Source organism: Hippopotamus amphibius, chromosome 17 (genome assembly GCF_030028045.1).
Source record: "Hippopotamus amphibius kiboko isolate mHipAmp2 chromosome 17, mHipAmp2.hap2, whole genome shotgun sequence".
Classification (NCBI taxonomy): domain Eukaryota; kingdom Metazoa; phylum Chordata; class Mammalia; order Artiodactyla; family Hippopotamidae; genus Hippopotamus; species Hippopotamus amphibius.
In genome coordinates, this window is record NC_080202.1 from 259,366 (window position 1) to 317,054 (window position 57,689).

Sequence of the window (57,689 nt, forward strand, 5' to 3'; positions counted from 1 at the left end):
CTGGTCCAGAGAACACAGAGCAATCACAAGGCAAGATGGTCATCGTTCAGAGGTCTCTAGCAGTGCCGCACACTGGCACCTGGAGCCGGGATTGTAATCCAACGGGAAGCGCAGATACTGCTGAAGGATGGTTGGCGGGGAAAGGCATTTTAGGCACAGCATGGACTGTCTGGGGACTTCCGAACCCTCCAAATCTGCTAACCTGGCCGGATCCGGGCAAGGAAGGGAGGCACTTGAAGCTGGCGAGGGGAGCAACCTCCACACTACCGAGGAGCTCCGGGGTTGCGCTAAGGAGCTGGAGGCGCGTCTTGCAGGTACCGAGGGCCCGGGAGACTACTGTAGACTGTGCACCGGCAGGCCCCTGAGGAATCCCCAACAGCGGAGGCCGCATCTACACCCGACAGCTCTCGGGCCTTGGCTCGCCCGATTTCGCCAGCCCCGGGGGCTGAGAGCAGGTGCCGTGCTTCTCCGGCCTCTGAACCCGGGGCAGATTGCGGCATGAAAGTTGCTCAAACGCTTACGGGACCAACGGATACGTCCAGCCACGCCGTCGGCCGGAAGCAGGGAGGGAGCTGCGAGGGACCCCCCGGATCAGCCCCTGGGTGGAGTCACTGGGCTCCGTCCGGGCTCTCGATTCGGCAGAGTCCAGGCAGGGCTCCCGCCGAGGGGGTGAGGGGCCAGCACCGGCCTTCGAAGACGCCCGAGTGCGGGGCTGTGTCCCCACACCGCGGCCAGACGGGGGTGGGACGTGCGCAGGGCCCTCTCTCAGCGGCCGTCACACGTCAAGCGCTCCCCCTTCTCTGCTTCCAGACCCTCTCTGCCAACAGCCTGCCAGCATGGCGGGGAGCGCGTCTGTCTCGCCGCCCGGGAACTTGGCGGGGGGTGGTGAGCGGGAGTGGCGCCTCAGTGGTTCCGGCGGCCGAAGCTTTAGAAGCGTAGGAGGCCGCACGCTGTCTGCTCCGGAAGTGGGCCCTTAGAGCCTCCTGTCTGGGCCCGCGTTTCCCAGGCGGCCTCGGGACGGACTTCCGGCGCGCGGTGCATTATGGACCTTGTAGTCCTGCTAGGACCCGGCCCTCGCCTGCCACGCCGTCCGGGGCGCCGGCCGGACTACATCCCCCTCTCGCCCGCGCGGTGTCGCGAGGCCGCACGGCGCGAAGCGTTCGCGAGCGGAGAGTCTCCAAGATGGCCGCGTGGGGAAGGAGGCGTCTCGGTCCGGGCGGCGGCGGCGGCGCCCGAGAGAGGTGAGGCGCCGGCTGCTCCCTGTGGGCGGCTCGGGGCTGGGAGCCGGCGGGGCTCCTCGGGCTGCAGCGCCGTCCCTGCCTCCGCCTCGCGGCTCGTCCCAGGCCGCCGCCGGGCGCGCGGGGTCCCAGTCTCGGCCGCCGCGGCCTCCGCGGAGGGCTCGGGGAGGAGCGAGGGCGGGAGGGGCGAGGGCGGGCCGGGCACGGCCGGGCGGCGGCGGGACCCGCACGTCTGCCGCAGGCCGAGTGGCGCCGGAGTCCCCGCCCGCCCGCCCGGCCGCGCGGGTGGTCCTCTCAGCCGTAGTAAGGAGTGGCTCCCGGGACGGAGGAGGAAGGGGAAGCCTTCCCAGCGCGGGCCGGTGCGGGGCGGTCACCGAGGGGCCTCAGCCTCTGCTCTGTGGCTGCGGGCGGGGAGCCGGCCGCTTCCCCCGGGGGTGATCCTTGGCACTTTGGAGGCGTCTCCGCGAGCGCCCCTGCCGTGGAAGTCCTTTGCAGTGACCTTTCCTAACGAGTGGTGCGTAAATAGCAAACCGGGAGCTTGTTTCTTCCAAGGTGGATCTCGACTTGGACTCGTTCCTAGAAGGTGAGATTGGAGTGGTTTTCGTGTTTCGTGTTGAATTTACAGTTTTCGCTTCTGGGAAACAGTTTCAGCCGGTAGAAGCCACCAGAAGCTGTTCAGCCAAGAGAAGTTTGGGAAAGGATGTATATTGGTGGAGTCACCCGGTTTCCACTGTCCGGACCGCTCTGTTACGAGTGGGCTGGTGCGGTAGAGGTCAACAGGATCTCCGCTTTTTGGGTTGTTTGGTTTGGTTTGGTTTCTGTGGGGGGTTTTGGTTAGGATTGTTGAACAGAAAGGTCCTCTTTCTCTCCCTCTTTCCTAGCGACCCCCCGCCGCGGCTCCGCTGTTTTTCTTTCAACTACTCTGCCTTATTCTTTTTCTTTGACTGATTGCATCACATTCTCATTGCTGTCGCCTTCCTGTTTGGTTACTTGTGTTGCTAGACCCTTCTAGCTTGCATTTTTTTCTCCAGCTCATAGTTATCCAGCCTTGTCCCTTCTGCACTTCCTCTTAGAGGAGCAGCAGTGAATAGCCAGCAAGTATTTTTGTTTTTCCAACTCCCACCTGGTATTTCTTAGATTGGACCATAAAAAGTTAAAGAAGTGATCTCGATGGTTTCCAGATAGTCTTAAAAACTAGCAAATATTTTCAGGATCTTTAATGCAAACATGAATCCTTTAGTAATAGGAAATAACCGCTTTAGAAGATTCAGTTCGGAGACAAAAGCATTCCTTCCTCCTTATAGGATAAAAACAACAGAAAGGGCCAAATGAGGATGCCCCAGACACCATACAGGGGCCATGCTAGCAAAAGTTAAACTTTTTCTGATCTGAGAAATTAGATACTCGGTTGGGTTTGTTTGTTTGTTTGTTTGTTTGTTTTTCCTCTCTTTGGTTTAAGACAAGTGTTAATTCAAAACTGAGTTTGCAAACCAGGATCCCAAAGTCTGAAAGTAGTCCTTGATTGTGATCCGCAGTTTTTAAGAGAATTTAAGTTAGTAGCCAATGCTTATAAATGGAAAGATTCACATAAAACTCCCCTTGAAAAGCTGTATGGTGGCTCTTTTTGGTCAGGGCAGGTGCTTATCATTCCTCACCTGACAGCTTGATTCATTGCAGTTACCTGCCTGGTCTACTTAGGTGCTGGCCTGAACGGCACGCTCTGCTTGCACATACAGATGTCGTGTGTCAGGCAGGAATGGGGCGTCTGGTTTTGTGGTTTGGGTGGCACCATCTGTCATCCTTCCAGATAACATCGAGTGGCTAGGGGTTCCCCTCTGTTTGCCCCTGCCATGGAGCCCTAGCTGGGCTGTTTTGGAGAGGTGTTTGCCTGGGCCCAGTTTCCCTGAGATCCTCCACGCTGAGCTCAGGATGGAAATAGAAGCTGCCTGGGCACACCTCCATTCCTGCTCAGTGGGTGGGAAGACTTCTGGGTGGCGCAGGCTGGATTAATTGATTGCCCGCACCATAGATTGAAGCCCAGGCGTACCTAGTGGCTCCTGTGACTGAAGTAGGCTGTTCATGGTGCTCTTAAATGACTTTGTTCTGTGTCACATTTGTGCTGACTCAGATTTCAGCTCCATGCTGTAAGACCACTTTCCCAAGTTGCTGCACTTGCTTGGTTGGAATCTGCTTTATGCTGTCTAGTTTGGAGCATTGGCTGGAGCAGAGCAATGCTTTGGGCTAACTTTCCAGACTGCAAACTCTGAAGACTGCATTGTATATGAAGGCCCTGCTTGGTGACAGACTTTCAGCTGTGTGTCAGTGACGGTCCAGTTTAGAATGTATAGTGTGTGGATTTTTGCTTTACCTGGTTCTTGAGTCTAGAGCTGTGTTAAGTCAGTGCCCACTAGTCACTTGTGGCAATTAAATTTAAATTACAGTTTAATAAAGTGAAAAATTTAGCTCCTCAGTCACACTATTCACATTTCAGGTGCTCGGCAGGCACGCATGGCTTGTGGCTAATATATTGGTGCAGATAGAAAACAGACAGGTCAGCGCTGGTCTAGACCAAAATAGGAGAGGGGTGGAAGTAGCAAAATGGGAGTTGCCTGTTGGTTTTTCTTTTCAATCCATTACATCTAGGGAAACAACAGTGTTTGTAATGAAGAACATCAGACTGAGCTCTAACCTGAATTCCTTTTCTTTTAAATAAATTTATTTTGATTTATTTTCTGGGCTGCATTGGGTCTGCATTGCTGTGCGCGGGCTTTCTCTAGTTTCGGTGAGCAGGAGCTACTCTTCGTTGTGGTGCACGGGCTTCTCATTGTGGTGGCTTCTCTTGTTGGGGAGCACGGGCTCTAGGCGCTCGGGCTCAGTAGTTGTGGCTCAAGGGCTGTAGAGTGCAGGCTCAGTAGTTGTGGCACATGGGCTTAGTTGCTCTGTGGCACATGGGATCTTTCCAGCCCAGGGATGGAACCTGTGTCCCCTGCACTGGCAGGTGGATTCTTAACCACTGTGCCACCAGGGAAGCCCCTGTAACCTGAATTCTTGTCCCAAACTCAGCACACTGGCAGCAAGCACAGCAAACAGATTGCCACTTGTCCTGTCGGCCTCTTTGAGACACACTTGCCCATCTAGGAAGGCGCGGTGAAGGTATCTGTGTGTTCTGCCACTTGAGTGTCAACCTGGGCCAGCTCACAGAGTCCTCCCCCGCCCCCCCCCCCCCCAATGTGGGCTGCGTGTCCTCCTCCTGAGGCCCCAGGTTCTCAGTGGCTGTTGGGTGTGAGCGCAGCCCACGAGGGTACGCGTGATCTGACTCTGACCACCCTGAGAGGCAGCAGCACTGTTGAAAGGCCTGGTGTGTTCAGAGGGCCGGGCCTGCTGCACTGAATGCTCAGGTTTTAGGGTGAAACCACTTTTTGTGGCCTTCCCCCTCACCCGCTTATGTGGGATTACGTCCACATCTTCTGTGCTACACTTTATTCCCTGGGACTAGGCCCTCTTCTTTGACAGCTTTGCTGTAATCTGTGAACTGGATGGATGTAGTTCTAGGTGGCTGGTGGAGGGTTTAGTTCCCAAAACAGGTGGACCACAAGCCACATGGGCAGGCGGCTAACATTCCCGGGGCGATGTTCCCCTCCTGCTGGTCGGTCCTTTCCTGTAGACCGAGGGCCTCCAGGGGATTCGGGTGTTTTCTTTCTCTTGAGTTTCTTTCCTCCTGGTCTGTATATAAGTCGTGCCTGTACAGCATCTGCACCCAGGTCTGCGGGTGTGCAGGCCTGAGGGTGTGGGTCCCGCTCAGCTGGCTGCTAGAAGGTCCTCATCCTGGAAGTTGAATGCTGTAGGTTAGGGTATGCTGGGTTTCGTCCCCTGGTGTGAATCTCCATTTTCCTTGACTCGTTCCAGCCGTCTGGGTTCCAGCCGCAGTAACTTGTACCTCCGTGGTTCAGTCCTTCAGTTCTGAGTTTTCTGAAGGAGGGAGGGGTGGTCTTGTTCCTGAGCCAGGCCTCTCTGCACTGGCTCCGGGGCAGTCTCAGCAGTTGCGCTCAGGGCTGTCCACTAGGGCAGCCATTGGCCACATGTGGCTGTCAAGCATTGGAGATGTGGTTGGTGTGTCTGAGGAACTGAATTTTACATTTCACTTAATTTTACTTAAGTTTAAACAGTGCTTGGGCCTTACACTGGGTGGTGCTTTGCAGCTGTCACCTTGTTTGCGTGCCCCGTCCACCCCATCCCGCCCCATCTTCACTCTGAGGGAAGCTGGCTCAGAGCAGCAAGGGGTTTTATCCTTGTACACAAAGCCAGTGAGTGACTGAGAGGAACCAGAATCCAGGCCTTTCAGCTCCCCTCTTGGTGCACTGTGGTCTTGTCCCCAAAGCAGAGCTGCCCCGTCCCTGGAGCACTGTGGGGAGCCTGTTCCCTGGCATCTGACTTCCTTTGAAACAGTGAGAACGTGAGGTGCCAGTCTGGAACAGTCCTCAGCATTTGGAGCTACGAGCCTGTGCCCTTCTGTCCTAACCGGCCTTTGAATCCACAGCATAGGATTGTACTGCTTTCCTGGGCTCCCGAGGAAGTGATTTGGAGTTTCCCAAAAGTGGGTTTCCCGAGATTGGGGGTGGGGGTGGTAAAGGCCACCACCTGGCGTGTCACAGGTGGTCATGAGACCCTGTGCTTATTGGGTGGGAAGCAACTTGGACCTAAGTTTAATTTTCAACCACAGGTGCTCTTAATTACCGAAACTGTTTTTCTTCTGTCAGTTCTTTCAAGCATATTTCCCCTTATGTCACATTCAGACTGGGGAGGGGGCGGGGACAGACTGTGATGAAAAGCGTCACTGCCCTCAAGGAGCTTGGCATCACCTCTTTTTGTGTTTGATCTGAGACCGTGAACGCAGGGCCACTCCAGGAAGGGGTCCTAAAGCAGGTGTTTGATTCTGTTCTTTTGGTCCCAGCACAACCAGAAAAGATGGTGGGTTGCAGGGCCAGTGCCCACTTGAGTGGAACAGGGAAACGGACTGCAGGACTGTGAGACCACCTCAGCCCCGCAGTGGGACAGGTCCCGGAAAACCACTGGAGCAAGCGGGGCGGGGTGGGGGGGATCCCATCCCTTCGGCTGGGAGGCCCCACCCTATCTGGGCTCTTCCACCCCAAGGGATACAGGGCTACTGGACAGGATTTTTCTTTTTAAGAAAAAAATTTATATTTTCCCATTATAAAGGAAACGTGTTTATTTTTTGTTTTTGAAAAAATACAGGAAACTATGAAGAAAAATAAAATTTAAGTTCCCTGTTGGGCCACCATCCAAAGAAAACCACTACTGGCCTTTTTTCATGCATAGCATCTTTGATGCTTCCCACCATATATTTTTGTCTTGGAGTTTTAAAAATTATATGCTAAATTCATCAAAAGTATGTCTCTACCATATGAAAAGTTATAAACTTGCTACCATGTGTAAGACCCTGGAAACAGAGGGCTAAATGAAGGAAGCAGCTCCAAAGCCCACGTGCCGTGTTCTGCCATTCAGGCAGCCCGCCCGGAAGGGGCAGGCACAGTCAGGAAGCAGGCCGGTGAGCGCCAGCGACAGGGGTCTCAGGGAGCAACAGCGTTCCCTTCCGAGGTGAGGAGGACGTTCCAAAAGTGGGTGTGGTGTTTGCTGCACAGCTCGGCGAAGTGTCGAGCCACCGACTTGTGCAGCTTAAGTGGCTGAATCTCTCTCAGTAAAGCTGTCACTTAGGAATTACAAGTCACAACCGCCATGAGATGCCACCTCACACCCAGGATGGCTACTACGGACAAAACAGAAAACAAAAGTGATGGGCAGGATGTGGAGAAAAGGGAACTCCTGTGCACCGTTGCTGGGAATGGAAATTGGTGCAGCCACTGTGGGAAACAGTGTGGAGGTTCTCAAAAAACTAAAAATAAAACTACCACATGGTCCAGCAACCCCACGTCTAGGTATATGTCCAAAATAATTAAAAGCAGGGACTCAGAAAGATACTTTTACAGCCATGTTCACAGTAGCACCGTTCACAACGGCTGGAAGGTGGAAGCAGCGCATCGTTGGATGGATAACAAAATGTGGTCCATACACACAGGGGATATTATTCAGCCTGAAAAAGGAAGGAAGTCGACACGTGCTACAATGTGGATGAACCTTGAGGACATTATGCCAAGTGAAATATTGCGTGATTCCACTTACACTAGGTCCCTAGAGCAGTCAGATTCAGAGACAGGAAGTAGAAGGGTGGCATGGGGGTGTGGTGGGAGTTGTGGTCTAATGGGGACAGAGTTTTAGTTTTTTAAATAATTTATCATTTACTTATTTATCTTTTGGCCATGTCAGGTCTTAGTTGCCACGCACAGGCTTCTCTCTAGCTGTGGCACACGGGTTCCAGAACATGTGGGCTCTGTGGTTTGCTGCACGCAGCCTCTCTGGTTGAGGCGCAAGAGCTCAGTAGTTGTAGCGCACGGGCTTAGTTGCCTTGAGGCATGTGGGATCTTAGTTCCCTGACCAGGGATCGAACCCATGTCCCCTGCATTGAAAGGTGGATTCTTTACCCTGGACCACCAGGGGAGGTCCCAAGAGTTTTAGTTTTGCAAGACAAAAAAGTTCTGGAGGTTGATTGCCCAGTGATCTGTGTCCTTTACTGAACTGTACACTTAAAGTGGTTAAGATAATAAACTTTGTGTTGTGTATTTTATAATAATTTAGAAAAAATTAATAAACCGAGTGCTAGCATTCCCCTGGCCCACATGTCCCTCCCCACAGGCAGTGGCCACCTTGCTCCTGAATCCTCCATCGTTTCCATGACAGCACGTGCTTGGTTCTGCGTGCTTCTGAACCGTGGGCGGGGAAACCAGGGGTGTGGTGCGCCCACCTCCCCTCCAGGGTCGGGAGGGACTGGGCGGTTGTGTCTCCACTGCTTTGGCTTTCCCTCCCGTGGCCGAGTCTCGGTGCCCTCCTCTTTGCTCTCACCAAACAGCACTGCTTTGAACATTCTCACACAGCCCTGACTTTCGGAGGTGTCTCCAGACTTTGGGAGCCTCGTGTCTGAGGCTTTTGTAATCTGAGGTTCCTTCGAGACCGTCTTCGAGATGGCACGGGATCCCTGGGGCCGGATTCTGGGCTGGCAAAACGGGGTTTGTTCTTTGGGTTGTTCGTGGTGGCCGCCAGGTTCCCCAGGACTCCTTTGATGACGGTCTCCTGGGTGCTGCTGGAGCCAAATCAGACGAGGACAGGAGGAGACCGACCCTGGCTAGAGGCAGCTTCACAAGCCCCCTCGAGTGCAGTGACCCTGACTTGAGGCAGTGCCCGCAGCAGACCTTGGGGCCCAGCTGGATTCAAAGGGTTCTAAAGTCATTTGGTAAAGAGGGGCCCCTTTTCTTACTGGAGCCCCTCCATTCCCCTCCTCAGGGATAGCCCTAACTCTCACGTACTTTGTATACCCGCCCAGAAACATTCTGTGCATCTAAAAGCAAACGTACACTTTTTCAGGAATGCACTGAGGGTCAGACTACATACACTGTTCTGTACTTGACTTTTTCACTTTGTTTTGAAGACTTTTCCATTATCGGCGCACTCTTGGTTTTATTTTATAACATGAACTCTTTTTACTGTGCTCTCTTGCTGGTCATTTCACACCTCCAACAAAATGCAAAAATGTCCCTTAGGAAGCCCAGGGCTCAAAGGATCCCAATTAGCTATTAGTTGTCGTTTTTTAATTCTGCTTTTTGTGTACAGGGTTCAAGTTGGGGGGTTGGCTGATGGTGCTCTGAGATGGTTCAAGGCAACCTTCTAATTGGGCTCTTTCCTTAGCTGGGTTACTTTTGACCCAGAAAAAAGCAGGCCACATGGAGCGGGTGCTGGGGTAGCTGGCGGTGGTGGCTGTGGTTCGCTTTCGCGTTCTCGGCCACCTGGCTTCTGAAGCAACGGTCCCTGTCAACAGTGGGACTGAATCTGATGGTCCAGGCAGCCTTTAAAACTACATTTACCAGGGCGGAGGGTGCCCCAGCTGCCCAGCCAGGTCGGGGGGGAGGTGGGTCCTCTGACGAGGGGGCGCCTGCTTGTGGGTCTGGGTCTGTTCTTGACCTTGGCCGGTCCCCTTCCCTGCACACTGTGTGGAGTCCTAGAAGTCTGCTTCTCTGGGCATCACGGTCCATCCGTTCCTAAGCGGGTGAAGCAGGTTTGGCTCCTAAAGCAGAGCTGGTGGTGAGCCCGGGGCGGAGTGCCCAGCGGGCTGGCTCCCGAGCCCGCCGTGCTGGAAGGCGCCTGGGAAGGGTGTCCGCACTGTGGAAGGTTGGTTTGTGGTGATGGACACGAGTGGGGTGACCTGCCCACCGTAAGACCTGGGGGCTCCAGGCAGCCTCGGTGGGCGAGTGCCACATCCACACCTCCTCAGCTGTGCTGTCCTGACTGCCCGCGTCCACTGGCTGTTCCTCCCCAGCCGTCAGGGCTGAGCCAGGAGCCTGGAGGGACGTGAACACGGCCACCGACCTGTGTAGGTGGCCTTGCCCGACAGGCCTGTGGGAGGAACTGGGGGAGCCTGCCCCTGGGGTGGGCGCCCGTGCAGCTGGCAGAGCTGAAGGCAGGGGAGCGGTGGAGGGCTGGGTGAGCACCGGGTGAGGGTGGGGTCTGTCCACTGACGTGTCCCCGGGATGGAACAGTCTGTTCAGGCGCTTGGGTTTCAGTTGGTGCTTTCTTGTTGGGCCTGTTTTGTCGCTGCACTCAGGGTGGCCACAGTCTGTGGGACAGAGTAAGGCACTGTGCTCAGGTGGGTTAGGGTTTGGGCAGGAACATTCTGTAATCCCAGCCTTGACACCCTTGACACCCATGTCTTGCTGAGTGTTCAGAGCAACTCTGGCCGGAAAGCTCACTTTGGATGCCGACAGGAAGGCGTCGTCCCTCGGCCTCACGCTGCTGGTCAGCAGGGTGCACAGATCCTCCCTTTCCCGTGCGTCTCTCCCTGTGCCTGTCTTGGCTGATGAACTTGAGAACATGAAGGAAATCTCCGGACCAGGACTGCTCCTGCTGGGAGTAAGGGCCCATCTCTTAGGTTTGCTTGTCTGCCTCATAAGAGGCTGGATCCCACCTGGGAGCCTGTCTCCTCTGTGAGAGAAAACCAGATGGGGACAGGGACTTCCCTCATGGTCCAGTGGTTAAGACTCTGCACTCCCAACGCAAGGGGCGCGGGTCTGATCCCTGGTTGGGGAGCTAAAATCTCACATGCCCTGTGGCATGGCCAAAAGGAAAAAAAATTAATTTTCCAGATAACTTTTAAAAAACCAACAACAAATGGGGATACTCCAGCAAGGCCCCAGAGGAAGACTGGCCTTTCCTGGTTCGTTGACTTCAGTGGTTCAGCTCATTAACTGCCCAGAAAGGCCACCCTGCTGACTGGGCCCTGTAGCCAATGCCTGGCCATGTCCCACCCCCAGGGGACGGCTTCTCCCCACGCACACGGTTTCATTAGGGTCTGTGACTTCATTAGGAGGCTTCCCTGAGCCCAGCTGAATTACAGTTACTCTTCCAGGATAAAGAGCCCCCTCTCACAGCCCACCCCCTCCTCTGCACCCACGGGAGAGCATCAGGCAGCTCTCCTGGGACTGCTCACTTGTTTGCTCGGGTAGCTTTTCCCACCGAATCCCCCTGGGAGCATGACTGGAAGGGTGCCATCAGCCGGCCCTGTCACCCGTCCTTCCTCAGGGGTTTCCCCGACTATCTGCTCTCCACGGCCCTGAATGCAGCGCGTAACTGCTTTCCTCTTTGAAGTTAATGCTGACCCTGGAGGTTCTGGGATGACCTCGCTGCACAAGCCTTTCCTGGTCCCTACGTGCGTGGCCACTGACCAGGAGGCTCTGAGCCCCACTCCCAGCAGCTGCCTGGTGTGTGCTCAGGGGTGGGCGCTCCCCTCAGCGTCTCCACTGGCGCCTCTCGCCTAGCCTGACCTCCTTTCTCCCCATCCCTCCCTCCTAAGGGTGAGCTTGTCGGCCACAGACTGTTACATCGTGCACGAGATCTACAACGGGGAGAACGCCCAGGACCAGTTTGAGTACGAGCTGGAGCAGGCCCTGGAAGCCCAGTACAAGTACATCGTGATCGAGCCCACGCGCATTGGCGACGAGACGGCCCGCTGGATCACCGTGGGCAACTGCCTGCACAAGACCACCGTGCTGGCGGGCACCGCCTGCCTCTTCACCCCGCTGGCGCTGCCCCTGGATTACTCCCACTACGTCTCCCTGCCCGCGGGCGTGCTGAGCCTGGCCTGCTGCACCCTCTACGGCATCTCCTGGCAGTTCGACCCGTGCTGCAAGTACCAGGTGGAGTACGACGCCTACAGACTGTCCCGCCTGCCCCTGCACACACTCACCTCCTCCACCCCAGTGGTGCTGGTCCGGAAGGACGATTTGCACAGAAAGAGACTGCACAACACGATAGCGCTGGCGGCCCTGGTGTACTGTGTAAAGAAGATTTACGAGCTCTGTGCTGTATGATCGCGGCCGCGCGGGGGGAGCAGGCAGCCCGGCTGAGCGGCGGCAGAGCACCTGCGCTGCTCTGGGCGGCGGAGGCGCCCGGGAAGGCGTCTGGTGTCACGTTTGTTATTTTAAAGAAATAACAGATCACAAGTGTACCAGGGGTTTTTTCAGCTCATCACACTAAGACGTGGATTTTTGTAACCCACCGGGGCCTGAGGCTGTGGGAGTCCGACTGGGCAGCAGGATGTGATGGAAGCAGCACTGCTGAGGGGGTGTGGACGCGCTTGGGGGCCGTTGAGTATGTTGTTTAACTATACCATCCAGAGCCAACCAGAAGCTATTGACCATTAAAATTACGAGAATTTCAACTCTGGGTGTCTGCTTTCTCTGTGACGGCCCTGGTGGGCACGGGCGGGTGGCAGGAGGGCTGCCACTCGTAGGGAGAACCGGCCTCTTGACAGGCAGGCCCGGCCCCTCCCAGAGCAGCTTCCCATCTGGCCTTGGCCTAAGGCAGCGCTGCTCAGTGCTGCTTAGGGATGTGGCAGGACAGGCAGGTGGTGAGGCCCGGCAGTCAGTGGGTCTCCATTGGGTTCACCTGGAGAGCTGGGGCCTGGGACCTCTTGTTCAGATTCTGATTTAGGAGGAAAACTAACGTGTGTTTTTTTTTTAAAGCATTGAAGCTGTCCTGCTGTAGACCCTGAGTTCAACCTGCTGCACCCCTTGTCTCCCAAAGAGAGGGCCCTGGAGGCTTGAGACTCTGCTTCGTCATCCCTGAAGGGCACCTCTCTAAGTGGCAACCAAACTGATATTCACCCAGTTTTAAAGGATGCCTCAGGAAGATGAGATACCAGAGAGTAACAGGGAGGATGTCAAGGGATGTGTGGGGGGGACGGGGCTATCTGTTCATAGGGGGAGAGCCAGAGATGTCAGAAGTTTGAGAAACTTTGACTTAATTCCAAAGGGCCTGGAAATGCTAGTCCCTCAGTTGGGTGCTGGGTGGCAAATGGTCTGGAACAAGGGTTTTTAGCTGGCAGTGATCCTGGACAGACCTTGTCTCGACCATGCAGCGCCCACCACCCTCCTGAGCCTGCTGGGTGGGAACGGGAGGTGTTTTTGTAATAAACACCAGATTTGGAAAGGGAGCCCAGGCTCTACCTGCACATCAGGTTCATGGGGGAGGCAGCTAGAGGCGGACAAGCTGTGGCCACCTCGGGGCAGCTGAGCAGAAGCCACTGCCGGAAATGCCGCCGGAATCCAGGTGCAGACGGGCAGCTCCAGCGCACTGAATGGGACACGTCGAGGGGCCAGTCACATTCTGACCGTTTGCTGTGCTGAATGTTTGCTGGGAGACCCTGTAAACGGTGTGAAAGGCTGTAGCCTTCTCAAGCCCCAGGACATGTGCTCTGCCCCCAGCACTGGGTGAGTCAAATATGAAAACTGGGTCAGGTGACATCAGGCTGTCTTCTGATCCCAAAACCCAAATTCAAAGGTGTGGTTCTGCCTGCCCTCAGAGACCACAGCTCCCAGGCTCATTATTTTGTGTGGTTCATTCCTTTATTTCATGTTGTAGAGTTTAGAGCCAGATGCATTTTACTCCTCCCCTGGGAGGAATCCTGTCCTCCCCCAGCAGGACAGGCGGGGGTCCTGCAGGAGAAGCGGGCCTCCCTCCAGGCCCTCCCATGAGGCACGAATCCAGGGTGGTCTCTGCATGCACACCTGTCCCCATGGAGCAGCAGCGCTGCCACCCTGCCCACACGGGACTAGCAGTGCTTGGGTTTCCGCTCCTTCCTGGCCCGGGAGGCCATGAGGCTGAAGAAGAGCCCAGGAGCCAGAGTTCGCAGGTAAACAGCCAGGGAAGGTGCCACGTTGGCCAGAACCACATCCTTCTTCTTCTTCCCCACGGCAGCCAGCACGTCTCGGGCCACCTGCGCAGGGCTTCGGCCCTGGGCCGTGGTCTCGTCCATCACTGAGGAAACGAGAGACTCGCTGAGCTCAGGTCTGTGCTCAGCACCCACCTGTCGAGTGGCTTCGTTTTAAACTCGCATTCTAAAAGAAAATGAAAACAACCACAGAATCATCAGGTAGCTTTTCGCAGAAGAAAAGGGACGCCAGGGCCTCACCTCCGTACTTGGACCCGTCGGCTGCGACAGCGTTGAGGGAGAGGTTGGTGCGGATGTAGCCGGGGCTGACGACGGTCACCTCGATGTCATGCTGCTCCACCTCGGCCCGCAGACAGTCGAAGAAGGCCTGGGTCGCGTGTTTGGAGGCCGCATCTGCGAAGGTCAGTGGCCAGAGAGGCAGGTGAGGGAGGGGCGGGGGTGCGTTCACTCCCTGAGTCAGAGGCGCCCGGCCTGGGCCTTGGGCAGGTCTGCTCCCCTGTGGTTCAGGGAAAACGCTGTACATGTTACTTTCACATACATGTGCTCACACACACACACACATGACACAGCATACACGGTCACACGTGAACCACTGAGAATGCATAGGAAGGGTTCATTCTTTGTATTGTTCCTGCAATTATTAAGTGTGAACTTAATCTAAATTAAAAGTTTTAAAAGAAAAAAAAATGTAATGCCTACTGGGTGTAAAACATTCAAATAATTCAGGAGGAAATAAAGTAATGACGTGAAAGTCCCCCCTGCCTTCTAGTGCAGTTCCCCAGAGGAAGCCAGGCTGCTGGTTTCTCAGGATTCGTTTCTCCCATCAACTAGGTACCTACACGGGATGCGACAGAGAAGTCATGTTTGTGCGGACATGGCCTCACACTGCCTGTTTCTGTGTCAGTTCTGCACGGAGCTCTCTCCGGCGGGGAGGGGGCCGCTGTGCTCCTCGTGGTCACAGGCCACACTGAGACCGTGTGTCCAGGGAGGCTCCCTACACGCGTGGGAGCGTGCGTACAAACCTGCACCTGGCCTGCTCACGTCTTTTGTCTGAAAGGCCACACCTGCTCTCCAGTGGCAGCCTCACCACAAGCTGTCAGGTGCTCCGAGGGGGGACAGAGGGACCCTACGATGACATTCCTGGGAAACAGCATCTCCACTGACAGTTTCCAGATTCAGAGACCACACGCTGGAGGCAGGAAAGGACCCCCACCAGGCTGTAGGTGACCGTAGGTCCCGTGAGCAGCTCCACAGCGTCCAGACTCACCACAGCCTCCGGAGCAGCGGCCTGGCTGGACGAGCGCTTTGCGGGTGGGTGGCTCGAGATTCCAGAGGCACGGCCCAGGCCGCGGCCCGAGAGGACTGAGCCACCTGGGGGCCTCCCTGATGCCCGCTCTCCACGGCTCTCGGGCTGCAGGTCCTCGGCCAGGCTGCATACTGACCTAAACACCATGACTGTGGTCTCCGGGGCGCCACGTGCTCAACACGCCTCCTGGACCCCCGCACTCGACCTCACAACAGCCCCGAGAGGTACACAAAGCCACCCCCACTTCATGGGTGGGGAGACCGCTGCCCGTTGGGTTGGCCGACATGCCCGGGAGGCACCGCCTTGTCCGGCCTGGTGGTTATAAAGTGCCCAGAACAACAACCAAGTGTGACCTATGCAGTCATAGCCAAGAGCACACAAAACTCAGTGAGACTAAATCCAAGTGAAGTTTGGAAATAATTCAGTACAAAAACACTGTACCCTTTCCCCTGAGTTCCTTCATCTGCTCTGTCACGTGTGATACCTACACACCTATCCCTGAGCCACCCAAGCAGCCTCAGGCGGCTGTCCTGTGGCAGCGGAGTAAGAGAGCAAACTGACAGACGGAATAAGCACCCCAGAAACAGGCGCGGTGTCTCACGTCACCTCGAGCACGGCCAGGGGGCTGTACGGTGACGTGAGGGGGGCAGTGCGGCTCAGACACGTCTGGCGGTGGGCCTCGCGCACACAGCGCCACCGGGAGGAGGGCCGCACTGGGCGAGGGCTCACAGGTGGCTGCCAGCCGTCCAGCTGGGCGTGCGTGGCTGCCCTTTCCAGGTGCGGAGGCAGCTGCGCCCTGTCCCCAACCCCGTCCTCAGCTGCATCAAGCGTCTGGAGGTGGGGAGACTGTGACAACTGAGCATTTCCTTGCAGACAGTGAAGCAAAATACACAAGTTACCAGGACAGTCTGTGGAATTAACTTTAAAATCTTTTAACAAAAGCAGAACCTGCTTGCTGGTGCTCAATGTTTCAGTGTAGCCGCTCACGCAGGGAGGTGAGAGTCTGAACTGAAGTCAAACTGACAGTGCCTTTTGGTCTTACTTCCACTTTTTTGAACTAACCTTACTGAAACCGTCCCACGAGTGCTCAGAGATAAAAATAGTGAAGGATGTCGTATACAGCACATCGTTGCTGCTGGTCACCGACCAGAGGAATGAAAATCCTCACGTGTCAAGAAACCTACTAAGGGAATTCTGCCACGTGCATTCAGCGAATGACTGAACATCCACGTAAAGGAACGAGGGAAATCCGCACGTGCTGATGCAGAGAGAGACTGTCAGGCGGAACAGGCGAGCCACAAACCTGCATATGACGTGCCCCAGTTTTGCATGTTTGGTCACGGGTAGAATTATTACAGAGGCAGGTGCAGTAACGTGGTGGCAGGGCAGCACCTGTGGGCCGACAGTGGGCAGAGCCGACACGCAGGGGGCACAGCTCTGGGGCCACGGCACGAGATCGCAGGTGGCGTGGGGTGTGGGGCTGGGGCTGAGCCCAGGCCTCTGTTCACAGCACGTGCTGACGCCGCCCCTGCACGTTCTGTGCTGAGGGCTTCTCTAATGTCTGAATTCCGGATGGTAAACGTGTTGTGTTTACAATCAGGAGAAAGCAATAAAGGAAGCGTGGGAAGGAGAAGGCAGTACTCACATGCGGATCGGAAAGGAAGGCTGATTTTGCCCTGGATGCTGCTGATGGCGACGACGTGGCCCTGGCGCCTTCTGATCATGGAGGGCAGGAGCGCTGGGGGGAGAGGGCAGGGGTCACCGCAGCTCACGCCGAGAGCCCGGCGGAGGACCGTGTGTGCTGGCACTCTTGGCCCCCTGCACCTGGAGGGGGAGGGAGGGCCTCTCCCTGGAGTGAGAATCGCAGCTGGACATCAGCAGGCCCCCCCTCTGTAGGTTTGCACACACAGTGGAAGGACACGGAGGCTGTCACTGAGGAGAACATCTCAACGTAAGGCCATAAAGCAGATGAAGAAAATGCAAATCAGAGCCCAGAAAAGCCAACACCCAGGCTGTCAGGACAGCACTGACTCCAGGGTCAACTAGGTGGACAGGCCAGGTGCAGGAGGAAGGACCGGCCAGGTGCAGGAGGAAGGACCAAGGGAAACACAAAGAGTGCGACATGCCTGTGCTTGTCTTCCTTTTACCCGAGTCCATTACCTTTTGTCAGAGCAACGGGACCAAAGTAGTTTGTCTCCATGACTCTCTTGTCCACGTCCAGGCTGGTGTCCACGATGGCGCCGCGGTAGCTGACGCCAGCATTGTTGATGAGCACATCCACGTAGCCAAAGCACAGCAGGATCTCCGCAGCAGCCCCCGCGATGGCCCCAGGGTCTGTGAGGTCGAAGGTCACTGTGTAAGGCTTGTGCGTCTGCACCTGGTCAAGTACGACAGAAGCCAAATGTACCTTCAGGGCAACAGGCATGGTAGCCACAGGCTCTGCTCCTCTGTCCTGGGAGGGCCCGGGCACGGAGGGACAGGCCGCAGCACTTCTCCTCTGAAGGACGTGCCCTGGAGGAGCCTGCCTACCCTGCTCACACCTGACCTGGGCAGCCTCTGTCCTGAACGGACTGAGTGCCGTGGGGCTGGGGTCACGTATGATGGAAACGGCCGCCCTTGCCACCCTGGGCCAGCACGGCGCTGCACGCTGTCCTGCGTCACAGAAATGTTATCCTTCTCAGGCCAAGTCAGTTTCATTCTATGTTCGTGAAAAATTTTATACGCTCCTATGTGCCTGACACTGGGAACATGGCAGAAAGCAAGACAGACGTGTTTCCTCCTAAAGCATACGGTCTCATGGGAAAGACAGACAAATTCTATAACCATAAAGAATGTCACAAGGAGAGAATGACTAGCCAAGCAGTCTAACTCAGGGGCTGTCCCAAGGTCTGAGAAGATGAGGGAGGGGGTGGGGCATCAGAGGACACAGAGGACACACCGGGATCCCTCCCTCTGCCTGGACCGCTGCACCAGCAGCACCTCTCTGGGGTAAAGTGATGACTTCATGACTCTGAAGTCTGCTTGAACGCTTGCAGCTTCCAGGGGAGTGCTCAGCTGGCAAAGTATAGACAATTCTGGCCAATCTGAACCAGAAGCTCCATGGTGGCCCCACCCCTGTGGTGGGCAGCTGTGGGGAAGGCAACCCACATTTCTCATGCAGCTTGAGGGAGCCAAGGCAGACAATAAAGACCTTGTCTTCCAAATATCAGGGCTGCAACTGATGGCGGAGGCTGTTCTGATCGCCGAGCTGCACACGGAGCCAGGCTGCACTGTTTTAACCAGCACCAGCTAAAGTGGTTTCCAACAGGTTTAAAGGAGTTGCACCTGCTTTTTTGATATTCAAAAATGTAGATAAATCCCCAGAAAACATTCCTCAGGAACTCCAGACAATGAACTTACTGGACAAAGACTTTAAAACAGCTGTCTTAAAGATACTCAAAATGCTGAAGGAAGATGTGGACAAAGGCAGGAAACTGATGTATAACAAAATGAGAACATCACTAGAAACAGAAATTATTAAAAAATTCTGGAGCTCAGAAGTACAATAACTGAAATGAAAAAGACCCTAGAGGCGTTCAAAAGCAGATTTGAGCAAGTAGAAGAGAGAACCCATGAACCTGAAGAGGGGAACAACTGACATGATCAAATCTGAGAACAAAAACGATAAAGAAAAGTGAGCAGAGCCTAAGGGATCTGTGGGACACCATCACGTGGACCAACACACTCCTTGTGGGAATCTGAGGAAGAGAGAGAGAGAAAGGGGCAGAGCAAACACTGGAAGAAATAACTGCTGAAAAATTCCCAAATTTAATGAAGGACACAAATCTACACATCCAAGAAGCTCAACACCAAGCAGGATAAACTCAGAGACCCACACTGTGTCACCTCACAGTCACAATCAGATGACAGAGAATCTGCAAACTGCAAGGGAGAAACTACTCCTCACAGGAAAGAAACCCTTGTAAGACTCTCAGCTGATTTCTCATTAGAAACCTTGGAGGTCAGAAGACCATGGGTTGATATATTCAAAGTACTGAAAGAAAAAAAATGCCAACCAAGAATTCAGTATCTGTATTCTACAGCTTCAAAATGAGGGAGAAATTGAAGTTCCCAGATAAACAAAAGCTGAGGGAGTTTGTTACCACTAGACATGCCTGCAAGAAGTGCTAAATGAAGTCTTCCAGGTTTGAAATGAAAGGAGGGTAGACAGTGTAACTCAAAGCCATTTGAAGAAATAAGGATCTCCAGGAAAATAAACACATGGGCAATTATAAAAGCTAGTAGGACTGTAACTTTGGATTGTAACTCTTTATTTTCTACACAATTTAGTTGACAAATACATTTTAAAACTATTATCAACCTATGTTACTGGACAAGCAATGTATAAAGATGTAATCTATGACATGAATAGCAGAAATGGGGGAGGAAAGAGCTGTATACAGCTCTTTGTGTGCTACTGACATTAAGTTGGTATAAATTCAAATTAGATTTGTATAGCTTCAGGGTATGCAATATAATCTCCATGATAATCACATAGAAAATAGCTACAGAATATACATGTAAGGAAATGGGAAGGGAATCAAAGCATTTCACTCCTAAAAAAATCAACTAAACGCGAAAGAGAGTAATGCAAGAAATGAGGAAGAAAAAAGCCACAAGACATACAGAAAACAAAGAGCAAAACAGCAGAAGTCCCTCTTAAATAGTAATTACTTTAAATGTAAATAGTTTAAACCCTCTAATCAAAAGACAGATTGGCAGAATGGACTAAAACAACAACAACAAAAAACTAACTATATGCTGTCTTTAAGAGACTCACTTTAGATCCAAAGACAGAAATAGATTGACAGTAGAAGCATGAAAAGAGATATTCCATTTAAATAGTAACCAAGGGGACTTCCTAGGTGGTGCAGTGGTTAAGAATCCACCTGCCAATGCAGGGGGCATGGGTTTGAGCCCTGCTCTGGGAAGATCCCACATGCCACAGAGCAGCTAAGCCCATGTGCCACAACTACTGAGCCTGTGCTCTAGAGCCTGTGAGCCACAACTATTAAGCCCACGTGCTGCAACTATTGAAGCCCATGCACCTAGAGTCCATGCTGTACAACAAGAGAAGCTGTGCCCCACAATGAAGAGTAGCCCCCACTCGCAGCAACTAGAGAAAGCCTGTGTGCAGCAACGAAGACCCAACGCAGCCAATAAATAAATAAATTTTAAAAAATAAATAAATAAATAAATGGTAACCAAAAGAGAGCTAGGTGCCTATACTAATATCAGACAAAAAAAAATAGTTTAAGTTAAAAAAGGTTACAAGAGACAAAGAAAGACATTATATAATGTTTGATTTAATGTTAAAAGGTACACTACAGCAACAAGATATAACAAAAACACTCATGTACCTAATAACAGACCCTCAAAGTAGAGGAAGCAAAAATCAACAGAACTGAAGGGGGAAATAAACAATTCTACAATAATATTTTGATATTTCAATACCCCACTTTCAACAAAGGATAGAACCACCAGACAGATCAATTAGGAAACAGATGACCTGAACAACACTATAAACAAACTGGACCTAACAGACATATCTAGAACACCCCACCCAACAACAGTGTGATACATATTCTTCCCAAGCACACACAGAACATCCTCCAGGACAGGCCATGTTAGGCCACAAACAAGTCTCAACAGAGTTTAAAAGACAAACATCATGAGGATTAACTTCTCCACCCACAGAGTGATGAAGCTGGGAACCAATAACACCAGGCAAACTGGAAAAAAGGAGGCATGAAACAACTGCTGCCTAGGAAAGGAACTCCCAAGGGACATTAGAGGCTATTTAGAACAAAATGAAAAGGGAAATGTACCAAAACTTACAGGATGCAGTGAATGCTGTGCTGAGAGGGAAACTCACAGCTGTAAATGACCATATTAAACAAACAGAAAGGGGATTCCCTGGCAGTCCAGCAGTTAAGACTCCATGCTCCCCATGCAGGGAGTGTGGGTCTGATCCCTGGTCAGGGAGCTGAGATCCCACATGCCGTGCAGCACAGCCAAAAAAAGATCTCAAGTCAATAACATAACTTTGCACCTTAGGGAAACAGAGAAGACTAAACCCAAAGCTAGCAGAGGAAGGAAATAATAAAGATTAGAGAGAAGACAGACAAAATATAGGGGACTTCCCTGGTGGTCCTGAAGTTAAGACTCCATGCTCCCAGTGCAGGGGGCCTGGGTTCGATTCCTGGTCAGGGAACTAGATCCTGCATGCTGCAAGTAAGAGATCCCATGTGCTGCAACTAAAGGCCTGGCACAGCCAAATAAATAAATAAGTAAAAAAAAAAAAAAAAATATATATATATATATATATATATATGGAATAGAAAATAAAGAAAACGAATTAAATAAGTTGGTGCTCTGAAAAGATCCCAACAAAATTGAGAAACCATTAGCTAGACAAAAAAAAAAAAAAAGAGAGAAGATGCAAATAACTAAAATTAGAAAGTAGAACCTTACATATATTAAAAAAAAAAGATTATAAGAGAATATTATGAACAACTTTATGCCAACAAATTAGGTAACCTAAAAGAAATGGACAGATTCCTGGAAACACACAAATTACATAAACTGACTCAAGAAGAAACAGAAAAACTCGGCAGACATATGACAGGTAGAAACTGATTCAGTAACCTAAAACCTCCCACAAAAAATATCCTGAACCAAATTCACTGGTGACTTTTACCAAATTTCATAGAAAAACTAACACCAATACTTATACTCTTCCAAAACACTGGAGAGGGGAAAACACTTATTGATCATTCTGTGAGGCCGGCATTACTCTGCTACCAAGGCCAGATCAAGACACCACAAGAAAATTACACACCAAAATCCTTTATGAATATAGATGCTAAAATCCTCAACAAAATACTAAGAAGTCAAATTCAACAGCATATTAAAAGGATTATTCATCTCAAACACGTGGACTTTATCTTAGCAGTGCAAGGGTGGTTTCACAGAAGGAAATCAATCAATAGAACACATTTCATTCATAGAATGAAGGAGAAAGAACCACAAAACCATCTCAACTGGTGCAGAAATCTGACAAAATCCAACACCCTTTCATGATAAAAATTCACAGAAAACCAGGAATAGAGGGGAAATTCCCCAACACAGTAGAAGGTGTTTATGAAAAACTTACAACTAACATCATGTTCAATGGTGTAAGACTGAAAGGTTCCCCTGTGGTCCAGAACAAGACAGGATATCTGCTTTCACTGCAGCTATTCAACAGATTGTTCTAATCAGAGCAATTAGACAAGAATAAAAGGCACCCAAATTGAAAAGGGTAAAGTACAACTATTCACAGAGGACATGATTCCATACACAGAAAATCCCAAGGAATCCACAGAAAGCTATTAGAGCTAATACATCAATTCAGTAGAGCTGCAGGACACAAGATCAACAACAAAAAAACCCATCTGTGTTTGTACACACCAGCAATGAATGATCTGAAAAGGAACTCAAGAAAGCAAGGCTATTTACAATAGCAGCTGAAATAATTAAACACATGAATAAATCTGACTAAGGAGGTGAAAGATTTGTACATTGAAGGCTACAAAACACTGGTGATAAAAATGAAAGAAAACCTAAATACACAGAAAGACATCCCATTTTCATGGATTGGAAGACTTGACATTGTTAAGATGTCAATACTATACAAAGTGATCTACAGACAACACAAATCCTATGAAAATCTCAATGGCATTTTTGGCAGAAATAGAAAAAAAAAAAAATCCTAAAATCCACATGGAATTCCAATGGCTATTCAGGAATAGTAGAACAATCTTGAAGACAAGAACAAAGTTGGAAGATTCACACTTCCCATCTTTGAAACTTAGTACAGAGCTACATTAATTAAAACAATGCAGTACTAACATAAGGACAGGCATATAGACCAGGAGGATAGAATACAGAGCCTAGAAATAAACCCTCAAATATATGATCAACTGATTTTTGACAAGATTGCCAAGGCCACTCAAGAGGGAAAGGAATTGCTGGGAAAACTGGATTATCCACATGCAAAGGAATGAAGCTGGAACCTTCCCTAACTCCATGTACAAAAATTACCTCAAGTGGATCAAAGGCTTAAATGTAGGGGTTAAAAATACAGAACCCTGACTTCCTAGGTGGCGAAGTGGGTAAGAATCCGCCTGCCAATGCAAGGAACACGGGTTCGATCCCTGCCCTGGGAAGATACCGCATGCCGCGGAGCAACTAAGCCCGTGAACCACAACTATTGAGCCTGCACTCTAGAGCCCGTGAGCCACAACTATTGAGCCCATGTGCCGCAACTACTGAAGCCCACGTGCCTGGAGCCTGTGCTCTGCAACAGGAGAGGTCACCACAATGAGAAGCCCACGCACCACAAGGAAGAGTGGCCCCTGCTCACCGCAACTAGAGAAAGCCCGTGTGCAGCAACGGAGACCCAACACAGCCAATAAAATTAATTAATTAATTTAAAAAAAACCCAAACAAACAGAACTCTTAGGATAAAACTCTGGGGACAATCTTCCTAACTTTCCTAACTTTGGGTTTGGCAAGAACCTCAGAGACATGACACTGAACTACAGGCAACAAGAGCAAAAATGATAAACCGGGCTTCATTAAAATTGAAAACTTTTGTGCAAGAAAGGATACTAACAAGTGAAAAGACAATCTAGCGAATGGGAGAATATACTCCCAGCTCATATATTTAGTAAGAGATTAATATCTAGAACACACAGAGAGCTCCTCAACTCCACAGTAGACAACCTGATTAAAAATCAGGAAAAGGACTTGAATTCACATTTCTCCAAAGAAAATATATGAATAAGCACATGAAAAGATGCTCAGCATCACCGTAATTAGGGAAATGCAAGTCAAAGCCACAATGAGATGCCACTTTTATCTCCTAGGATATGTATCATGAAAAAACCAACAAACAGGGATCGACCTTCCCCGGCGGTCCAGTGGTTACGACTCCGCACTTCACTGCAGGGGGCACGGGTTCACCCCTCGTGAGAGAACTAAGACCCCACATGCCGTGTGGCATGGCAAAGAAAAAAAAAAGAAAATAACAACTGCTGTCAAGGATGTGACGTCAGAACCCTTGTGCACTGCTGGTGGGAATGTCAAATGGTGCAGCTGCAGTGGAATACACTTTGCGGTTCCTCAAAAAGTTACACCTAAAACTACCACATACCCCACCATTCCACTCCCAGGTATATATCCAAAAAAGCTGAAAGCAGGGGCTCACACAGACACACATACACCCAAGCATTATTCACAACAGCCAAAAGGTGGGAACAGCCTGTGGACATCAAGAAATGAATGGACAGACCAAGTGGGGTACATCTACACACACAGTGGAGTACTGTTCCCTCAAAAAGAGAGGTTCGGACACACGCTGTGCTATGGGTGAACCCTGAAGACGTCAGTCACAGAAAGACAAGTTTTTCCACTCATGTGAGGCATCTAGAAGAGGCAAATTCATAGAAAGTACAACAGAGGCTTCCAAGGCCTGGGAAGAGGAGGAAAGAGGACTGCTTCACAGGAACACAGGTTTTGCTGGGGACAGACAGCAGTGATCACCACAGACACTGTGAGTGTACTCACTACCACTGACCTGTAAGCTTATACGTGATTTAAGTGATAAATATTATGTGTATTTTCCCACAATTGCACTCACAGAGGGACCTCCCTAAACGCGCGGTGCTAGAAAGTGGTGGATTTGAGCCCAGTTTGCCGAGGAGACCGGTTGCCTCCCCTGCACGGAGGCACGGCCCTCAGAGCAGGGGCTGCACCTCTTCCCCACGAAAACCACCCCTGGGCTCACCTCAGTAGCCCGGGAAGCAGCCAGTTCCTGGGTGAGCTCCTCCAGGGCCTTGGCGTTCCGGCCGCAGAGCACCAGCTTAGCACCGGCAGCGTGGAAAGCTCTGGCACATTCTAGGGGAAGAAGAAAGCAGCTTGGAAGCCGGAGGGATCTAGGCCTTCACCCCTATCAATCCCCACCTCCCCAGCCTCAGACCGCAGGGCCATTTCTTCCCCAACCACCGGTATCGGCCCTGCTGTGGACAGGTGTGGGCGCCGGGAGTCCGGGCCCAGGCACGGGGAGCTCTGCTGCTGCCATCGGAGAGGCCACGTTCAGGGCTACGACAGACGTCCACGGTCAGGAGGGAGGCAGGAGCTGGGGGACGACTGCGAGGTACCCGGCTCAGAACCTTCCAGCGTGATCTTTGGCTCTGATCCACCCTGCAAGCAGCATGCCCACTTTCACAGCGAGGCAGCTCAGCGAGGCAAGGGACGGGCCTGCCGGTCAGGCCGCACCAGCTGGGGGACGCCGTCACCTCCACACAACAGGCACACACCTGCCAGGGGCGCTTCTGTAGTTCTGTAGGACGCACAGGGCCACAGGCCTCTGGTGAGAGTGAGCAGGGAGGCCCCCCAGGCCTGAGCCTGCAGGCCGTTCCTCCCGAGGCCGTGGACACACGCAGCGGGGACAGAAAGTGGGGAGGCTCACAGCCTCGCCAGGAGGTTAGAGCTGAAACGTGCTGAGTGCCCACAGCAGGGGGGCGTTATTTTAAAAGGGTCCCTCCTGCTGGGGGGTTGGAGGGGGACGAGACCAGGCTCTTCTGAGTCACGACAACATCCAGGTGACAACTGACTAAGACCACAGCGGGGGAGAGCCCAAAACTATCTGGGTACCTCTTAGTGTTCTTTGGTGACAAGAAAAGAGACTCAACTCACCGGGGCAAAGCAAGAACAAAACAAAACAACAAAGAAAAGAGGACTTATCAGGAGGATTCCAGGGTGGCTCAAGAACTAAGAGGAGGAGCTGAATGGTCCAGATGGGAGGGGCAGGAGTGGCGGCTGCCCAGGGTCCCGGGCAGCGGGAACGGGCTCTCTGGATGCTGGCCGGCCCCTTCCCACTTCACTCCCAGCCGGGCCTCTCCACGTGATGGGGGCAGGGCTGCAGTGGGTTCCCGTGGACACCACTCCCGGGCCAGACAAGGGGACCTTGGACGGGTCCCTCCAAGCTCTGGTGTCACAATCTCAGGGAGGGACCAGATCAGCCACGGCGGGCACAGCATCACTTGGACTAGGCCAGACGGGAGGGGGCCGGGAGGGGAAGAAAGCAGGGGGTGAGGTTCTCTCGCCCTGCCCCCAAACACGGCCAGCTATGTACTGCCCCGAAGCTCACAGCCCTGGAGAGCAGCACGGTCCATCAAGAGGACAGACGTGAGCGAGACGTCCCGTGTCCAACTCAGACTCCCGACCCCGACTGGCCCTCTTCGTCTCCACTTTCCCGTTCTGCAGACGCACGTGAGCAGCTCTGGGACTGAGCGAGTTACAGCAGACACGGTCAGCACTGTGTAGACAGAAAGCACTACAAAAGCACTGTGTGTGTATTTCTAAGCTGCCTTTTTAAAATGTTCTAAAAACTGGCTGTTGGTGCAAACGGAAGCATGGGGTTTAAAGGGGCACAGCCTGTTCTCACCAGAGGCCTAGTCTCCCTCAGGTCTGCGCAGCCCCGTCGGCCCCAGCTGACCATGCAGCCACCCTCAGGTCCCAGACTGAGTCTCAGGGACCAGGCAGTCAAGCAGAGGGGCAGGCTGGCCCCGGGAGCCCACGGGAAGGTCGGGCATCCAGGAAGGGAGGCGGCTCCGGGGTCCAGGTGGGGTCCTCCCCCACCAAAGTGTCGAAAGCAAGGCGGGGAGAACACCTGCGTCCTCAGGAAAGGAGGCAGGAGGTTCCTGGCAGCAAAGCCCTCTTTCCAGATGCGGCTCCTCCTGCAGCTTTACTTGCCATCCCCACATGGAGCTTTCTGGAAGGAGGTTCAGGGTGACTAAATCAGTGCACGTGCAGGCGTGCAGAGTTGTCTTCTTTGAAGCTCATCGTGACCAAGGGCACAAACTCAGGCTGAGCTGTAGCCTCTGCTCTGACCCCGGGTGGTCTAGCTGGGTCACAACCCCTGTCCCAGCCTGCCCCACTGAGCCTCCTGGGGGTGGGGGCGGGGCTGCTCTCACAGGGGAGCCCCAGCTGTCCTGAGGCCAGTTTCCTGTCACTCCTGCTGGCTTCCTCACCCCACTGTGTCCTGACCTGACCACCACAGCAGACATTCTGTGAGGTGCCACCAAGATCCAAGGTGGGGGACACGCAGGTGTCTAAACAGCTCTGGAAACCGGTCACCTGCGTTCTGCTTATGCTTTGTTTCCCAGCAAAGCCAAAAGGGAGGAAATTAAAGTTTGTGTAGAGAGTGACAGAAATGCAAACAACAGACTGGGAAAATTCCATTTTCCTTTCTTGAAAAAGCTGATACAAAGAGGCAGGAGGGCGGAGGGAAAGGACACATTTATCTTGGGCGGCCAGCTGGTCCCCAGGCCACCAGCACTCCCAGCCTATAAATCCACCAGCTGTACATGGCCTTGGGGCTGAGATGTGTCCCTTCATCCAGTGTCCTGCTGTTCCACAAGGATAAGCCTGAGGACACGGCAGGAGAGACACAGAGAGCTGTCTCAACACTCAGCACGGCACCCAGGCTTCCCGGGCCGCCGACGGTGGGCAGAGCCACGAGGGCAGCCGGGGTCTCCTCCCCACACCTCCCGCGCAGTCAGGGAGGGTGTTTGTACTGAGATGGCCAGCGGGGAGGAGATACACAGCCCCCCGGCCCTCCGATGGAATCCAGGAGGTGGCGGGAAGAGCGAAGACGCACAAAGACACACGGGCTCTGTGTCTTCCATCCCGTTCCCGACGCTGGTGTCGCAGGAAACGCGAGATGAAGGGAGGACAGCGCCCGCAGCAGACCACAGCACGCATTTCCCTCACAGCCAACCCTCAGACACACTTCAAGGACGTTAAAAAAAATGCTCCTCTCTGCGGCTGAGCAGCGGCTGTTGACACCCTATATTTAGCATCTGAGTAAGGTCAGAGGCCCGGCTGTGGCTTGGGGCCTGGAGATCTGATGACGGACCCTGGGTCAGCCTCGAGACCTCACCTGAACACCACACGGGTACGGGCACGGGCCCCTGCTCCCTGAAGCCTGCCCAGGGCCCTGGCCACCTGCAGGCCACTCCCCATCCGCTCCTCTGTGCTCCCGCAGCTCCCAAGTGCAGCAAGCCCTGCTCGCCCCCGCTGCCCACGGCCCTCCCCGACACCTCCCCCAGCCCTGGCTTCGCGGTCTCTGCCTACAAGTCCCAGGACACGTCACACCCTCTCTCAGTGTCAGCTGTGAGGACTCAGGGAAGTGAGCCCAAGCCAGCACACACCTCGGTGCCTCCCCGGCCGGCCCGCTGGGCACACCCGTCCTGAGAGGGCAACACACAGGGAGAAGTCCTTCCTCTGTGCACAGACCACGGGCTCCCAGAGGGAAGGGAAGCTGCCTCACAACTGTCTGTCCCAGCACGCGGCCCAGGGCCACCCCGGCTGTCCTCTCACCAACCAGGAGATGCAGGGCGCTGGGTGTACCCCAACTCAGGCCACGCCTCGGCCTCGCTCCAGGGAACTGAGCGCGAGCCCGGGGGGCGGGCAAGGCTGGCGCTGTGTGCAGATGCTGCCGCCTCTGCGCCTGCCCTGGGCCACTGCCGCGGTCAGCACACACGTGGGGGGGCCCGGGACCCAGGGGCGCCACGTGGTCACCAGGCCAGAGCGGAGCTCAACCGGAGCGCCCGGCAGAGGCAGGCGGGGCCTCCCTGACCCGCCCCCACCCGCCAGGCGCCCGGGCGCGGCTGGAGCCCCCGGCCCGGGAAGGGACGGGAGGGGCGGGGGACCCCAAAGCTGTACACTGGGGTGCCGGCCGGACCCGGGAAAAGGCACGTTCTGTGCGGCCCTCACGGAGCAGAAACAACTTCCCGGTCAGTGTCGGTTTCGGAAAGCCGGGCGCCTCCACATGCGCACGGCCGCCCTCGGGGCACGCGCAGCCGCCGCCCGGGCTCCCGCAGGTCGGGGCCGCCGCTCACCGCGCCGAAGCGCCGCCTCCGCCCCAGGCCCGGGGCCGCCCGAGCCGCCCGGCACGGCCCGCCTCGCGCGTGCGCACTGGCGCCGCCGGCCCTGCCCCCGCGTCACCCCCCTCCCCCCCCCCGCGTCACCCCCTCACCCCCCCCCCCCCGCGACCCACCTCGGCCCAGGCCCGACGTGGCGCCGGTGACGACCACCACGGCGTCGCGGACGTAGGCCCTCGCGCGCAGCCACTGCAGCAGCGAGAAGAGGCTGAAGACGCCCGCGCAGCCCAGCAGCAGCGGCAGGATGGCCGTGGAGGTGATGAAGTCCATGCCCCTCGCCCTCAGCAGACTCCTCCTGGAAGAACAAACCAGAAACCTTTGTGACGAGGTGGGAGGACGCCAGGGACCCGCCAGCTCTCCTCCCCGGAGCCTGACCAGGAGCCCAGCTCTCTCGTGCGCAGCCCGGGCTCCGGGTAAGATCTCCGCGCACGCGGCCAGCACCGGCGTCCACACAAGCCCCCACGAGCTGAAAGCCCGGGAGTCAGCTTCCCGGCACGCAGATTTCCAAGGCTGTCTGAAAGGGGCCCTGGTTTATGAAATACAGGAAATTCATTAAACATATAGGGCACTACAATTTAACTTTTATGCCTTTATAAGCCCTCTGGTTTAATTAAATGAATCGGAAGAAAGAGACCCCAACTTTATCAGAAGGCAGAATCCCACACCCCAAGTTTTGTAACAGAAAATGTGACCCAACATGGAATTCCCTGATGGTCCAGGGGTCAAGACTCCACGCTCTCAGTGCCAAGCGCCTAGGTTCAGTCCCTGGCTGGGGAACTGTAAAATCCCACAAGCCATGCAGCAGGGCCAAACAACAACAACAACAACAACAACAACAAAGAAAGAAAAGGAAATGGGGCCAAATAAAACCTAAAGTCAGCAAGAGAAAGGAGATACTGAAGACCAGAGAGGACATAAACAGAGATTAAAACAACAGAAATATATCTATAAAACCAAGAGCTGGTTCTTTGCAAGAATAAACAAAATTAATACAGCAATGGCCAGGCTTCCCAAGAAGGAAAGAGAGAAGACCCAAACAAACAAGACATGAAAGAGGAGAAATCACAACTGATACCACAGAACTATAAAAAACATGAGAGACTATGAACAATTATATGCCAATAAATTTAACGACCTAGAAGAAATGGACAACTTTCTAGAAACATACAGCCCACCAAAACTGAATCAAGAAGAAATAGATAACTTGAACAGACCAATCACTAGAAGTGAAATAAAATCTGTTAAAAAACAAAATAAAACAAACAAACAAAAAGCTCCCTACAAACAAAGTCCAAGGCCAAGTAGCTTCAGAGGCAAGTTCTGCCAAACGTACAAGGAAGCGTTTATACTGATCCTTCTCAAACTCTTCCAAAAGATCGAAGAGGAAGGAACACTCCCAAAGACATTCTATGAAGCCACCATCACCCTGATACCAAAATCAGACAAAGATACCACCAAAAAAGAAAATTACAGGCCAATATCTTTGATAAATACAGATGCAAAAATTCTCAACGAGATATTAGCAAACTGAATCCAACAACACGTAAGAAAGATCATACACCACGACCAAGTGCGACTCATCCCAGGGTCATAAGGACAGTTCAACACACGCAAATCAGTCAGTGTGATTCACCATGTCAGCAAAAGACAGAAGCCACATGATCATCTCAACAGATGCAGAAAACGCATTCAGTAAAACTCAAAATCCATTCATGATAAAAATTCTTACCAAAGTGGGTATAGAGAGAACATACCTCAAGAGAATAAAAGCTATTTATGACAAGCCCACAGCCAATATAATACTCAATGGTGAAAAGCTGAAAGCCTTCCTGTGAAAATCTGAAACAAGACAAGATGCCAATTCTCACCACTACTCTTCAACATAGTATTAGAAGTCCTGGTCATAGCAATCAGATAAGAAAAAGAAATAAAAGGAACTTCACTTCCCTGGTGCTCCAGTGGCTAAGACTGTGTTCCCAATGCAGGGGGCCCAGGATCAATCCCTGGTCAGGGAACTAGATCCCAGGTGCCAAACTAAGAGTTTGCATGCCGGACTTCCCTGGTGGTGCAGTGGTTAAGAATCTGCCTGCCAACACAGGGGACATGGATTTGATCCCTGGTGCAGGAAGAATCCACATGCCTTGTGTGCCACAACTACTAAGCCTGCGCTCTAGAGCCCGTGAGCCACAACTACTGAAGCCTGAGCACCTAGAGCCTGTGTTTCACAACAAGAGAAGCCACCAAAATGAGAAGCCCGCACACCACAATGAAGAATAGCCCCCGCTGGATGCAACTAGAGATAGCCTGTGTGCAGCAACAAAAACCCAATGCAGCCAATAAATCAATTAATTAATTAACTTTAAAAAAAAAAAGAAAAACTACCCAAACTGGTGTGCTGGACACATGGCACACAGCCCGGCCCAGGGCAGCTCTACCTTGTGACTCCCAAGTTTTAGGAGAGAACACTTCCTAACCCATTCCATGAGACCAGCAATACCCTGATACCAAGCAAAAACACAGACCAATATCCCTTTTGAACACTGACACCAAAATCCTCAACAAAAAAAACTAACAAACCAAACTTAGCAGTATAGTAAAAGGATTCTACATCCTGAGCATGTGGGATTTGTTCCTGGAATGCAAGGATGGTTCAACATACAAAGCTAATCAATACTATGCCCCATCACCTGTAGGAAGAACCACATGGTCATCTCAATCAGTGCAGAAAAAGCATTTGATAAATTTCAACACCACTTTCATGATAAAAGCACTCAACAAATAAGAATAGAAGGAAACTACGCAACACAATAAGAACCATACATTAAAAACCTACATCAAACATCAGACTCAATGGTGAAAGACTGAAAGCTTTTCCTCTAAGGTCAGGAACGAAACAAGGATGCCAACTTTCGCCACCTCTATTCAACATAGTACTGAAAATTATAATCAGAGCAGTTAGGCAATAAAAAGAAAGAAAAAGCATCTAAATTAGAGAGGAAAATGTAAAATTATCTGTTTGCAGATGATATGATCTTGTATATAGGAAACCCTAAGAACTCCACAAAAACGTGTTTTAAAATGTATTAGAATAGAGACTTCCCTGGTGGCCCAGTGGTTAAGAATCTGCCTGCCAATGCAGGGGACACAGGTTCAATCCCTGTTCCGGGAAGATCCCACGTGCTGTGGAGCAACAAAGCCCATGCGCCGCAACCACTGAGCCTGTGCTCTAGAGCCCGTGAGCCACAACTGTTGAGCCCATGTGCCACAACTACTGAAGCCCACGTGCTTAGAGCCCATGCTCCACAACAGAAGCCACCGCAATGAGAAGCCTGCGCACCACAATGAAGAGTAGCCCCCGCTCACTACCACTAGAGAAAGCCCACGTGCAGCAACGAAGACCCAACACAGCCAATAAATAAATAAAAATAAATTTATTTAAAAATAAAATGTATTAGAATAGCAACTAAAACCCAATGCAGCCATAAATTAATTAAATGAATATTAAAAATGTTTTAGAATAAATTAATTCAGCAAAGTAGCAGGACACAAAGTCAACACAAAAAAATCAATTGTATCTCTATATGTGAACAATCTGAAAAAAATTACAAAAACAATTCCATTTACAGTAACAACTAAAAAAGTTAAATACTTAAGAATTAACTTAACCAAGGAGGTAAAGATTTATACAACGAAAACTACAAAATATTGCTGAAAGAAATTAAACAAGACATGAAATAAATCGAAACACATAGCATGTTCATGGAGTGGAACACTGACTCCTATTAAAATGTCAATACTAATCAAAGCAACCAGCAGATTCAATTCAATCCCTATCAAAATCCCAACAATGTCTTTTGCAGAAAGAGAAAAACTCATCCTAAAATTCACATGGAATCTCAAAGGTACCTGAACAGTCAAAAGAATCTTGGCAAAGAACAAAAAAGCTGGAAGAACCACTTCCTGATATCAAAACAATGTGGTGCTGGCACACAGACAGACATAGACCGATGGAATAGAGAGCCCAGGAATAAACCTTTGCACTTATGGTCACATAATTTTTGACAGGGATGTCAAGACCATTCAGTGGGGAAAGGATAGTCTTTTAAACAAATGATGCTAAGAAAACTGGATATCTGGGGACTTCCCTGGCAGTCCAGTGCTTAAGACTGCATGCTTCCACTGCAGGGGGCATGGGTTCAATCCCTGGATGGGGAACTAAGATCCCACATGCCACATGGCACAGCCAAAAAATTTAAAAAATAAAGTTAAATTAAAAAAATTTTTTAAACTGGCTATCCACATGCAAAAGAACAAAGTTGGACCCTTATGCAAAAATTAACTCAAAATGGATCAAGGACCTAAATGTAAGCCCTAAAACATATTTCTTAGAAGAAAACATAGGCAAGAGCTTCATGACATTAGATTTGTTAATGATTTCTTGGATAAGACTCCAAAGGCACAGGTAACAAAAGAAAAACTAGATAAATTGGTTCATGAAAAGTTTTAAATGTTGTGCATTAAAAGACACTATTCAGAGTAAAAAGGTAACCCACAGGGTGGCAAAAAATATTTTCAAATCATGTATCTGATAAGGAAGTAATATCTAAAATACAGAACTCCTAAAACTCAAAACAAAAACAAAAACTCAAAAACAAAAACAACCTGATACAAAAATGGGCAAAGGACTTAGACATTTCTCAAAAGAAGACATAAAAACAGCCAATAAGTATATGAAGATATGCTCAATATCACTAGTCATTAGTAAAATGCAAATAAAACTGATAATGAGATAACACCTTACACCTATCAGCATGAGTACTCTCAATAAAACAGAAAATGATAAGTGGGAGAATAGAGAAGTCAGAACCCTACACACTGTGGGTGACCATGTAAAATGCTATGAACAATGGAAAAAAGTATGAGGGTTCCTCAAAAAAATTAAAAAGAATTGAAGCAGGATCTCAAAGAGATATCTGTACACCTGTGTTCACAGCAGCATTAGTCACAATAGATAAAACACAGAAACAACCCAAGCGTCCACCAACCAATGAATGGATAAGCAAAATGTGATATATACATACAATGGGATCTTACTCAGCTTAAAAAAGGCAGGAAATTCTGACACATGCTACAATATGGATGAACCTTGAGGACGTTATGCTAACTGAAATAAGCCAAACACAAAAGCAAATGGTGTATGAGCCCTCTTATATGAGATACTCAAAGTAGTCAAAATCTTAAAGACAGAAAGTAGAATGGGGGGTTGCCAGGGGCTGAGGGCATGGAGGGAAATGGGGAGTTATTTTTCTTAATTAATTAATTAATTTATTTATTGGCTGTGCTGGGTCTTTGATGCTGCACATGGGCTTTTTCTAGTTGATGCGAGCTGGGGCTACTCTTCATTGTGGTGCAAGGGCTCCTCATTGTAGTGGCTTCTCTTGTTGTGGAGTACAGGCTCTAGGTGCGTGGGCTTCAATAGTTGTGGCACACGGGCTTAGTTGCTCCGAAACATGTGGAATCTTCCCAGAGCAGAGCTCAAACTCACGTCCCCTGCACTGACAGGCGAATTCTTAACCATTGCGCCACCTAGGAAGTCCAGGAGTTATTTTTTAATGGGGACAGAATTTCAGTTTTGCAAGATGAAAAGAATTCTGGAGACAGATGGTGGTACAACATTATAAATGTATTTAATACCTCTGAACTATACACTTAAAAATGGTTAAGACGGTAAATTTAAATTATGTATATTTTATTACAATAAAAAAATTTAAGTATGTCATTCATAAATGATTAAACATTAAATGCTGTCTAATTTCAAGCAGGCTCATGGTTGAAATCAGATTATTTTAAAATTCTAACAAATTAGTTTCCTCATGAATTTAGATAAATTATTTGCCTCTGCCCACTGTCCTCTCTTAGACTGTTTAGGATCACAGTTCACTCAGTTCCAAGTTATTATTATTTTTTAATATTTATTTATTTGGCTGTGCCAGGTCTTAGTTGTGGCACATGTGATCTTTAGTTGTAGCATGCAAACTCTTAGTTGCAGCACGTGGGATCTAGTTCCCTGACCAGGGATCGAACCCGGGTCCCCTGCATTGGGAGCTTGGAGTCCTAGCCACTGGAACTGAAAAACATAATTGTGAAATTTAACTAGGAAATGCCCTTTACTCTGAAGCAGTTTTTATAATGCTTCCACGTAAAACTCAGAGTGTCCTGAATTTAATGCCATAAAACATGGAAAGGAATCTCATATCCTGGAAGGGCTAAAGGAGGAGGGAAGATATAATAACCTGAGAGGGCTTTCCAGAGCCAACTTCTAAGCTTTCATTTAAAAATAGCCTAGCCAGTGCCCTATCACTTTATCTCCCAGCGTGGCACCAAACAGCTCCCTAAGGACACAGCAATGTCACCTCAGGACAGGTCCACAGTAAGTCATCACTCAATCTGTTTATTTCACCAAACACTGCTGGCAGATTTACTTTTCTCCATACATATCCCCCTCCACCCCTTACTTCTCTCTCAGAGCCTTTTCAGGCTTGAAAAAAAATTACTTGGCAAATTCCAGAGACTGTATTAAAAAACAAAAACAAACAAACAAACAAAAACCTTACATTGAAAATGTCTTTTATAAATTCACCATGTTTATTGCTAGAGTATGTAACAGCATAAAGGCTATCTTTTTAAACAGCATTTAAACCAGAAAGTCAATATACACTATTAAATAATAAAGATTTTCTAGTCATGTCAGCATTAATAAGCTTAGCCAGAGAATGACGTGAAAGCAAACAAATTTTAAAATCAAATTTATGAGCCAAGAAATGAAAGCTGTAAGTTTCTTTCCTCTTACTATGACAAAACGCTGAAATGGGGCAGTGGGGTGTATGGGAGCTCGCTATTTGTGTGCCTTTGAGGGTTTCTATAACTTTTCCTTCATGCTCAACTTTGCTAAAGTGAGGTTGGAAAAGTGAGTAATTAGCTACACTCTATCAACCTTGTAAAATAAAATTAGCTAAAAAATGCCACCAAATAGAAGACCAAGAGGAACAAACTGACCAATGTTAAGTTGTAGTGGCATCTACGTGGGGCAGCAAGGTGGGTGGGCTCTTGATTTGGACCCTTGGTGACACCTGAGACGGGGTCACTGCAGAGTAAGTCACCAGAATGTTCCAGGGCTCACTTCCCAATATATTTAATGAATGCACTGGCTCAGAGTCACTTTGCTCATTGCAGTGTAATCACAACCAGCATTAGGAGCACCTGTCAAAAAGCAAAAGGTTTTTTGCCGATTCTTTTGAGGTTTTGAAATACACAATCATGCCATCTGGGAACAGTCTACAAAGTATTTTAAATTTTATTGACGTACAGTTGATTTATAATGTTAACTACTGCTGTACAGCAAAGTGATTCAGTTATACATATTCTTTTTTTTTTATTTGTTATTTATTTTGGCTGCACCAGGTCTTAATTGCTGCAATGCAGACTCTGAGTTGCGGCATGCGGACTCTGAGTTGCAGCATGCGAACTCTTAGCTGTGACTTGCATCTGGGATCTAGTTCCCCAACTACAGATCAAACCCTGCACTGGGAACGTATAGTCTTACCTGCTGGACCACCAGGGAAGTCCCTATACGTTCTTTTTGATATTCTTTTCCACTATGGTTTATTACAGGATATCAAACATAGTTCCCTGTTCCATACAGGAGGACCTTGTTGTTTATCCATCGTATATGTAATAGTTTGCATCCGCTAATCCCAAACTCCCAGTCCATCCCTCCCCACCCTGCTGGCAATCACAAATCTGTTCTCTGTATCTGTGAGTTTGTTTCTGTTTCGTAGATATGTTCACTTGTGTCATATTTTGTTGTTGTTGTCCTTTAACAATTTTTTATTCTATTTATTTTTTATTTTGGCCGCACCACAAGGCACACGGGATCTTAGTTCCCCAACCAGTGATTGAACCCATGTCTCCTGCAGTGGAAGCACAGAGCCTTAACCACTGGACCGACCGGGAAGTCCCTGTGTCATATTTTTAGATTCCACATATAACTGAGATCATATGGTATTTGCCTTTCTCTTTCTGACTTACTTCACTAGTATGATAACCTCTAGGTCTATCCATGTTGCCACAAGTTACATTATTTCGTTCTTTCTTATGGCTGAGTAGTATTCAATTGTACATCCCTACCACATCCTCTTTATCCATTCATCTGTTGATGGCATTAAGGTTGCTTCCATATCCTGGCTATTGTTTTTGTTTCTGTTTTTTTAAATTTTTCGCTGTGTTGGGTCTTCATTGCTGTACGCGGGCTGTCTCTAGTTGCGGCAAGTGGGGGCTACTCTTCATTGCAGTGTGCAGGCTTCTCACTGCGGTGGCTTCTCTTGTTGCAAAACAGGTTCTAGTTGCACAGGCTTCAGTAGTTGTGGCTCAAGGGCTCTAGAGTGCAAGCTCAGTAGTTGTGGCACACAGGCTTGGTTGCTTCTTGGCATGTGAGATCCTCCAGGACCAGGGATCGAATCTGTGTCCCCTGCATGAGCAGGCGGATTCTTAGCCACTGCGCCCCTAGGGAAGTCCTGGACATTATTTCTTCAAATACTTTTTTCCTGCCCCATTCTCTCCCCTCTTCTGGGATTCCCAAAGGTCAGTACCCTTGATGTTGTCCCACGGATTTCTGAGGTTCTGTTAATTTGTCTTCAATCTTTGTTCTGTCCTTTAGATTAGATCATTTCTACTGATCTTTTTCAAGTTTACTGATTGCCATCTCAAATCTGCTATTGACTCCCTCTAAAGGCTTTTTCATTTCAGTTATTGTACCTTTCAACTCCAGAGTTGGCACTTGGTTCTCTTTTATATTCTCTTTATTCAGATTATCTATTTGTAGATTCAGTGTCATCATCTTTTCCTTTAACTCTTTAAATGTGGTTTCTTTTAGTTCTTTGAACATTTTTTTTAAGATTTATGTGTGTGTAATTATTTTTTTTAATTAATTATTTATTTTATTTTTGGCTATGTTGGGTCTTCATTGCTGTGCACGGGCTTTCTCTAGTTGTGGCAAGCAGGGGCTACTCTTCGTTGTGGTGTGCCAGTTTCTCATTGCAGTGGCTTCTCTTGTTGTGGAGCACAGTCGCTAGGCACGCGGGCTTCAGCAGTTGTGGTTCACAGGCTCTAGAGTGCAAGCTAGTTGGCACACATGCTTAGTTGCTCAGTGGCGTGTGGGATCTTCCTGGCCCAGGTTTCGAACCCGTGTCCCCTGCATTGGCAGGCAGATTCTTAACCACTGCGCCACCTGGGAAGCCCTCTTTGGGCATACTTATAAGAGCTGTTTTGAAGTCTTTGTCTGCTAAGTCCAACATCTGGGCCAACTCAGGGACGGCTTCTACTGAATGCTTTCTCCCCCTTGAGTTCAAGTCACATTTTCTTATTTTTTCATGTCTTATAAATTTTTTGTTGAACAGTAGTCAGTTTAGACACTACATTGCAGCAACTCCAGATTATGATTTTCCCCTCTGGAGACTGGTATAGTTGCTGTGTTTTTTTGTTTAATAACTTGCTTGTACTAAACCAATGGATTTTGGAGTTCAAACCTGTGTTGTTCAAGGGTCAACTGTAGTTTAAATTTCTTTATCTCTCCTTATGCACCAATGAACAATGAATCAACCTTCTTTTTTTCATTCTCCTTTTCATTAATTGAGATGCGTCTACACAATACAAAATCCTACCATATGCAACATACCAATGAACATAACAGACATTTTCCTATAAAGCTGCGTTAAAAAAAATTTTTTTTAACAAACTTTTTGGAGAGTTACCATTTGAGAAACATTGTCTGAAAAGTATTAAGTACCACAATTTGTAAATTTACTTATTGGAGACTTCCTGGCAGTCCAGTGGTTGGGACTCTGCACTTCCACTTCAGGCGTGCAGGTTCAATTCTCGGTTGGGGAACTGGGATCCCACACGCCATGGAGCGTGACCAAAAAATTAAAATAAAATAAATTTACTTATTGAGTTTTTTTAAAACCTACTACAGTGACAGGGTTCTCTACGTTTTCTCAGTATAGGTTCCTCTGAAAACCTGATTACTGCTGTCTCTGCTAAATACAAGTTAACACAAGCAAACTGGAGAAAAGATTTCAGGAGATTCACAACCCCCCTGAAGCCCATCTGTACACCCCAAGTTAGAACACCCACCTTTGCTGGAAAATCCTTCTGCAATGCAAATATTCACCTCTTAAACCTGAATGAATTAGTAAGCCTAGATTTTCATAAATCTAGATGCCTTAAATTGAGGCAGGCCAGCATTACAAATAAAATGCAGGGACTTCCCTGGTGGCATGAGACTCTGCGCTCCCCATGCAGGGGGCCCAGGTCGATCCCTGGTCAGAGAACTAGATCCTGAGTGCCATAACTAAGACCTGGTGCAGTCTAGATCTTTTTTAAAATAAGTATTAAGCAAAAAACAAAAAAACAAACAAAAAACCTAATCCTTGGGAATTCCCTGGCAGTCCAGTGATTATGACTCGACGCTTTCACTTCGGTGGTCCAGGTTCAATCCCTGGTCAGGGAACTAAGAACCCGCAAGCTTCGTGGTACTGCCAAAAAAAAGAAAAAAGAAAAACCCAAAACAGCAACAAAAAAACTAATCCTTCAATTGGAATCTTAAACAGGAAGGATCCTAATACTATCTAGGAGATGAACAGATCCCTAAACTCAGTTCCAATCACCCAAACAGAATATGAAGGCGTTTATGCAAGAACTGACTATAAAGCTAACTTCTCAGTACCATTTCCTTAACTCAGTTTGGCTAATATTTTCAACCAATCTGGATTACAACACTGCGCTCAGAGAGAACTTGGAAGTACCTGTCGTTTCCCAACACAGTTTCCAGTTTAACAACTACTAAGTACTAATCACATGGAAAAATTTACATCTCTCTTCAAAAATCAGTGTTCCTAGTACAAACATAACCTTACTTCATAAAATTAGAGCTGATTACAGGGAATTCCCTGGCGATCCAGTGGTTAAGACTCCAAGCTTTCACTGCAGGAGGCACGGGTTCGACCCCTGGTCAGGGGAACTAAGATCCCTCAAGCCGTGTGGCACAGAAAAAAAAAAAAAAAAAAGAGCTGATTACAGCAAACAAGTTCAAACTACTGGTAAGCAATGTTCAATCACTCCAGCTGCCATCAGCAGACCTCTCCCTCCCGTAAGCAGTTTCGTGGCCAAGTCTCAGGTTCCCGTGAACTTAAGAAGATGGGAGGGATAGCTCAGGTAGACTCTAAAAGACTTTGTTGAATTTCCTACCTTAGTGAGTGGCAAGCAGCTTCCAAGCTAAATTAACCTGCCATTCAATCTCAATTTCCATCCCCATATTTACGACCTTCCAGAATAGATTAGTGGAGAGTTCATTCCTGCATTAAAATCATAATATTACCTCCTAAAGGTCTCATATGTGAAGAAATGGTGTTAAAAACAAGAAAATATGCTCAAAATGGAGTCACTGATGCTGAACTTCACTCAATTCGTTTAAGCCTCTCCCAGAAATGAAACCTTACACCTGGGAATTAGGAATCGCCTGGTCAGCACCAGTGAGGTCATCTGCCTGGCGGACCCCTGCATCCCCTAAGGGGAGGAGACCTCGCCACAACCAACCCACTTTTTCCCAAGTAGAGCTTCCTGTTCCCGCTCCCTCTGCCTGTGAGTCTTTCACTGTGTACAGCTCCTCAGAGCTCCTCTCTATCTGCTAGATGGATGCTGCTCTATTCATGACGCGAAGAAAGCCAGTAAGATCTTTCAAATTTACTCAGTTGAATTTTATGTTTTTAACAAGGGGTAGGAGTGAGAAATGACATTACTGACATTAAAGAGGACAAGTCCTAGAAGGGATAACTACCAGAGACATGAGTTCTGGCTAGGGAGTTCCCGGTGGTGCAGTGGTTAAGAATCCGCCTGCCAATAGAGAGCTAGTGGGAAGCTGCTGTATAACAAAGGGAGATCAACTCAATGATCTGATCGATGCCTTAGAGGGCCGGGACAGAGAGGGTGGGGGGGAGTCGCGGGAGGGAGGGAATATGGGGATATGTGTATAAACACAGCTGATTGACTTTGGTGTACCTCAAAAACTGGTACAACAGTGTAAAGCAATTATATTCCAATAAAGAGCCTAAAAAAAAAAAAAAAAAAGAATCCTCCTGCCAGTGCAGAGGACACGGGTTTGATCCCTGGGCCAGGAAGATCCCACATGCCGTGGAGCAACTAAGCCCGTGTGCCACAACTACTGAGCCCAGGTGCTCTAGGGCCCATGCTCTGCAACAAGAGAAGCCATCTCAATGAGAAGCCCATGCCTCAAAACGAAGAGTAGCCCCCACTTACCACAGCTAGAAAAAGCCTCGGCAGCAACGAAGAGCCAACGTGGCCAAAAAAAACAAAAACAAAAAGCAAAAAAACCCAGCAGGATCGGGATCTACATTTTCCTTTAAATCAACGTACAAGAAATTATGGGCTAGATTTGAACACCTGCGGCATGCTGACGACGCACAACTACGTGGAACTCAAAGGTCATCTCCGGAACAATCCCTCACACTGTGAGAGTCCCAGTCCCACATTTTACTTCACTGGTTAAGTATATTTTTTAAATTGACTTTTCCCTGTTGCCAAAAGGCAGAGATTTTTCTCCCTCCTTTTTCTTAGAGCATTTCTTTGAAAAACCTAGAGTTTGTAAATCCTTCCTCTGTCCCTTTGGTATGTGTGAAATCTTTTTAAAGGTCAAATAAGCTAGCTCCAGCCACAAGTAAAACGCAAGAATTTTTTCTGAAGGGGCTCGGAGCCATCTTTCTTAAACGTAACATCAAGAAGACAGCACCTGGGACTTCCCTGATGGCGCAGTGGTTAAGACTCTGTGCTCCCAATGCAGGGGGCCCAGGTTCCATCCCTGGTCAGGGAAATAGACCCCACATGCATGTCACAACTAAGGAGCCCGCGTGTCGCAACTAAGGAGCCCATGAGCTGCAACTAAGAAACATGCCTGCCACAACCAAGACCCAGTGCAACCAAACAAATAAATAAATAAAAAGAAGACGACATCCTGCCTCCCTGTCACCATGGGAGTTTAGCCTAGGCACCTCAACTACCTGCTCACAGAAATTAAGGATGTTTTATTTTTCCTTCAGGGAAAGGCAACTGACTAGCACAGACGGCCACCCAAATCACCAGGTGAATTTAGGATGAAAGCACATACAGCAAATGGTGTTGTCTAGTCTTTTTCACAAGAGGACAAATTACCATTCATCTTGAGGTTGTGCATGTAATAAGCTGTAAATGGGGGAGGGGGGCAGTTCTGTTTCTGTAGTCTCATTAGCAGATTACTGTGTTGTATCCTGGTTTCAGTTAATGCTTATTCAGTAAAAGAATTCTTTTCTTTCCGCGTTTGTTGAGGGCATTTCCTAGGTTGGCAGGAGATTTTATTTTTACCTTTCCCCAACATAAATCTGGAGAAATTCTACTCTCATTGGACCACCTCACTGGTCCCACCTTGAAAGTACCCTCAATAAGAAAAGCTGGGGACTTCCCTGGCGGTCCAGTGGTTAAGACTCCACGCTTCTCGGGTTCGATCCCAGGGAACTAAGATCTCTCATGCCCGGCAGTGCAGCGGCCCTCCCCCCAAAAAAGGGAACGATGTTCTTCTCCGACAAGAGCTTTAGAGACTCAGCCATTCCTGTCCTCTGAGAGCCAGACCCTCCAACGTTCCTGCCTCTGTGACACCCCACCTGGATTACTTCAAAGACATCATACTCAAAACTGAACTCAAGTCCTTCCTCTGCGTTCCGATCTCAGATACACAGGCCAGAACGTGCATCCGCCCTGAACCTCCCTCTTCCATCTTACCCCAGAGTGAACCTACTACCAAGTCCCACTGATCCTACCTTTTAAACAGCCCTCACACCCATCGACTTCTGCCTCTGCCGGGGGAGGAGCCAGAGTGATCTTTCCTCAACACCAACAACCAACATCTGCTGGTTCTGCTCCCCAGACTGAGACACTTCAGTGGCCTCCCACCATCCCTAGGAGAAGCCCGGATACTTGGCATGGCCTACATAGCTTGCGTGGTCTGACCTCTGCCTACCTCTCCAACCCCATCTCCCTGACTCTCTTCCCCTCCCTCTCTGTCCTCCAGCCCCAACTGGGAGCTTAAGCTCCAGGAGGACAGAGACCACGTCTATTTGCTCACGCTATATCCCTAGCACGGTGCCTAGCACATAGTAGATAGTAAATAAACACACTGAAAACTAATATTGATAAAACAACTGTAGCATCTTAAATGGAAGGCAAAAATAAAAAATAAATAAAAAATAAATAAACGGAACGCAAATAAAACATGAACTAAATTAATAACTATCCTTATACATGTTTGTATCCTAGGTAGCTCACATAGGACTTGAGCCATCATGAGGCTAAAAAATGTTAAATAATTTTGCAAACCAGAGACAAACAGAATAAAATACAATGCTGGTACTCCTGTCTGTTCAGCTTTGCCACGTAAGCTACCGACACTGAGCAAGTGTCACGGCCCCTCCACACACCCGTCCCCATCCAGGGCAACCAGAGGCCTAACCATGTCTGAAGGAGGAGGCCAGGGGAGCTGGAACACAGACACGGTTTGCAGAGTTGATTATATGCCCTGGGAAGCAAATAAACCCTGGGGCGCAGCACTGCTCAGATGAGATCCAACGGGTGTCCACGTCTGCCTTGGAAGCACTCTCCACTGCCACCGGCCACAAGGGTCTCTCTGTAACGGCCAGACACAGCCCCTCCAACCCTCAAGGCCTCACGCGTGTCCCTCCTTCCCGTCACCCAATTTAACTCCAACTCAGCCCTTAAGGTCTCAACTGCACACCACGTCCTCAGCAACGCCGCCCCGTCCCTCCTCACCCCCGTCCGCGCTGCTGGCCCCATTCTATGTTCTCACAGCGCCCTCTACTGTCCCCCCGGCGGGTACCACACCCACAGTCCATATGTGGTTGGTCAGTTTCTATTTTCCGCCTGTCTCCCTTGCTTAGGAGTTGCTACTTCAACTCAAGTTGCTACTTGAGGATGGGGCTGTGTCTGCTTTGGCCATCGGTGTAACCCCAATACCTAGCACCTGCTGGTACAGACCAGCTGTTCAATAAATATCTGTGAAGTGAAGGAATGAATGAAACATATAGATAAGCACTAGTTTTGGAGTGACATGGAATTGGCTCTGCCCTTACTAGCTTGGTGCTAAATTTCTTCCCGTCTCTGAGTCCATTTCTTCCACTGTAAATGAAGATGAGTGTTCCTACTTTACAGAGTTATTGTGGGGACTGAATAATCCGATAAGATGTTTAGCACAGTGCTAAGACAGTCAATGAATATTAATTATTATTATTTTCTTAAAGAATGGAGAAAAAGAGGAGTGTATGTGGTAGGGAAGACACATTCCATGCTCTAGACTAGGGCACAAATATAGCTCCCTTATGCAAACAAATCTGAATAAAAAACGATTTTAAGTATACAATAGGAATGTACCATCTACAATAAAAGAACCCTGAAATAGACCTGTTTATAAAACCAGGAATCTTTTGGGATGTGAGGTGTCATGTATTTACATGGGCTGTACTCTTGTGCACAGTGTCAGGTTCTCTCAAAGCAAAGCAAGTCAGGAATCTCTTATTTCAGGGAAGTAGGTTCCAAACCTGGGCTTCAAAACATAGAGGACCTCAGTCCAGCAGTGCTGACCTCAATGCAGGACATGCAGTTACAACAGCAGGCTTTTGCCTTTAAGACAACTGCCCGTCCCTCCTGGTAAGAAACCCCATGCCTTAATGAGAAAATATCCCTTTACATCATTTAACTTCTCCAAGCCTCAATTTCTTCATCTGTAAACATGGAACTAAAACAGTTCCCCCTTCTTGACCAAATGGCACAGTATATGCCACACATCACTGCACGCTGACATTGTTTCAGCGTCTCTGCCCGATCCCTAATTCATCTACAATCCAGAAAAATTACAACAAAGATCCTTACCAACGGCAGAAATGATTTTTTCAGAGTCTATGTCTTCTACAATAAAAGAACCCTACCCACCCGTTAGCTAATGTACTCGAATAAAATATATGATCCCAAAGAATCTCCAAATGTTGCAAATAAAAATAATTTAATAAATTAGGTGGTCCTGTTTCCTAAAAGATTAAACAAACTGCAATTTATGTATATCCACTTTTATGATGCCTTCCTTTAAAGCAAGCCCTACTAGGACATATACTTCAGTCAACTGTTAATCTGGAAACCTCACCACGTTGCTTTTGGGGATAGCAAAATGCCATCCAGGAAATGCCAACGAGAAGGAGCACTCAGTCTCACTGGTCACCCCTTATCAAGGCCCAGTCACAACCCTACACCTTCCTTCCATCTCCACTCCCTCCCATCATAAGCCTTAGGAGAAATAAAAAGCCTCATTACCCCAGGAAAAAGTTGGGGGACCTCTTTACAGTTGATAACCAATGTTGTCAGAGATCCAGATTACTTTTTTAAAAAATATGTATGTATTTATTTATTTGTAACTGCGTTGGGTCTTCATTGCTGTGTGTGGGCTTTCTCTAGTTGTGGTGAGCAGCAGGCTACTCTTTGATGCAGTGCACAGGCTTCTCAATGCAGTGAGTTCTTTTGTTTGGAAGCACAGGCACTAGGCATGCAAGCTTCTGTAGTTGCAGCACTCAAGCTCAGTAGTTGTAGCTCGAGGGCTTAGTTGCTCTGCAGTACGGTGGGATCTTCCTGGACCAGGGATCCAACCCGCGTCCCCTGCATTGGCAGGCGGAGTCTTAACCACTGCGCCACAAGGGAAGTCCCCAGATTACCTTTATTTAAAAAATTTGTTTGTTTATTTAATTGGCTGTGTTGGGTCTTTTTTTGCTGTGCGAGGGCTTTCTTTAGTTGCGGTGAGTGGGGGCTACTCTTCGTTGTGGTGTGCAGGCTCCTCATCGCTGTGGCTTCTCTAGTTGGGGAGCACGGGTTCTAGACGCCTGGGCTTCAGTAGTTGCAGCACATGGGCTCAACAGTTGTGGCTCACGGGCTCTAAAGCACAGGCTCAATAGTTGTGGCTCGAGGGCTTAGCTGCTCCGCAGCATGTGGGATCTTCCTGGACCAGGGCTCGAACCCGTGTCCCCTGCTTTGGCAGGCGGAGTCTTAACCACTGCACCACCTAAGAAGCCCCCCCACCACCAGATTACCTTTAAATATAAATTCTTGAGCAAGGACCGCTTCAAAAGCAACCCCCGTACTAGAATGAGTGAGTATGTTACAGAGAAACCTGGTTTGAAAAGCCCGCTTCCCTCCTTTGCTGCAGGTGCTCTCGGCCATGTCCCCACTTACTACACTCTCTTGTGACGAGTAAGAGGCGTCCACAGCGGTCACTTCGGTGGGCGCCCACAAAAGCGAGCTCCCTGCCTAGCCTTCTTCAGACCTGGGTCCTTTCTGCTGATCCTACCCCTGCATCGCCAGGCTGAGGACCGCTTTACCTACCTGCCACCTTCCCGGAAACTGGCTTCCCGGCTTCCTCCCCCCAGAGGCTGGGAGGCGGGAAAACCAGTTCCCGGGAGGCCCGTGCAGAGGAGCCAGGATCCTGTTCACGCCACACGAGTGTGCACGAAGCCCAAAAGTGATCTCGAAAGGAACGTGTCCACTCTCGAGCCACCGGAGCAAAGGAAACCGAGAAGAGGGGCCGCGCGCCGGCCGACGCCCCCACGCGCGACCGCCTCACGCTTCGCGCCCACCTCCCGGGGGGCTGAGGACACGGGGCCGCGGGAGCGAGAGACGCCGGGGCCGCCCCGCCCGCCTCCGCGCGGAGCCGCCCGCCGCCCCAGCCCCCTGCCCGGCGCGCGCGGCGCGGGGACCTCGGCGCCACGCTCCGCCGGGGCGCGGCCCCCGCCCGGCCCCCACGCCGCCCCCGCCGCGGCCCCCGAGCGCCCCGGGCCCGCTGCCCTACCTAGCCGCCGCGGAGACCATGGCGCGCCGCCCCCATCCGCCCGCCCCTCGCGCGCCGCCCGGGCGCCTCCGTCCAATCCCGGCCGCGAGGCCGCGCGTGCGCGCTGGGCGCGGGGGCCCGGGCCGCCCCCCTGCCTGGGCGGCCGCTTAAAGGGCTATACCAAGAGGTATACTAGAAAATACTGTAGACAGATCAAAATGGAACCCAAAAAATGTTCAAATAACCCACAGGAGGGAAAAAATAGCCAACAAAACAAAAAATGGAAAGCAAAAATTAAAATGATACACTGAAACCTTAGCATATTAATAATTACAACATTAAAAAAAAAGAGGTCTAAATACAAAAAATGAGAGATTGGCAGAATAGATAAAAATAATATAACCCAACTCTATGCTGCCTACAAGAAACTCAGCTGTATAGGTAGGTCGAAAGTACAAGGATAGAAAAAGATCAAATGGGAGGTGAGGGTGGGAGTGGAAAAGCACACCTTGTGAGCCCAGGAGTCCAGGCCTGGCCTTAGTACATTGTGAGCGCTCAGAGGAGTCCTAACAGGCACTCTCCTGGATCACGGTGTCATCTGCGGAGACCGCACTGCATTTCCTCACTTCCCAGTTCCTTTGTGTTCATTCAACCAACGCTTCAACCAGCACTTACTATGTGCAAGGTACTCTGGGAGTACAATGAAAAAACGGACACAGCTCTGGCCCATGAGACGTGTGACCTGGGAAGAGAGAAGATGTCCACACCTGGCTGGGACAGGAGGAAATGGCATGCAGTGTAGGAGAGTTTCAGTCATGCTGCTGTGGAAATTCAAGAGTTGGAGTCAGGAAGTGTATCCAGGAAGGCTGCATGGAAGAGGAGATATTTGTGTGGGACTTGTTAGGATGGGGAGAATTAGGACATGTCCATGTCACCCTTGGTGACATTAGCAAGGGCACAGAGGAACAAACAGAATGGTCAGTCCTTTGATTTGGCTACTGTGCGGGGTAGGTGAGGATGAGACATGGGGAAGTAGATTGGGTTGCACTGGACTCTTTTCAGTTGGCAGTGGGAGCCACAACTGGGTTTGTAGCAGTGAAACAAAGCAGGACCCTGTGGGCACTTCCTGGGGATGCCCCCCCATGTCTCCTGCTTCTTTTTTTTTTTTTTTTTTTCCTGCTTCTTGTTTATAGAAAAGCTTTAGCCTCCTTGGCCTTCCCTGAGTCCCCAAAAGAAATATTTAATTGGAGAAGTTAAAAAAGTGGGGGGGGACTTCCTTGGCAGTCCAGTGGTTAAGCCTCTATGCTTCCACTGCAGGGATGTGGGTTTGATCCCTGGTTGGGGAAGTTGGGGAAGTAAGAACCCACATGACCCACGATGAGGCCAAAAAAACAAACCAAAAAACAAAACAAAACCCCAAAAAACCAACCAAACAAAAACAAAAAAAAAAAAACAGAAACAAAACAATCAAGCAAGACAAAATAATAATAGTTTAGCCATAAAACAAAGTCAAGGACATTTATTTCCTCCTCAAGGGCTGTAGACAAGGTCCTGAACCATATCCTTGAGCTGTTTTGCAGGTACTAAAACCCCCACCAGGTGGAAGACATTAATTGCATGCTGACCACCAGCATGTAGACCCTAGAACAGTTGGAACCAGAAGGCTGATGATGTTAATTTCCAAAACGTCACCCTGTCACCTCACCACCAACCAATCAGAAAAATGTCCATGAGCTGATCGCACACCTACAACCTTCACCTCTAACATTGTCCTTTAGAGGGACTAAATGGGAAGTCACAATATATCTTAGTGACTTATATGTAAAGTTTAAAAAGCAGAGTGAAACTAGATTTTGCTGCACTAATACTGCCGAACAAATATGTCTGCACCCCCCCGCCCCAAAGCCTAACTGGTTTACAACAACAGCATGTTCTTGCTTAGGGCTCTGAGGGTCAGGATGCTTTACACTGCCAGTAAGGCTCAGGTGTACCCCACATCATTCATTCTGGGACCCAGCCTAAAGGGACAGATGCTCCCTGGGGCAAGTGCTGGTCATGACAGATGGCAGGAATGCAAGAGTTCACACCTCCTAGAGCCTCAGCTTGGAAATGGCACTTTTACTTCTGCCCAACTCCCATTAGCCAAAAGCAGCACACGGCCAAGCCCAAAGTCGGTGAGAGGTAAGTAAACTCTGCTGCAATGGGAGAGATGAAGAGAGTGAAGCTTTGCTGGGCAACTGGATGACTTCTTATACTTCCTGAGTTTTGAGCCCTATTGACGTATTATGTTCATGGTTTTGAACCATGTGCATAAAAGTTAAGTAACTAAAAAAAAAAAATCGGAACTTCTCTGGTGGTGCAGTGGTTAAGAACCTGCCTGCCAAGATATAGAGAACAAATGAGAGTTACCAGTGGGGAGAGGGTATGGGGGAGGGGCAAGATAGCAGTAGGGGATTAAGAACTACAAACTACTATATATAAGATAATCTACAAGGATACATAGTTAACAACTGTAAATGGAATAGAACCTTTAAAATTTGTGAATCATTATGTTGTACACCTTAAATGTATATAATATTTTATATCAACTACACCTGAATAAAAAAAATTGTGATATAAAATAAAAAAAAGAATCTGCCTGCCAATGCCGGGACACGGGTTCCATCCCTGGTCCAGGAAGATTCCACAATCCGTGGAGCAACTAAGCCTTTGAGCCACAACTACTGAGTCCATGTGCTGCAACTACTGAAGCCTGCACACCTAGAGCCCGTGCTCTACAACAAGAGAAGCCACTTCAATGAGAAGCCCACACACCACAACAAAGAGTAGCCTTCACTCTCCAAAATTAAAGAAAGCCCACATGCAGCAATGAAGACCCAACACAGCCAATAAATAAATAAATTTATTTTAAAAATCCACATGGTGCACTATATGTTGATTGTGAACTAGATGGCAAGAGCTGTATCTTTTGATTCCACAGCACTATGTGCTTTCTGTGCAGATATGTAATGTGTGTAATATGCAAGCGCTGATGATGCCACGTTGTCTCATATGCCATCTCCCCCATGAAGCCTTCCCAACCCAGCCCCCTTCCCCAGGTTGAAAAAGCTCCCTGTTCTCAGAACCTTTTGATATTCTCCTTGCTCCACGGAGCTTGGGGAATAAGTAAGCCATATATTTGTCTTAATTACCCAAACATCCTTGGTCTACCCCATCAAATGGCAGGTTCTTGAGGACAGGAATTGTATTTCTCTGTCTCACCCTTTTGGGCACAGATTAAGTGATAATCTTTTCTTTATAATGACTTAAAAAAAAAAACAGTTTGGGTCTACAACAAAATGGAGAGAAATATAGAGATTTGCCACATTCTTCCTGTCCCCGCACATGCATAGCCTCCCGCATTATCAACATCACTCACCAGAATGGTACACTTTTTACCAAGGATGAAACTACACTGACACATCACAATCACCCCAAGTCCACAGGTTACTCGAGGGTTCACTCTACATTCTGAAGGTTAGGACAAAAGTATAATGACATATATCCATCATTATAATATTATATAAAGTATTTTCACTGCCTTAAAAATTCTCTGTGCGCTGCCTATTTATCCCTCCTTCTCCCCGCCCCTGTTAATAACCTTTGTTGAGGAAAGTTCGACATGAACCTTGAAAGCATACCTTAATTCGTGTTTAAGAATACTTAATTTCCCCCTTGTAATTCAGGTACTGATGTTTGAAGTCATAGGGCTACTTATCTGTAAAGGGAATCTGAATGACATTATTAGACTTATCTTGAAGTTGTAAAGCACTTTGGGATCCAAATGTCAACCAGTGTGCTACTGAATGCGGACAGATGGTGGGAAGCCTCTGAATTCTGGGACAGGGAGATGCAGGCTGCCTGGGATACAGTTAAACTGTGACATGCTTTCCTCCCTCTAGGGCTCTGCTCTGTGTGAAATGGATACTGTCCTCCTGGTAATTACTGGGGAGTCAGATGTTACATTTTTGTTTTCTTCTGTTTTTAATTTATTTTTAAAATTTAACTATAGTTGATTTACAATGCGCTAAAGCAAAGTGAGTCAGTCATACATATATATTCTTTTCCATTATGGTCTGTCCCAGGACACTGGCTACAGCTCCCTGCGCTATACAGTAGGACCTTGTTGTTTAGATGTCATTTTGTTGCTGTTGCTGTTGGCGCCAGCGGCGTGCGGGATCCAAGTTCCCCGACCAGGGATGGAACCTGCGCGCCCTGCAGTGGAAGCGCGCAGTCCCAACCACTGGACCTCCAGGGAAGTCCCCAGATGTCACATATTTTTTAACCCGACGAGTTTCTTTTCTTTTTCACCTGAAATCGAGAACGGAGAGATGCAAATTCTGCCCCCAGCCAGGGAGGCAGCCCCTCCGGGCGGGCGCTCGCAGCGCGACCGGCACCAGGGACCCAAACTGCCGCGGGAGCTTCGGGAAGCGCCGCGGGACCGGGTCTGAGTGGCGACCCCGGGTCCTCGGACCGCCCCCAGGAATGCCGGCTTCCCCGCCTTCCTCCTGCGGTCCCCGCGCAGCCCGTGGGGCCGGACCCTCGACTGTCAATCAAGAGGGTCCATCGCGTCCGGGCCAATCAAGCTCCGCGTCCAGGGCTCCGGCCACAGGAGCCCTTCGGTCCTGAAAGAACTAAGGCAGGCGGTCGGCTGACGCGTCCTAGCGCCCCGGTCCGTGAAGCCGCCGCTTTCTTCCTGCTCTTTCCTCCCCATAAACTCCCTCTGCGTCACGGTAACGGAAAGGAGCATCGGCCCTCTCGAGCAGCGTCGCGGAGAGACCACCCCGCCCGCTAGACCGCCCCGCCCCACGGGAGACTGCACTTCCGGCGTCCTGCGGGCGGGCGGGCGGGGCGGCCCTGACCTGAGGAAGCGGTCTCGGCGCTGCGGTGTCGTCGTCGCGCCCGCGCTTCCCGCGGTGTTGGGTGCTGACGTGTAGCCCACCGTGTGTCCCTCCAGAAGTGCCGCCGCGTGCCTAGCCGCTCCACTCGTAATCGCCGCTCCGAGTCTTAACCACTGCACACCAGGGAGGTTCCCCCCAGTGCTTGTTGGAGTACAAACGTTTGTGCTTAAGAGTCTGGTGCGTCAGTGTGAGACGGAGCTAGTCTCCGTGACCACTTCATTGGGCTGTTCGCAGGGTGTTTATATCATGGAACACTGCTTGGTACATAGAAGTCAGCAAAGATTAGTTGTGGCCGTTACTACTCATGTCACTGCCATCCTCAAAGCCTGACAAAACCAGGCTTCCACTCTTCGTGCTACCAGGAACGCTCTGCGTCGCAGTGAGGCCCTCATGGGCACCATGGAAGTCAATGCCTGCTTCACGGGACTGTTGTGACAACTACACAAAAGTGTGGATGGGGAAGCAGTTGTTTCAACAAGCATAAGAAGTTATTACTATCTTGAATGTTTTCCAAAAGAAAGTTCAATACAGGATAGCCTATTAGTTTCAAAGAAGAAAACTTCTCTACACTCTTCACTTTCATTTCACTATTAAGATCCATGTTCAGTCTTTGCTCCATTTCTGCCAGCAAAAAGGCACTTTGCAGGTATGTTCTTTGCATGTAACGCTAAATTAGGAGGCCATTTCAGAGCCAGAGCTTAAAAACAACGTCTTAAGAATTAATAAAGCAGGGAACTTTCTAGGTGGCGCAGTGGGTAATAATCCGCCTGCCAATGCAAGGGACGCGGGTTTGATCCCTGCCCCAGGAAGATCCCACATGCCTTGGAGCAACTAAGCCCACGCGCCACAGCTATTGAGCCTGAGCTCCAGACCCCATGAGTCACAACTGTTGAGCCCATGTGCCGCCCACGCACCTAGAGCCCGTGCTTTGCAACAAGAGAGGCCACAGCAATGAGAAGCCTGCGCACTGCAACTAGAGAAAGCCCATGTGCAGCAACAAAGACCCAACACAGCCAATAAAATAAATAAATTTATTTAAAAAAAAAAAGAATAAAGCGGGACTTCCATGGTGGTGCAGTGGTTAAGAATCTGCCTGCCAATGCAGGGGACGTGAGTTAAATCCCTGGGCCAGGAAGACCCCCATATGCCTTGGAGCAACTAAGCCTGTGAGCCACAACTACTGAGCCTATGCTCTAGAGCCTGAGAGCCACAACTACTGAGTCCATGTGCCACAACTACTGAAGCCCGTGTGTCTAGAGCCTGTGCTCTGCAACAAGAGAAGCCACTGCAATGAGAAGCCTGCACACCGCAATGAAGAGTAGCCTCTGCTGGCCGCAACCTGTGCACAGCAACGAAAACCCAATGCAGCCAGTAAATAAATAAATAAATTTATTTAAAAAAAAATTAAAAAAGGGAGTTCCAGCAAGAATTGAAGATGTAAGCGTTAGAATGTTCTGCATAAAATATTTAAAATAACCTAACTTAAATAATCCAAACTATTTAAGCAAACTTATAATCACAATTTAAAATAATCCAATTTGATAGGATGGTACATTGAGAGTGGTCACAAGATCCTGTCCTCTGATGCAAAATTGGGACTGGTATGAATGTAACAGTTTCCAACTTCTGTTTGTGATTAAAATAAATTTTTTCTTGGAAGTGTTATTGGAACACAGAAGCTTTAGAAATTGTTACCACATTCTGCAAAAACAAAAACAAACAAACAAAACCTACAGAAAGGACATTACTTCTACAAGGTTATCTTAGTTGATAGTTTGTTGCTCTGGGGGAGCCTTGTAATTCAAGTCTCTGTGTTCTTAGTAGATACTTCTAAGATTTATCTGTTACATCTGACCACAAGGATCATTGGCCTTTTGGTCTTTTCCCACATGCATGATGGAAAATGTCCAACTGTCCTGGGTTTATTATTTAACAATGAGTTTGAGAGTTTAAATGAAGAGTGTGAAACACTGCTGATTAAGAAATTGTGATCAGGGACTTCCCTGGTGGCGTAGTGATTGAGAATCCACCTGCCAATGCAGGGGACACAGGTTGGATCCCTGGTCTGGGAAGATCCCACATACCAGGGAGCAACTAAGCCCGCGTGCCTACAGTCCTCACTGACACCCGTGGACTGCAACAAAGAATATTTCCCATTTGCCACAACTAGAGAAAGCCGACGTGCAACAACAAAGACCCAATGCAGCCTAAATAAATAAATAAATATTTAATAAATAAATAAAATTGGCATGATATATCTTTTTTTAAGAAATGGAGTTGGGAGGGATTCCCTGGCTGTCCAGTGGTTAGCGCTGAGCTTCCACTGCAGGGGATGTGGGTTCAATCCCTGGTTGGGGAACTAAGATCCCCGCATGCCCCATGGAGTGGCCGGGGCAAAAAAAAAAAAAGCGTTGGGAAAACTGGAGGACAGCCACATGCAAAAGAATGAAACTGGACTACTTTCTCACACCACACACAAAAATCAACTCAAAATGGGTTAAAGACTTGAACTTAAGACCTGAAATCACGTTTCAGCTAGACCACACCATTTCCATATCAAGCAATGTGGGTATACTATTGAATCTTATATTTAAAAAAAATAAACTTTTCTTTTTTAAAGAATTTAACCATTTCTTGGGCAGCAGCTTACAGCTCTGCTCACTTCTTTTTGTTCCAGTTGGGTTACTGGAATTTGCCCCCCACACGAGTGATTCAGTGGTCAACTTGTACGTGGTTTATCCATAGACTCTGGGGCTCCCCTTCTCTGACTCTGTCCTCACTTTTCAGTGGCTTTAGTTGTTCTGTGCTCTGTTCTCTGCGTCTTCAGTCCAGGAAGACTGTGGGTTTTCCATCAGAGCTTCAGCCTCCCTGTCTGGGCTCCTGCTAGTGTGGCCTGTCCTCCATCTACAAGCCATAAAAAACAGGTTTCTTCCTCTGGCAGGTCCCTTCCTCCAAGCATCTGCTTCCTCCCAATTTGGCTCATTCTCCAGTGCCTTCAGGTATTTGTGTTTGCATTCTGACCAGAGTTCATAGTTGTTACCTGAGAGATTAGTCTAGGATACTCTTTGACCATGTTGGGAGCATAATTCCATAGATGTTTACATTTTTTAAAAAGTGAAAGCTAATCAAAACAAACAACGGAAATAGAGAATAACATTTTAGGCCACGTTAGTCCCATGGATATTGGGAAAATGCCTTTTGAGGCAAATACCCACCCACCCACCCTTCTACTCTTAGGTAAGGCATAGGAAACATTTCTGGATCCCCTCTACGGCAACCGGCTGGGCAGGGTTAGGGTGAGACTTGTCATGGAGTGTTTTCATGTTACTTGGATTTTCCTCTATCTCTGCAATTCCATATTTCAGTCATCCCTCAGTATCCTCAAGGGACTGGTTTCAGTACCCCCTGTAGATATCAAAACCTGGAGATACTCAAGTCCCTTACATAAAGTGTCATAGAACCTACCCACATCCTCCTGTATATGCTAGTCTCTAGGTTATGTATACTATCTGATGCAATGTAAATGCTATATAAAATAGTTGTAAATACAATGTAAGTGCTATGTAAGTTGCAGCCAGCACACGATTTGCTTTTTGGAAATTTCTGGAATTTTTTTCAAATATTTTCCATCGGGGGTTGCTTAAATCCTCGGATGCAATACCTATGGACACAGATCAATAGCTGCACTGTAATCGCCTGCTAGTGTTGCTATTTATGCCACTACACTCTGGAATTCTTAAAGTAGGATACTGTCAATCATTTCAATGAGGAACCAGTTCCAGATCAATTGATGATGTTTCTTTTTCTTTTTCTTTTTCTTTTTGGCCTCACTGCACGGCCTGCAGGATCTTAGTTCCCTGACCAGGGACCAAACCCCATCCCCCTGCAGTGGAAGCGCGGAGGCGGAGTCTTAACCACTGGATTGCCAGGAAGTCCCTGTTTCTCAAGCCCTTAATAAACGACAGGCATGTACTAAGAGTTTGGCATGGATTACCACTTATTCTGTGCCATAACCCTTTCATGTAGGCACTGAGTTGGTGTCGCCCCAATGTTAACAGATAAGCAACCTGCCCCATGTTACAAAGGCAGAAAGTGGTAGAGCCAGGATTCAAGGTCAGGAGTCTGGCTTGTTTCTGGGTGGATGGATGAATGGAACTTCTGCACCCGACTGTTTTCTAGATGCTGTGGAACTTGAGCAAGTCCCTTTCCCCTGCCTTAGTTGTATCATAACACTTCGTCATCTTTTTTTAAGTTTTAGTGATTTTTAAGTATGAAATAATATGATTAATTCTTATTAATAAAATAATTCAAATATCATAGATGAAGTTCTTCCTCACAGATATTAACTATGATTGATGGGTTTGTTTCTCCTAGCCCTTTGATATATACTTACATACAGTATTATTTTTCAGTAAATGTCACCATACTATCTGTATTTTTCTGCAACTTTTTTTATTCGTATATATCTTATAGGCTTTCCATGTTAGTACTTAGAGACCTAGGTTATTAAATTTTTACAGCTGTATAGCATTCCCTAGACTGCCTAGTCAATAGTTTACTCAATTATTCGCCTATTAATGGTCATTTAGGGTGTTTTCAGCTTTTTTCCCATTAGAAAAAAAATGCTGTAGTAAAAAGTTTCATCCATGACTTTTGGGAACTGCTTCTTAAGGATATATTGTTTTAATTTTATGTAGGTATAAGGCTGTTCTGATTGCAGAGCATTTCTAATCATTATTTATAATCCAAGTAGAGAGCATACACATTCTCCCAAGGCTGGATGACCATACTGATGAAAAATGTGATTGACAGATATTAGGGGTCTGAATTCTAAGCGCACATTCTTGACACCAAATCATATTTGCAAGAACAGTAATACTGGAATACTCATGACATATAATATTAATAGAGGTGAATTACATATGATTTGTAATTCATAACTTACTATTTCTCAGTTTAGTTTTTATTAAACTGATACTCCTTTCTTTCACATATCCATAATGTGCCTTACTTCACCGGTGTTTTATTCTGAGAGTGATCTTCTTAGATTCTCCTATAAAAGTTTGGGTTAATTAATTAGCTAATTAAACATTTATTTTTGAGAACCTGCATATAACCGTAACGACTCTGGGCACTGGGGATACAGACATCAATAAAACACAAAAATCATTATCCTCATGGAATTTCCATGCTACCAGGAGAAAAGTTAATTGAAAAAAACAAAGCAAACAAGCAAAAAAACCAACCAGGGACTTCCCTGGTGATCCAGTGGTTAGGTCTCCGCGCTCCCAATGCAGGGGGCCGGGGTTAGATCCCTGGTCAGCGAACTAGATCCCACACGCCGCAACTAAAGACCCCGCACGTAGCAACTATGACCCAACAGCAGCAGCTAAATAAATAAATAAATAAATAAATAAATAAATATTTAAAAAACTTCTTTGGGTAAGGAGCTGAAGGGCTTGCGGGGCTCCTAATGCCCAGCAGTGTTGGCGGAGGCCTCGCTGAGTAGGCGGCGTCTGATAAAGCCACGGGCAGCAGGTGGGTTGCAGGCACCCAGGCCCGAGGCCCGCGAGCCGGGCGGGGTCCCGACCCAGAAGCTTCCCCAAGGGCCCTCCCGCCGGCCCGAGCTCTAACTGCCGCGACAGCATCTTCACGTCTGTCTTTTCGCTCGGGGTGCGCGCCGGCGCGGGGCTCAGCAGCCCCCCGAGAAGCCGGCACCGGTCCTCCCGGACCTCCCGCACCTGCCGGGTCGGCCAGCAGGTGCCCGGGCCCGCCCGGAGGACGCGGGACTCGAGCCCCCCGAGCCGTGACGGGGCGGCCCGCGCGCGGATCGCCCGAAC

At 49.0% G+C, this 57,689-nt stretch overlaps 2 protein-coding genes across 6 annotated transcripts; one reads left to right on the top strand and one right to left on the bottom strand.

The window, feature by feature from the left end:
• The first annotated feature begins 947 nt into the window (after positions 1-947).
• On the top strand, positions 948-12,071 carry TMEM11 (transmembrane protein 11). Its single transcript, XM_057717125.1, has 2 exons — positions 948-1,241; positions 11,212-12,071. Exons 1-2 carry the CDS (start codon positions 1,183-1,185, stop codon positions 11,726-11,728), a joined length of 576 nt encoding a protein of 191 aa, XP_057573108.1. The 5' UTR covers positions 948-1,182; the 3' UTR covers positions 11,729-12,071.
• A 1,182-nt stretch (positions 12,072-13,253) lies between these two features.
• DHRS7B (dehydrogenase/reductase 7B) lies at positions 13,254-46,982 on the bottom strand. 5 transcript variants are annotated; one of them, XM_057717118.1, is made up of 7 exons: positions 46,931-46,982; positions 29,046-29,224; positions 24,768-24,877; positions 17,057-17,273; positions 16,542-16,634; positions 13,831-13,983; positions 13,254-13,676 (listed from the first exon to the last, which is right to left on the bottom strand). In XM_057717118.1, exons 1-7 carry the CDS (start codon positions 46,948-46,950, stop codon positions 13,471-13,473), a joined length of 978 nt encoding a protein of 325 aa, XP_057573101.1. In that variant the 5' UTR covers positions 46,951-46,982; the 3' UTR covers positions 13,254-13,470. The 5 variants fall into 5 exon arrangements, with proteins under 5 accessions (XP_057573101.1, XP_057573102.1, XP_057573104.1 ...); XM_057717119.1 differs by lacking the exon at positions 46,931-46,982 and adding an exon at positions 46,468-46,818; XM_057717121.1 differs by lacking the exon at positions 46,931-46,982 and adding an exon at positions 42,852-42,947.
• Between the last annotated feature and the right edge of the window lie 10,707 nt (positions 46,983-57,689).

Excerpts from the sequence above, each read along its gene's own strand:
- TMEM11 (XM_057717125.1), top strand. The coding sequence starts at position 1,183 with ATGGCCGCGTGGGGAAGGAGGCGTCTCGGTCCGGGCGGCGGCGGCGGC. Across the intron at positions 1,242-11,211 it reads GGCGGCGGCGCCCGAGAGAG|GGTGAGCTTGTCGGCCACAG; the intron begins GTGAGGCGCCGG and ends CTCCCTCCTAAG.
- DHRS7B (XM_057717118.1), bottom strand. The coding sequence starts at position 46,950 with ATGGTCTCCGCGGCGGCTAG. Across the intron at positions 29,225-46,930 it reads ATGGTCTCCGCGGCGGCTAG|GAGGAGTCTGCTGAGGGCGA; the intron begins GTAGGGCAGCGG and ends TTGTTCTTCCAG. Across the intron at positions 16,635-17,056 it reads TCCCGTTGCTCTGACAAAAG|CGCTCCTGCCCTCCATGATC; the intron begins GTAATGGACTCG and ends CTCTCCCCCCAG.